Source organism: Syngnathus scovelli, chromosome 6, assembly GCF_024217435.2.
Source record: "Syngnathus scovelli strain Florida chromosome 6, RoL_Ssco_1.2, whole genome shotgun sequence".
NCBI lineage: Eukaryota > Metazoa > Chordata > Actinopteri > Syngnathiformes > Syngnathidae > Syngnathus > Syngnathus scovelli.
The window spans coordinates 8,430,895-8,502,983 of record NC_090852.1 but is presented as its reverse complement, the minus strand read 5'-3'; the positions used below and the strand labels follow the sequence as shown (position 1 = coordinate 8,502,983).

The window sequence follows — 72,089 nt, the reverse complement described above, 5'->3', positions numbered from 1 at the left end:
ACAAGAAGTGCGCATAGCACAGGTGATATGCGGTCCTGAAGGTTCCAGTTTGGCCCTGCTAAGACTCTCAAAGTGAGTGACACTCGCCGCAAGTTAGAGATCATATATAGGGGTGCACAAAACGCTGAATGTGCTTACTCTATTTTGTTGCAGGCCTGCACGCCCCGCTGACAACGTGCACACCATTCAGCTGCCAGTGGACGGCTGCTCCATTCCTGAAGGAACACTTTGTAAAATGTACGGATGGGGAGAGACCAAAGGTATGTCTACATTATGTATCCATTTATAATTTTTAACTTACTTTACTTTATTATTTTTGTTTAACATAAAACAAAAAATAAATACAATTATATCACTTCGTTACTTTGGCAGGTCAACTTTTCAAATTAGTGCTTTTACCTTCCTCAGGTACAGGCTATGACGACATCCTGAAGGTAGTCAGTCTTCCCATCGTGAGCAACGAACGGTGCGGAGAGCTGCACCGGGGAAGCCTGCACATCACCAACAGCAAAATATGCGCGGGAGGTCGCAGGAACGAGGGCGTGTGTGAGGTAAAGCCCCCGTTCATACCCGATCGGTTCTCTGAGATACAATAATTGTTCCCCGTGTGCATCGAAGCAAATCTTCCCGCTCTCGGTTCCTCGCTTTGCTTTCACAGATCTAAATCTTGAGCAAATGTTTGGACTTAATGCTGGGAGTTTCAAATAAAGTGGAGCAGCTGTTCATTGCACTACATTTCATCAGCAACCCAAACCCCTAAGCTTTTGTGGTTTCGTGTGTTTTTGGAGATTTTTGCTACATCTCTAGCAACCACGAAAACACATTTCGCTTGCTTTCAATACGAGAAAAATAAACTTTGATCTTTGGCATTTTAGTATGTCCGTGCAGTGGGAGAAAATCAAGAACTCTGCGCAAGTCAGAAAAGAGCCTCGCGAGTTAACCTTTCAATCAAGACCCAAGTTCCTGTCGCAAATATCAAGTGGCATCACGTCTATCATAAAATGCACAACAATGAAATAATCTTCAGTTAGATGGCAAAAGGTCCAAGGGCAAGATCATCGTCATCTAAGCGTTTCTACTTTTTGAAACATACTATTAATTTGTTGCAAGATTTTTGTAAAATCTCAACTGTTTGCCTTTGCTCACTAAAGCTCAGGAAACGCATTGATTTAATTCATCCACCCCCACAGAGGGATTACGGTGGCCCTTTGGTGTGTCAGGATGGTGAGATCAAGGTCGTGATCGGCGTGAGCGTCCACGGCCGAGGCTGCGCTCGCGCCAATCGGCCCGCCATTTTCATCAACGTGCCCTTCTACACACAGTGGATCTACAAAGTCTTTAGGCATTACCCTGAGCCGGAGCTCAGTGCCGAATAACCCGGCCAGGTGGTTACGCCGGAAACTACTCAGGAGGACTCCTCGGCTTGTAAGTTGTACGCAGATGAGAGGAATGCTTAATAGTGGAGAGGAAATCTAATGGAAGATTTGAACACGCCAGGAACAGATGTCACACTCGCTCTGACAGTAAATGATGGTAATTAACAGGAAAAAATAGTCCATCTGCGATTCAGGTGTTTAGTGGGAAATAAAAACAGCTAATAGCAATGAGATGGCACCCAAATTGCAGCATAAAATGTCCTACTCTGTTTTAAATTCTAAATGGAAATTAGAAAGAAACGATATGCTCCCCTTCTGCTGGTTATGAAGAGGCACTGTCCCTTGTGCATCGTCCACACTGGTACTGTAGTGAACACGATAAAGGTGTGTTAAATGTGTGAATACTTTGGATTCCTGGCATTACTTGAAACCTTTAAACACCAAAGCGTGGTGGCTCCACGACCCCCCCCCCCCCCCTACCAAGTGCATTTGGCGGCCAGGATCGGCCAGCCATGCTAGTACTTTTGTGTACATAGTATTTAATGAGTGTGTTTGTGGCACTCCATGTTGGGTCTTACAGACCTATGGCAGAAAAAAAAATCTATGAATTTCCAAGAAAGTAATCAGCTATTCATTCACATCATGGTGTGTGTCTGTGTGTCTGTGTGTGTATATACACCGTAATTTCTGGACTGTAAACCTCACCTGATTATATACCTAATCAAAGCCACTGACTTATGTCTACGTGCTTGTATAAATATTGTACAGTATACTAAGTATTACGTTTGTTCCTTGTTTTCTGCTCTGTTTTGACAGTTTAACTTGTATGAGCTTTAAAATATTTTTTTCTGAGGTTATGAGCTTATGTTTTGCAATTGGGGTTGAGCACATCCAAATGTTTTAGTGCAGGGTTCCTTAAATTTGGGTTTGCAAAACAAATATCCACTTATCCTTTAAAATATTGATTTAATGTAGGTCAGGGATATTTAACTCCAGTCCTCGAGGGTCAGTTTCCTACGTGTTTTAGATGGGGCCCTTCTCTAACACGCCTGATTGAAATGATGAGCTCATTGGAAAGCTCTGTAGAAGATTGATAATGAGCCTTCAATGCTCTACAGAGAAACCCAAACTGTTAATGAGAGGCATTAAATTTTTTTGGGGTTCATTTTTTCCTGAAATGCTAGAAAATCATGACTTATTTATAATTATTGTATTATGAACATTATGGGAATAATGATCATGATCGTTTAACCCCAGGTTCCATCCCAGTGTCAGATGTTGCTCGACTTCCCACAGCTGACATAATGTCATCCGATTAAATTTGGAATTGTTCCTTATGCCCATCCCGACTTGCAAAGGTTTCCCCGTGTATTTGTGCCCTCTACATACTGTGCAGTATTTTTTTTCTCTGTATAACCCATCCACAAAAATCAACCCTTCCCCCCATATTTAATGTGTAATCCCCTTTTTGTGTTATGTGAGGTATTCTATCATGCGTCCCACTTAATAAATCTCTTTGTCATCTAATTCCCTGCAATGACTTTTGAGTAACAACTGAAATTGGAGGCTGTAATATGCTCTTCCTGCTGTAGATGGCGCCATAGTAGCACAGCGTTTCTTCTGAAAGTCAAATCCATTATTGTTGTAAATGTTTTGGCCTTCATAAACGTTTTTACAAAAATAATTACGTTATTAGGTCTTAACAAATTAGATGCGACAAGACTCTTGACATACCATCTTCACTTCGTGTGTGTGCGAGGGGCAGACTAAATGTCAATATCAATTGATGCCGTATTAAATAAATATTGCAGCTGGCAACAAAACCCATTTGAATTTGACAGAGTGCACAGACACACCTTTTTGTGTGTGCATGTGTGCGTGCATGGATACTTTAGGGGTCCCAAGGGTGGGAGGAAGTGTGGCATGCTTCTGCAGGTCAGTTGGAATGGATGGAGGGGGGGACACATGCAGTCATAAAAAGAAGATAGCCAGAAGGACACACACACACACACACACACACACACACACACACACACACACACACACACACACACACACACACATGAGTGCACTTGCACACACACACACACACAAACCTCACTTCACTCAGTGCACCATGAGGTCTACGGTGAGCATGAGTCCAAATGATCAAGAGAACATGGCGGGTGTCAGTGCTGCTCATGTTGGTATGAAAGCACTTGAGAATTTCCTCTGACGCACACTGCAGAAATGTGTGTGTGTGCGTGTATGCGCGCGTGTGTATCAGTGAATGGAAGAATTAGACAGCAGACCAAAGAAATGCTCAGTTCCGCATGAACTCCAAAGCCTCTAACCTTCTCTATACCTTATTATGACATACATACAGTGGTTTACAAAAATGAAAATAAAGTTCATAAGCTCGAGTTGGCTTTTCCTTAAGTTGTTCCCCAAGTTTTGCTTTTGTTGCCACATTATTAAATTACGATTACTGAGTTATAGTTATACGTATTTACTCACCTATAGGTACAAAGGCTTACTAGTTACATGTATTTAGTTATCGTTAAGCTCGTTACATTTAGTCATTTAGTTACGGTTAGTTGCCAGGTGTGTACAATACTGGCTCCCTTTTACCTTGAGTTTAAATGTGATTTGTTAATTATGAACATAGCCACATCCGCTCATAATACGCGTTTGCACACTTGTGCAAACACATTGCTTCCGTTTTCATGTCTTTAATTAACCAACCAAATATAATTCCTGTACAATTTTTTGTATTTCTATTTTTTTGTAGCTACACAGTGCACATGCCAGAAATCATCACTGATTGTGTTAATGTATCAGTGAGTCAGCTTGAGATGGAAAATTTGAGCGAGACACTTGAAACCCTTTCTAAAGCCACCGGACAACTGTTAAGGGCGGCTGACTTTTGGCACAAGTTCACTGCAACTTTCCTAATCTGGTTAATGGGGCCTTCTAATGTCATTTATCTACTTCAGTCCACTTGGTAGCCACTATTTAAACCAAGGTTTATTGAGTGCAGGTCTGGACAATAAGGTTGGTGGTTAGGATCTTTCTCATAGCGCCAGTGCATCCTGTAAGTAGATACATTCACATATTGTTTCAATGTAATATGTCATGGCCGCAACCGAAATGTTTTTTGTTGTTGTTGGTCTTGCTGACATCACCAGCCGTCCTGTGGACCTTAAAGAAAAAAAGTGTGCCGCACTCTGTCGACAATATCATCTCCATCACATTGCAATCCTTCTCATGGGACTTGACTTCATTTTCTCACTGCTTTTAAAGTGTATTTGCTGACTATTGTTCCCCCGCTGTTCCAATCCCAGCCACAAAATATGATTTTATTGATGTTGACGTGACTCACCAACTCCGGTTGGTTTGAGCCTCACAATAATAAGGAAAAACAGTGAACGATCGGCCTACTGAGCATGTTTTTGAAATGTGGGATGAAACCGGAGTACCCGGAGGAAACCGACGCAAGAACAGGGAGCACATGCAAACTCCACACAGGAAGGCCGAAGCCAAAATTGAACCCTGCACCTTTGGACACCGTGCCACCAATTGCAAGTATTTTATATGTATATATACATATATATTTCTAATTGTATTCTCTCACATTTATAGATTTAAGTGGATTTTTTTCTTCTTCTAAGGGTATCTTTGTCATTGGGGCGAGTGCTCCAGGCAGAGGTCCCAGGTGTGGCTAACACTCTGTTGGCCTCCAGCTCTCCCTCCCCAGCTGACGTTTGTCAAGCTGCAGGTGGTTGTCTCTGGCTGGCTGCATTGGACAAGTGTATTTAGCGTCACGCACGAGCCAAAAGAGGAAAATCAGTGGGCTGGAAAACGAAAGACAAAAAGATATTCACGTTCAATTTCAGACTGGAGTCACAAATGCATTCATGTGGCATGCAGAGGTGGGGCAATAAGATCGTCCATTCAACAGATAATGAATAAATAACTAAAGCTGCTACCCAAACTCATAAACTATTCTCTACAGAAGGTGCATTAAATAAATACTTTATAAATAAATTATCATATTTTCTCTTGGTGCTTCTAAAAGGGAAACAACCTTCTGTTGTTTGCTGTTGCTGCAAGAGGCTACGTATACTAAGTGACCTGGAGTGTCGGTGGTGGTGGTGGTGATGGTGGTGGACAACAATCTGTATGTAGTACAAGAACGTACTTTACTCAGGAAAACAAGGTACCATTGCAGAGGATGTTGTGCGTTCGATTCCGGCTCCGGCCTTCCTGTGTGGAGTTTGCATGTTCCCCTCGTGCCTATGTGGGTTAACTCCAAGGATTTCCTAGTTCTTTTTTTTTTTTTTTTATTCAATTCTATAAGTGCCAATCCACTATCAGAGGCATCAAGATTGTTAAATGTTATCTGAGACTATTTTACAAATTGCTGTAAATAAAGCCATTTCATGAGTCTGCTGTGCATTATATCAATTGATCCTTCTCTCCCAAAGGCAAGTCATAGATTCTTGTCTGATCATTGCAGAGATAGTATTGGGAGAATTTACAAACACCTTTACTGCACTCTATAAAAAGTCTCCTCCAAATAATTTTTTGTTGATGACATTTTAAGTATTGCAACAGTAAAAAAATGTGAGAGGAACTCTTTTGTTTTGCCATGAAAGAATTTCTATAAATTATTCTCATCAGCACTCTCCCAGTTTCTCCAGAAATGTTAATCCTATCCGTTTGTATCATGTGGTGAAAATGCAAAATTTATAAAAATAAGATGTCTGTCATTATACAAACAACCCTGTTATTAAAAACCTGCTTAGCCAACTGGAAGAAAAGGGGAGGAAGTGAACTACATGGCTCGGTAGAAATCATGAAATTAATTGCGCTGACATGGGTAAGGCATATCCTCTCCTATGTTTTCAATATTTTCAGCCTTAAGGGAGCATGTCACTTAAAGCAACACTAATGAAGCTGATATTATCATACATGATTGTTGCATGTTACCTTTAAGTGTGTGGATGACCAGGTAGAATAGCAGCTAACACTGCTAACATAAACTCTTGAGTAGCATTGATTAACAACCCTGTTATGGCAGTTAGAGTGCTAAAACAAAATGACTATCCAAAGACAATATTTTTGTCTAATTTCATGGGAAAGTTTTTATTTAGTAATATTTTTTTAAATATGTTTTTCAGGTCCCTGCATCGGTAACACGATTGGACCAAATCTCTTAAAAAGTAAATTAAGTCATATTAAATGTTTTTCAAAAACAGTGCCTAGAATTGTCTTCCAAAAATGCTAATATTGTGATGTGATCAATATTTAGATAAGGTTAATTGACACAAAGTAATTGGGCATTTATTATAATCCCCAAAGGTATTTTTTTTCTTAGAAGATATATCACCTTTCAGTCGACGAAAGCAGAAAGATAATAAAAGAAACTGTTTCCGGTGAGATGAGGCACAGGCAAAATTGGAAAGGCAGAGTTAGATAAAGTCAATTACAGTGGCAAAGATTAAAGGTGCTCAATATTTTTTACCATGTCTGTGTGCACTCACATAAATTAGACTGCCTATCATTCGAGGAAGCCTGCATGATTTTCACTATGGCAAAGGATTATTTTCCAATCTAAATCTGTTAATGACACTCAATCTTGTTTTGTATTCATGCTGGAAATCATTTTGGTTGATTGATTTTGTAGCCACAGTCACAGCCACAGTTATTGTTACATTTCGATTGTTTACTTTTTCATTAAAGTTATTTATATATATATATATTGATTCAGGCTCCAGTCTTCGTAAAATCGAGTGTGAATTTCCAAACTCAACACAATACTACTTTAATAATTCCTAAAAATAGTCTGTATTACTTGAAATTAAAAAGGCTGTATTGTACATGAAAAGTAAAGCAATGTGACTAGTTGATATTATAAGATTTACCAAATAAAACTAAGAAACATATATAAATTTACCTAAATAACTAAAATAATGTTTCTTAATTATTATAAATGTATTGAACTTAAAAGTAGTACTAAACAACTAAATGCTTCTCAGAGGAGCGGGGTGTCTTCTGGTCTCTTCTATATTGCAGTGTTTGGTTATGATTTATTATTTTTTTTTTTTTTTTAAACCACGCAGTTTATTTAGAGCAAGAGGCGGGGTGCACCCCGAACTGGTCGCCAGTCAATCACAGAGCCCTTTTGTTATTAGGCAGGCAAAATCCATGACACTTGCAGTCACTTTGGCAAGCTTAAAACCGTTACAAATGGGTTTTGAAGAGAGGCGGATAATGAAATTCTGAAGTGTCAAAAACATGCGTGTCCATGAATATATCAGGGGGAGCGTCATCACATCATTAGCAAAATGCATACGGAGGAAGGGGGGGGCTGACCTGGAAACAAGAATGCGGGAAAACGGGGAGCTTGCTGACTAAATAAATCAAACAGGGTGAAGAGTTACATAAAGGAAGCAAGTAGGGTATTTGAAATGAGGAGAGGTGCACATATTAACAGGAAATGGGGTCAACAATTTGAAACCAACAAAATCAGACAACAGTGTTAACTGAAAAATCGTCACTCTTTTTAATTATGGGTTTATTGTTGCAAGATTATGTTTTTTAACTACGACTGTTCTAATCTTCAAATATTTATGGTTTATTCAAGTAATTCTATAAAGCAGGGATTTCAAACTCATTTTCATGAAGGGTAACAAGTATCAAAGCATGAACACATCGTTGACAAATAACATAATCTAATTAATCTTTAATCGAATTGTACATGACATTCCAATTATGAAAAGCAGTTCTACCCTTTTGAGTGATGATTGTTGGCACATTTTCAAGGATCTTTCAATGCAAACAATTCAAGTTTCACAATTTAATAAAACATGTCCCTCTCTTATTAAACAACAACTACATAACTTCGGCATGAGCACAAAGAAACCTACCTTCAAAATTACAATAAGATTTAAAATGCAAAAGAAAATGTTATATATAAAAAATACTATACTAAATACTAATAATAACGCCTGTAGACATCAAGTTAACTGTGGCATGTCTTACTTGACCCGAAGTTCCCATGGCAACATGGAACACAGATTTGGTGCGCTTATAGAGACCTACTCGCGACAATTGGATGTGAGTTCCGCCCACTTGGGGCACTGGAATGTATGCCCCACCTTGGTCCTATCATTTACATTAAGAGGAATTACTATGCATGTCAACGTTTTAACAAAAGTCAATGGGAAAAGATTTTCACTAGATTATTTATCCTGCTCATTTCAAAGTAGATATACATTATATATTCTGAAATGTTTTTACTTTGCTACAATTGTTTTTATTGGAATGTTGGTGTCATCTACTGGCTAGCCACCCTGACTCCAGTGTCCCCACGACACTCAACGAGATAAGTGAAAGCATGTAAATTGAGTCCTGAATAAATGTCTGCCAGACCCTTGCATAGGCCGGGGTTTAATCGTTGTGTGTTTTGGCGATATGTCAAGGTCCACATCCACAATGGGTGGGGGGCACCCACTTGATATGAATCTCTAGTTAGTTGATCAGTGCCTCAGGAGGTAGCGCGACAGACAGACCAAAGCGTGCAGGCAGCCAGGCAGACACGCCGCAGTGTGAATCATCCATTCGGCCGCGTCGTCTGGGAAATCAGTCAAAGTGACGAGCGGTGTGCGCATTTGTGCTCACATACCATTGACAAAATGTCATATCAAGTCAATGGAATTGGTTTGTGAAAAGCACCAGCCTCTGCATTATGCAACAAAAAAGCATTTTAAAAAAGGGAGGTTATGGGATCAAAACAGGGCTTGCTGTGTTGAGTCTGCATGTTCTCCCAATAAATGAAATCAAATAGAATATTTCGAAGGCATTTTGGCATCTCTTGGAGAAATGTCTGTAGAGAAATTCACGTTGACATTGTCTCTGAATCATTGAATAAATACTTATTCAAGTAAAGTAGTAATACATGAAAAATCGACGGTTGCTTGCTCTGCCTTCCTGTCCGTGTCCCTTTCACCTTGCCGCTATCTGTCTGAATCTGTCTATCAGAGATGCAGGGACGTTTTATAGCAGTAAAGTACACCGCTGTGCAGTAATACCTCCTGAGACAGCGAGGGAGCTGATAGGTATCGCCCTACAAACACAATGTTCCTCCAAGGACTCCGTACACTGAAATAATGTGCTGCTTTCTCGTTCTCCCTTTTCGCTCATGTCTGTCTCCGGCTTATATCTCTCCCCTCCCCATGTGGCTTTTTTAACATCTATCTTTCTCTGTCAGGTGGACCTCCCAAGGGTTATAATACGTGTAACCATTTCCCAACAGGAGATTGTGCAGATATCCGTGTTCCCGCCGAGTCACGGTTGAAATGGAAACAATACCTGCCCGGTGATGACAGAACCAGTGCTATATTCAGGCACAGTGCACAGAGGATGAGCACGGCATGCTTTTGCATAAAGCGCCAGGTGTCCTGCAGCGTGTGCGTGTATCGTGCGTCACCTTACTTTCGCCCGGGCCTTGGTTCCCGGTGGTGCTGGGCATATGGTGATTATTGGAATGATGCATTTAGAATATTGTGTGATAATGCAGGAAACTGTTTCAACATTGGTGGAACAGTGAAAAAATATATATGCGCTACTAGTGTTGGAGCCAATTTAGTGTCTTGAATTTTAATTTTGATTAAAATTGGCTGACCTTGGGCCATTGACTTTTATTATGAACTTTGGCTAAGATTTGCTGGCATTGGGCCATGGACTTTTATTTTGACACAGCCTTTGGTCACCTGTCAGTCACCTGATCAGGTGAAGATGGCTGCTCCCACATGGTAGTCATCCTCAATCAGTCTCAGTTAGGCAAAGGAAGATCATAGTGATATGTTTTTTTTTTTTTTACTGCTTTAAGCTTGTATCTTTTGGAATTTGGGAACTTTGAACATGTAAAACAAACTTTAGTTGACTTCTTGGAACCCGCAACAATGTATTCAGTTATTTAGGTTTAGTTGGATTACAAACAATTTGGATTAGCTGCCTGCCACCCCCCCACTCCTTGCCTGCCTGCCATTGCCTACCCTCTCCTTGCCTGCCTGTCATTGCCTACCACCTTTTCCTGCCTGTCATTGCCTACCACCTCTGCCTGCTTGCCTCCATGTTGGATATTCTTTCTCCATCTTCAAAAAGGTAGCCTGCTTGCCTCCATGTCGGATATTCTTCCTCCATCTTCAAGAAGGTATGAGCAACAGCTGTACACAGTGTTTTAATATAAGCGTGTGACAACACCTATACAACAGCTAATCTTTGAAAACAAAATATTATTTTGGGGCATATATCCAACGTGACAGCCAGGATGTGGACTCGGGCTACTTTCGAGCTGTTGGCCAATAATGCATGCATGTAAATTTGAAAGGTTCTACATGACAAGCAGCAATGCTTTGGACTGCTTTAGAGTGCCTTATTGTTGTGGCATGGAATAACCATGCAGTGACTTGGTGAGATATAGTCCAGCCACCTGAGGCTTTAGGTGGATGCATATTATATATTTTACTGTAAACGTTTAATCATGTTTGAAGCATGTTGGAGAGGTAAAATTATTAAGAAATAATAATTTCTCCACAGATTTTTGTCTGTCGTGGGTTGGTCATATCAGCTGCGATGGATGGATGGATGGATGGATGGATGGATGGATGGATGGATGGATGGATGGATGGATGGATGGATGGATGGATGGATGGATGGATGGATGGATGGATGGATGGATGGATGGATGGATGGATGGATGGATGGATGGATGGATGGATGGATGGATGGATGGATGGATGGATGGATGGATGGATGGATGGATGGATGGATGGATGGATGGATGGATGGATGGATGGATGGATGGATGGATGGATGGATGGATGGATGGATGGATGGATGGATGGATGGATGGATGGATGGATGGATGGATGGATGGATGGATGGATGGATGGATGGATGGATGGATGGATGGATGGATGGATGGATGGATGGATGGATGGATGGATGGATGGATGGATGGATGGATGGATGGATGGATGGATGGATGGATGGATGGATGGATGGATGGATGGATGGATGGAGAGGTTGGACTCTTCAATAATAAAAAAAAAAGTGGTCACCAAAGAGCACAATCACCGAAAAGCAAATAAGATGAGGTATGATCTCAACTGCTTGGAAGTCATTATCCATGTGGTGCAACTCAGCAAAAAAAAAAAAAAAAAAAAAAGCTGAATGATTTTTGCCGTTAATATGATAATCAATTATACACGTGTCAAAATTAATGGCCCCAGGCAAGACCAAAAAAAAGCATCAATGTTGAGCGGAAAGACCAAAGGAATTATTAGACAAGGCATTATTTCCCAAGGATGCTGGATGGGATTAAACCACGGGGCTGGTGGGAGGCTGGAATTGTTTTTCCTCTCCCTGGGGTTGTCTCAGGTAACAACTACTCCTGCGTTATTAAAAAGCTAAAAACAGTGTATACGGTTATAGCAACATGGAATCCGCTGCTATGTCCTCCCGATAGGCCGTGATCATGCCCATTTGCTTATGTGTGCATACAGACAATCATTTTACAAACCCCCCATATAGGACCCCTTACTAACTGCCAACGGCTAGTAGGGAGCCTCGAAAAATGTTTGTCATTGGCCTATATTAATTACAAAAACAATTACACAGTTTTAGATACTGTGATGCATTGGGTATCCACTAATTGGGCCCCTTACCAGCTGTTGCTGGATGCTGGCTAGTAGGTTGCTGGTCCATAACTCACCTGCAAACCCTCGTAGACACTCGATGATGAACAATTAAATATGTTTTTTGTATTCTACTGCAACATGAAGAAAGTCGAGTCAAAGTCAATGATCAAACTTATTTTTGCCCCTGTGGATTGGTTCATTTTTTTTTTTTTTTTACCAGAAGACATAATTAGATTAAAAAAAAAATAATAATTAAAAAAGAAATAATTTAAATGCAATTTATCCTTATGTATGTTTATAAAATGAGGTGTAAAGAAAAGTAAACGTGTCTTTTATTGAATATACCTGCTTATTCATTGTTCTTTTTCTTTTTTTTATGGGGTGAGGGTGGGGCAGGGGGGGTCATGGTGTCCACGGTCCTTTTTTCAGGAGCCCTCAGGGAGTCTCAAAACACCAAGAAAGAAAGAAAGGAAGCTTTGATATGCATGTCAAGGTAAGGTAGAGGAGGAAAATATAGAAAGAGCTTGTTAAATGTGCAGCGCTCTGCACAAGACAACTTTGGCATTTGTGCTGGAGCAGTGCAAATAAGCACCAGCTAAGCGATTGCAAACACCGCATAATCTTGACGTGTGCACTATTTCTCAACACTGTTTGGTTTGTTGTGCACACAATCTGCTTGGTGTGGAGTTTGTGTCTGTCACGGCACACGATGTCAGATCTTTTTTAACGGCGGTTTCGCTAATCGCATTATGTTTTACGGGCAGGACGGCTGACTGCACACACACATGCAGACGCTGACCCGAGAAGCACATTAGTGTAAGTTAATGGACATTTATATATGCTCCAAACGCATTTGTCCATGAGGATTGACCTTTTTCTTTTCTTCTCTATGTACACTACTTTGCTCTTTTATTATCCTTCACTGCCCGTATAGATCTTTTCGAACACATACACATTTTAATGTATCTTTGTGTATGTGTACTTGGACTGAGAGGAACATAAAAGGAATGAGGCCATATAGCCCACATACAGTACATGTGACTTGTATGACTCAAATAGTCACCATTTGTTCAACTGCAATAAGTCAGCTTAACCAGTAATTGGACATGTCCATTGAAAAGTTCAACTGAGAACAATTAAACAAGAGCTTTTTAATTGTTTTAATCCACCAGATTTGTTTCATGAGATAAATCTCCCATTATATGACATGGATACTAACATTTGGGATTATTTAGAGTGCTCTTTTTGCATTAAACTTGATTCAAAACTATCCAAGGAAAGAATGGTTCAAAAAAAAAAAAAAAAAAAAAAAAGCCCGTTTTGTAGTTATAGATAACTGCCACCTCCAGAGAGAGTTCCAGATGCCCCCCAGTGGCAAAAACATAAGTACGGCCCCCGTGCGCGATGGTCAGATCTCATATTTTGTTCTCTTTGCTCTTCCACTGGTGTGCATTGGTCCATAAGTCCGTCAAGCGTGAGGGTCTCACACATGCCTTGCCATTCTTGTGGCTGCTCACTTATATCATCCCTCGTCATCTGATGGAGGGCTGAGGGCAGGTTACTAAGTCATACCAGCTTCCCGGCTTATCACTGACCACTCGCTGCTTTCCTTGCAGAGTGCCTTTTGTCAGGTCAGAAGCATGTCTGCCATCCAAGACATCAGCTATGGAAAGACTACCCAGAATATTTGACCAGTTTATAGAAACGCTTAGATGGCTGAGGGGATATGATCTAGCAATCGGTGAGTTTGTGGTTTGACCCATGTTCCACCTCAGCCTTATCTCACTCTCCTGAATCCTAACAAGCTCCTGATGCTGTCAAAAATGTTTTTTTTTTTTTTCTGGAGCAACTCATCTTGGCCGAGAGTTTAGTAGGGAATCAGACAAATCAGAAGTGTTCTCATTTTATATCAGTATGATTGACTGTGCCGTTCAAAAAACGTCTGACAGCGCATTGGGGGACAATTGGACAAAAGGCTACTTGATTTTTTTTTGCACTTGACTCAAGCGGCGGAGAAACTGAAGCTTGCTCAAGTTTTGCCTGGCAACACACTGCAAAAATAAAACACAAACCCACATTAGGTATAAATCCAGGTGCCACTATTTAGTCATTGTTTCTCAGCAAGAGAGTACTTTATACTATTTAGTGGAGCAGCATCTCCATCAAACGGTGATACATGTCTCATGCAACAGCAGGGTGGCTTGATTGGATTGTTTTTTTTCTGGGATGCTCCACCATGGCTTGAGACAAACCGAGCAAGCTGGCGCTAGCTCGATAATTTGTGTTGTTGTTTCCTTCTTGTGCCCTGTCGAGTTCAACGCGAGTTCAGTACATGCACACTGTGAAGTCTTGTCTGTCTGGTGTTCAGGTTACATTTTGCCTGCCAGGCTGCAGACGCGCAGGGCCTTAAGAGATTGACTGCATCCCTAATTAGCCTCTGCCACGATCGTGTTTACCCAATCCCAAATTTATTTTCCATCTGTAAATTGTTGCGGAATGTTTCCCTTGCAAGAGGGTCTCGGTGCACCCACGGGACTGTCATTTTAGCTTGTTGCACTGATGAATTGGCGAGATATGAAGTTATTACTTCATTTGAGGAAGGAGAGTGAAGCAAAACTGTTTGGATTTTATCATTTGATGCACATGAGGCAGGAATTGAATGTTGAGGCAAACCAGGTGGGAAATATGTCAACTGTGTAGACCTTTTCCACACACTCGATGATGGAGATTTGTTTCCCCGTCTGTCAAGTGGCTGCTTCGACTCTCTGGCTTTTAATCGCTTAGCACTTTTTGCTTTCATTGTTTAAAAATATTATTTAAAAAATATATTGTATTAGGAAAAATGTGTATGAAAAATAATTTTGACAGAAAATTTGTTATTCTTTTAATGTTACCCAAAGCCAAAAAATGGGTTTATGTTCATATGTCACCTGAGCTGTTAATATGATTTTTATGTTTTGGAATTATGTTAATTTTAGCAAAGATTATTTCCTAATTCAGCAATTATTTTCAGTTTAGCACCCACAGTGAACGGTATCATTTGGATTTGTTCAGACAATTATGGTCTATTTATTGCACTTCTTTAAGATGTTTACTGAAGAATTGCTTCAAGAAATTATAGTTCCTCGTTTATCCAACCCTCCGCAAAACAAACTCACACACACACACGCACGCATACACACACAAAATAAAGTTTGCATTGTAAATTACCCAACACCTGCAGAAATAATTAATATGCATGACCTTGAACATAATCAAGGAGATGGTCTTGCTGGATTCTGAGTGGTGGCACCAGGCATTGTCAAGATGTGACATACCAGAGAGCTCATTGTGTGATTTTTAACTGTTTAAGTGTACATGTGATTAGTTTTTTACAATTAACATTTCTACCGTTACCTGACATGTATTTCTGGGGGGAAATCACAGTAAGTAAACAAAGCACTGAATGTCATTTTATCAAACAGAGCCCCAAACAGGGAAAATGATTTCAATGATAATTTTAGCTATATTCTCTATGTTGTAGTTCAAACGTTTCAGTCACAAAGAAGTTAAATGAAATGAATTTGCAAAAAAAAAATCCTAAACCTTTCAGGACACATGTGCATCATTTATGAAAACAAGAGTTTGGTCATTTTTTGATGAACCTGCCAACCTGGAAGTACTCCTGTTCCTTTTGCTTAGAAACAAGGCTGGTGTGAAGGAAAGCGGAATGCCTCAAGTTAACCTCATTCATTCATTAAGATATGAGAACACTTAAGCACACACATTTTACTGTCAACTATGTCAACCCACAAGCGCATACATTTTACTGTCATCTGTATCAGCCTTGGGGCCATGTGACTAGGATGGATGCAGGGTTTGGCTGTAGTGGTTGCCTGGTAACGGCAAATTTGATCATTTCGTGTGTGTGTGCGTGTGTGCGTGCGTGTGTGTGTGTGTGCGTGCATGCGTGCGTGTGTGTTTGCGTGTGCAATACTGATGGGATGCGTCCATGTGGTCGGGCCAAACTGAGGGTCAGGTTGTTGAGATAATGAGTGTGCTCAATAGTCTTTAGTGTATCAGTCAATTTGTGTCAATGGACTCTTATCTGGGCCTCAGCATGCTGGGATGGAAATATTGACTCAAAGATTGGAATTGGAATTTTCGTGAAATAGGTTTTTCTTTGTTTTTGCTCAGTGAAAAGAGAAAATTGAAATCTTAAAGCCATCAATTTTCTATACCATTTAGCCTGTTCATGTTCGTGGGAAGCTGGATCCTATCCCAGATGACTTTGGATCATAAGTAGATGACACTTGCCATGAGAACTTCAAGTTTTTAGAACACTGGAAGTTTATGACAATAGAACAAAAGTTCAGGACGACTTGTCATAAAGTCAGAACATCGTGCCAGTTTCATATGAGAACATATCATGTCATGACACCATAAGAGCCTCCTCAGGTTATCATTGCGTGTGATTGGGTATGGGAAAATGTCATCAGAACATAATCAAAATAGCATGTCACGAGACCATCTGATGAACATTGTCATAAAAAGACATGTACACGCCACCACAAGCGCAGCATGATATGAGAACATCATATCACGAGATCAACCCTGATGAAAATACAATCCAAACAACATATTCTTATGCAAGATATACATAATTAATATGATTGCTGCGGTGAAGACTACGTTCCAGCGTAAGTCTGCCCTCTTCATCCTTCCGGCACTGTGCAGTCTCTTGATGTCGCCCCCATGACCCACCTCAAAGCATTTCCTTCCGGCCAGCCCCAGTGCACACAAGAGGTGCTCAAAGAATTGGCTGTCACTTGCACAAATCTTAAACACTTTAGTCTGCAGTGCACACGGTGTGGAAAACTGCACCAGATTAAAGTGCAAGCCTGCAGGCAGAATTGTAGAAGAGCACACGAGTGCAACGGTTAATTGGGTGGAATGGAATTGGCAATGGCTGTGTGGCCGTTCAGCATTCGGGGCAAGTATGTCAATAAAACATTCTCAAGACCATGACAACATCATGTCATTACAATACATCGGCATTGTAGCTGACCATGAGGCTATACTCCATGGATGCCATTAGAACACAATTAAGACAGGACAGGACAAGACAAATGGAACTGCTTTTCCCTTAATAAAGTATTTATCTATCCAATACATGATACACTGTTTGTACTATGTGTCCTCTCTGCATCCATTGCAGCCAGGTCATCCTGGAAGAGGGACCCTCCCATCTGTGGTCTCTTCTCAAGGTTTCTCATTTCCCCTAGCTGGAGTTTTGAGTTTTTTCTTGCCCTCTTGAGAGTTTAAGATCAGGGGATGTTTGGGAATATTTGCCACTTTTCACATGTCCTGAGTGTTGTTAGTCACCTATATGTTGAACAGAGGCTGTGATTTACCGAAGTCAAATTCCTTTTTTGGCACGCTCAAACACGGTGAATAAAAACTCTTGAATCTTGAATGATACATGCCATCACTCAACCCAGCTCAACTCTATTCAGAGCACTTTAAAAAATATATATGTTACAAAGTGAGTAAAAGTCTGATTTGTAAAAATAATTGAAACAATAAATTAATAACATAAAAAAGTAAACACAGTAAAACATTCAAACACTGCTGAGTTGAAAGCCAAATCATAAAAATGTGTTCTCTGACAAGTTTTACAGGTAGACGGAGGGATCTTATGACTTTATTATTCAATAAAGCACAAGAATATCATGTGTAATTTGAACAAGAGAACATATATTATGAGTACATCATATCATAACGTCAGATCCAATAATCTTTTAAATGTCACAATATGTACAGTACAATTGTCTTCACTGTAAACGTATCATTTCTAAATGTCTTGATCGAGTTGGACTTGATCCACAATAATCTCTCCATTATCAGTGTATTAGCGTTATTGAGCTTCATAGAATTGAATTGTTAGAATGCGAGAATGTCAGCCGTCCGTATTGATGCACTTCATTTTCCATCAGCTGCAACCCAAGTCAATACATCACTCTGGCGGCTCTCCAACAACTCACAACGGCTACTCGTCGAGCGCCACCAATGAATCAGCCGTGAAAAAAGACAAAGGGAAAGTCAATTAATCAATAGTTTAAAAAGCATGAAAACATTCAGGAGATGACGGTAGATCTCAATCTGTATTGGGAAAAATATTTTGTGTGTGTTTAGTTTACCCAAAATGCCACACACACACACACACACACACACACAAAAGTTTGGACTACATTTTTAATAATAATGATAATAATGCATCATATTTATAGAGTTATTTTCTGGACACTCAAAGACACTTTACGGTGGATACATTATTCATGCGCTTACACATTCACACCCTGGTGGTGATAAACTATAAAAGTAACCATAGCTGCCCTGGGGCAGGCTGACGGAGGTGAGGCTGCCAGTGCGCCCCCACCATCCATCCGACCACCACCAAACATTTGCACCCGGCGTGAGTGGCACTGGAGGCAAGGTGTGTGAAGTAATTTGCCCATGGAGACAACGACATTGTTTTATTTACCGTCGCTTGCAAAAGTCAATTTGGCCACTTCTTTGAATGGCTCCATTCCAGTTATGTTCACAGAATCAATGACTCCTGGAAGTGTCAGTTGTCCTCACACAGATGTTTGATTGAAAATATCAACTCTGAACACCCGATCTTGTGAAACAGTGTAGGCAGGCATTTGACGTTCTTGGTAGGGGGATGGGAAAAATAGGCCTATGAATGCAGTACAAAGAGTCCTGGCTTTTTGTCCATATCAAATGTTACCTGTGCTATGCAGCAAATCCACACTTGACTGTGACACGCAGAGGCACCGTCATATGCTCCAAGTCGGACTGCGACTGTGAAGAAGATAAGAAGAGAAGTCGCTTCCACGCGCCGCTAACCACAAAGTCTCCTGTGAATTTTTTGCTGCATTTATCTCGCTTTACCACTGCCAGAGGCTGGAGTATTGCGAACCAGCGCGGCTTTGGCATCATATCCTCTGACCCCCCCCCTTCCCTCTCCCCATGCACAATAGCTCAGGGCCTCCACCACCCTCCCTGGACACTAATATAATCAAATCAGAAGGCATGACTGAAGAGGCAAGGGAAGCGGAGCCGCCTGTATTTGGATATGTTAAATCCATAACACCAGGGGTGATGAATTTTACAGAGAGGAGGCTATGCACAACCTCATTTACGTGGACAGATTTGGAATGTTCCACAACACATAGGCAACTATTAAGCTCTAGGAGCATTTTTTTTTCATTTATAAAGGCAAATAATGCTGAGTTTTAAGGGACTATTACATTAATGGCTGAGTCTTTCAAGGTTGAACAAGTGTGCTGCATCACACCTACAGGTATTTCCCCACTCTGTTGTGAATTAATACAATCACTGTTAGAAACCCTAACCCTTTGTTTTAGCATTTTGACCAATCTTTCAAGACCAACAGAGTATTTATTGTGGTTTTGCAACAGCATGCGCCAAACCTCCTGAAAGTTTCAATTCATAGCATTTTCCATCTTTTAGTAATCAACAATAGAACATGGCTGTTTTACTAAAAACACTGGTTTCTGACAAAAAAGCAGCAAAAAAAATTAGCTTTTTGTGAAACTAAACGTGTCAGCAAAACATTGACACTAATATTTTTTTTGCTTTTCTGACACCATAAATTATACAATAGCAAGCTACAAAATTAATAAATGGCTTTTGATTGCAAAATTATTTAATATCACTCAAAATTATGTAAAATTGCTATCACTGTGGAGGAACGGCTGGCAGTGGACTGGGTGAACAGTGGTCACTGGGTTTGCTTTGGAATTGCCATCCATTCATTTTTCGTAGTGCTTATTCTCTTCAGTCATGAGTGAGCTCGAAGAAAAAATGTTACAGTCCACATCAGTGTCTGTATAGCAGAGAGTAACATGCTACTGTAATTATTAAAATAAGCCACTTGAGTTACCTTGCCCTTGACTCAAAACAAAGTTGTCAGATCCTGTCATCTTATTAGGGCGTAGCTTGCAAGCAAACAAATAAATGCTTTTGTTTGCCGTTCAACCTTGATGGAGTGAATTATGAAGAATGACAAAAGCCTTACTTTTGTTTTATGAGACAGCCCAAAGGATGTCCTCTGTCATGAACATCTACCAAACGAGAAGCTTTGAGGTTATTTCTAGTCTGCGTCGCTCCCCCTTCTTTGATGCTGCGTCATTTATAGACCAGATCCATATTCATACCAATCAGTTTGAAACCACGTTATCTTGAATGACAAAAACGAAGCTGCGGGCTTGGTGAAACTCGTTGGCGAGACCATTGCCAGCATTTTCTCAATGCAGGAAAGCAACAGCGAGATCGCCAGGCCCAAGTGTCCGCACGACACCATTTCTTTTCGGTTTGTTAGCTGTAATGAAGAGTTATGAGAGGCAATAATGATGAGCCTACAAACATGGACACGCTATTAGAGCAGTAAATGATTCAATTTAATATGAATACAAATGCTGGTCGCCAGCCGACACCCCCGCGGTAGTGATCGTAATCATGTTACCAGTTTGTGACAAAAGACAGCGGAGTCTGCATCGAGTAGATGCGATCACAATGTCCGAAGTGTGAGGGGGGGGGGGGTCACTCACTATTGTATGGCGGGAAAAAAGAGGACCAGCTGCGTTATTGAATTGCGATGGTGAGGAGTGGGCGGAGGGGAAGAGAGGTAAAATGTGAATGAAAAAGCCTCCGAGTCTGGTGAGTCACACGTGGAGACAAATAGAGCATTGAGCAGGAGGGTTGTTGGGGGTGGAAAGTGGAGCAGGAATTTTCAGAGGTACAGGTACATCCGTGCTGCCTCGGGCTGCGTGGGTCTGCCTTTTTATTTTTATTTATTTATTTTTTTAGATATACACATCATAAAAATGTGGAGGAGACATAAATAAATTAGCAAAAAATAGCTCCAACTGATGTGTTCTTCAGAAAATGTGTTACCTCGTAGGACAGACTTCTCCCACAATCCACAAACCTCTTTCAGACTTTCACGTCTGAATCTCCACCATCTCCATTTTTTAATCAATTTACCTGTTGAAATGTAAACTACAGCTGTCTCTTTGACTCAATATACTTCACATATTTAAAATCCTATTTTTGACTGACAATTAGCAGAGAAGAAGGTTAAAGTCTTCATTTAAGCCATTTCGCCTGTCTTCATTGGTCAGTTGACATTTTTGGATTTTTTACAACATCCAAAAGCTATGAATACAATTTTGGTTTTAGTCGTTATCTAATGTGACTCACTGCTATCAACAAGTTTGGAGTAATAAAATAATTACTAACAATATGCTGCACTGTATGTGCCATTTTTTGTACTTAATAATGAAAGTAGAATTGTGTTGTTTTTGTTTATCTGGTATTGTTCTTAGTATTAAACACTATTTACTGATTTACGTTCAAAGTGACATCGGACCAAAGTGACCATGCTTGTTGTTTTGGAAAAGCAGAATTATTTATTATTGTCTAACAAACAAGCTATTTACAACAAATTGAGATAGTCAGTCTGTGTTTGTTTGCTTTCTATACAAAGTAAATCAGCAAAGCTCATATTTGTATTTTTGCTGCATCCCTAGTTTTAAATGCAAGTCCATTCATCCATGAGGTGAATTTATTGCTTGTAGCTTGTATAATGCAGTTTATCCTAGTAATGGATAAGAAGTTTTTTTTTTTTTTTTTTACATTTATGTAACGACAAACCGACTGCAGTTAGAGAAGGTCTTGCACCAAACACTGCACTCACTACCTGTTGGGATGACTTTGCTTCTTTAATGCCCCCATTTTTATTCTCTGCTGGAAGCACAGTAAAGAACGGCAGGGCTGTATATTACTGAGCTTTCCACAAAGTTGTACACTTTTCAAAATACTTGTCATGTATAAAAAGGTGACACGTGGCACATGTTAGAGAGAAAACCATGCATCGCCGATGTGACTCTTTAATCCTCGGCCACTTGTTTGAACAGAAGCAATTTACGGCTCCCCAAGATATATAAGTGATAAATGGGTTAGAATTACTTTGTGCTCAACCATCTCTCTCTCAAACACACACTCTCTCTCCTTCCTTGTGATCGTGACTGCACTGACAAAAGCTCTCATCTGAGGAAGTAGCTCGCTCTCCATGTGCAGACACCCCAGTTGCCGGGGAAACCGGTTTAAAGTTGCAAGCAAGAGGTAGCGGCGGCACAGCCCTCTGCAGTGCAGCAGAAGAAAAAAGAAATGCCAGCACGAGCCTTCGTCGTTACGGTGGCATGCAGAGAGGAACTGGACAAGATGCACATGAGGATCTCGCTCACCTGGAGGAGATAAACACGCGCACGCACTCCACCGCACTGTGCTTGGTGTGTAGGCGGCCTACTGTTCCTCGTCAACAAGTTGCTCGCAAGTCTGAGTGAGAGAAACTCCTCCGCTAAATGCTTGATCTCCAACTAGTTGCTGGAGTGGAGAGATTGTCCTATTTTTGAGACCCGTGACAAAACAGAGTGCAAAGAAGGATTCAAGACCTGAAGAATAGAAAAACATTGAGAAACCTTCCACCGCTCAATTGTTTTTTTTACACTTTCACTTCCAGGTTTAATTTGTTCCTTGACCAAGTTTGAAACTTAAGTTTAGACGTAGTGTATATGCTTTATCCCCATTCAAATGAGCTGTTGCTTTGCAACGAGAAGCTGCAGAAGTGAGTCTTGGCCAGCTTGATTGTGAAATTCAGGACCGCAAAACCACTGTAATTACAAACGGACCCAGCTGGTGATGGCGGCACCGCAATCTGTTGGTTTTCAGCGTTTGAGTAGAAGATAAAGATGAGGGAGGGAGTGACTCTCGACTTGTCATATTGATTATATGGGAGAGAAAAGTCAGACAAGTTTGTAAATGCTGGGCAGTATCTCACCCATCGATATGAGATATGAGTTAGGGTGACGTCCACCTTTTGCCCTTTGTGAGTTGGGATAGGCTGCAGCACTTCCCGTGACCCAGAACAGGATGAGCGGTGTTGAGAAGATGGATTGATAGTATGGGGTATTGCAAAAGCAAAAAAAAAAAAAAAAACGAGCATCAAAGTAACTTCCCTACTTGACACAAGTTTATTTTATCTGCTTTTAGGTCAGAAACCAGTATTTTGGGTGAACCCAATCCCTGTTTTACACCTGATTACTGACGAAGAGAAAAGGCTAAAATTATTTTCTGGTGAAAGAAGAGCGTCGACTACTATGGTAGATATGGTACTTAGAACACAGTATTCTGTGGGTCTGAAAAGTCGACCAAAATGCTCAAAAAATGGCTGGCAATAGGGATAATTTTGCTTCAAACACAGCCAGCAGTGAATGATGGCTGGCGCCACAAAAGAAAAAATTGAAAAAAGAATCCCTCCTCACAGAACAAAATAATGTGTCTGCCATATCCCCTGGTACTCTTGGAAAGGTTAAATATTTGTCAATAATACATTAGTAATAATTCCAGATCCAAGCAGTTGGATGACAGACTTGTGAAAAGCGCTTATAAAAAATCATCAACACACATGGGCCCACTGTTGGATTGTTCACCCACTAATAGGGAACGTGAGCTGGAATTAGACCGTCGTGAGACAGGTTAGTTTTACCCTACTGATAATGTGTGGTCGCAATAGCAATTCAGTAAGGGCTAGTCACAAACAATAATATGCAGTCTAACACACCTTATCATTTTTATATTATAGGAAGGTTTCCACAATATGACCACGTTCCAGGAAGTGTCAGATGCTCAGTGTTGCAAGTGCTGTAAACAAAGCAAAGAGACACAATGCTTAATTGTCAACAAATTTATTCGGTCGGTCCTTCAATTTTGCTGAAACACAACTTTCATATGTTTCTAAGCAAGCAAGTTCCACCAACTGTCGTAGTAATGTGCTGCATCACTGTGGTTGTGAATTACTGCTCTACAATCATATGAAAACAAATGAGAGGTGGAAATATGACCCTATATTTACTATATGTTATAGTGAAAGAAATATCACACAAAGTACTTGTAATATCAACTAATTGGCACTTGCATTTCGACAGGTGGATTTTGGGTCGCAGATGAGATTTGATCAAATCTTGAGGTGAACTCAGCACACACCAACCTGGGCAGCGTTGTGCTGAATAAATGAATGAGCAACTAAAAGAGCCTGCCAGATTGCCACTTATTATTAGCGTTATTGTGCTGCCGCGCAATTCTCGTTGTCAGGCATTGCAGGCTTTGATGAATTTATCGCTACGAGACTTGCAAATTGCCAACACACAAATCTTGCTTGTCTTACTTTAACGGGCTCTATAAAAAGTGTCACTGTTTCTCAATTTGACAGCAGTATCTCGTCATAGAATCCCATTTGATTGGTCGTGTACAGCAGCCACACGTGTGCTTGTGTGTGTGTGCGTGCGCGCGTGTGCGTACACAGTGTGCTTCTGCTGAAGTGAAAGCCATCTGAGTGTTACAGTCCTTTGTAACCATGAAGAATCTAAATGTCCTACTTAGCAATTCCACGGGTTTGAATGTTCCTCTTACTCTCTCCCACTTTGAAAGAAAAATGCCAAACACAATCCATTGAGAGAAGCTGGCTCATTTTAGAGAATTTCTATAATGTTGAAATATATACTATATTGACACAGTATTACTACACAGTCAATTGATTGCACATTGTGTTTCTGTTACATTGAATTTGAAACTGTTACAGATTTTTGAGGTTAAAGTAACAATTTAGTTGTGAGCTATCTACGGCATGTCAAGGTTAGGCTACTTGCGACATGTAAAGATAACCCAAGGCATATTCATCTTATCCATTTTGTATACCACTTAATAAATCATAGTCTCAGGGAGGTGGACCCCCTCCTGACGGAGACTCTAAACAGATTGGTTACAAGGTCACCAGCCAATTGCATTCCATATACAGACAAGGAATCATTCACATTTGTATCTATGGAAAATTTTGAGTCTTCAATGAACCTGACATTTCATGTTTTTGGAATGTGACAGACAACACGAGATCAGAGAGTAGTTGTGAATTCCACTCAGAAAACCAGAACCAGATCCCAATTCCGAATCTCGTGCTAACCACGATTCTACCGTGCTGCTCCGAAATGAATCAGACCTGTTACTATTCACACCCTTGCCCTGCTTTTTGCAATAACCAATGTCAGCAATGGTTTCATATGGGAAGAAACGTTTGGGAGTTACTGTAAGCCCTACGGGTAAAAGGAGAAGGAAAAATAGTCATAAACGGAGGAGTCATCATTCCTGGTGTCAGCAGTGTCTCCACAGCAGTCGGTGCACAAGAGCCTATTACAAAGCAGTGGGGGGAGAAGAAATGCATAAGTTAGAGCGGCTATAGAGCGGTTTTAGACTCCTCTTCTCATCAACTCCTCATCTTCTCCCTCTCTCCTCATGAGGCTGTATAATGCTGACAGGCAGAATGAGAGCAGAAGGAAGCTTGGAAAATGAGAGGAGGGAGGGAGACTGAAGGGAAGGAGGGAAGGCTGGCTTGCCTGCCAATCACAAGCAAAGACCCATCATCATTTACAGTGAGACAAAAAAAGAGATGTGTGGCGGGGGAAGCATGACATGGAGGTAAGGGGAGATTTAATAATACCAATTTATGTGTAAATTCAGAGGGTCTCTGTCAGCAACAACTATTTAGCGCCTTGTGGACCTTGTGTCACTGACACGAGCTCCGTCTTGAATATTTTAGCCAAAAGATTGATACTCTGTTAGGCGAGCGTCTGACGTGTGCCTCTCACTTGTTTTTTTTTTTTTTTTGTCTTTCCTTCAGTTAACCTAACACACACGGTTGTGAAACATTTCATACACTAGAAAACACACACAAGCGCTGGGAGAACACGCAAACTTGAACCCACATTCTCAGAAGTGTTATTTCTGCTATGTTATGTAATCATCTGCTAAAAATATTTATTTTAACACGGTCCAATCCAAAACATTGTAAGAATGTTACACAGAAGGGAGGATGAGGAGGAGCAAAAATTTAGAAGATGAAACTGCAAAGCCAGTTCTTGCAAGATAAGCTGGCGTTAAGATGATGGGTGCTCTGATCACACCTGTAAGACATGTATTAGAACTTCTTCTGAGGTATCAGAGCTTGATAAAGTCCGCATATGCTTTGTGTGTTTCTGGATATAAGGCAAGAAGAAAAGGTCGCCATTACGAGAGGAAGAATATTTAATACACTTTTTTGGGGAAGGTTTCTTCATGAATTTGTTCTTACACAAGCAATACAATTCAGAATAACTCTTGATTGATAATACAGTAGAGCCTGGCTCTCTGTGCTGGTTCATCCCAAAAGTGGTGTTTAAGGGTGGTTGAGCTCAGTGTTCAGTGCAGTTCTACAAATGTAAAAAAAAGTTCTTTGAACGTCTCCTCTGCACATTATTGGCCACTGCACCAACACGAACAAAAACAAAACTCAAAATGTGGGATATTTGCATCTGCTAATGTTACAATGACGGCTCCTTTATTGACTTATCATATGAAGACAGCCTTATCCAAGAGGAGACTGCGTACAGCAAGAAAACAGACTGCTGCGGCAAAGTGGAGACTTTGGAGCAAAATGCTTCAGAATGAAGGTCACTTATATTTGTGTCCTAATGTTAGATTTTATTCTTGCTGTAAGAACAGTCCATTACAGCAAAGTGAAAAGTGTGGAGTATAAAACTGAAGTACCCAGAGCTTCAGGGAAAGCTAACATTAGCAACGCTTGTTATACTGCATCATCTAGTTTTCTATCTTAAATTTCACAATAAACATGAGGGTCTCCTACGCCTTCTGGAGACTGAGGACAGCAATAAAACACCAACGAGTAGAGGAGAACAATGTCAACAAGCATTTCTTGTAATGAGACCAATTTATGGTTTATTATAGAGGAGACTGCGGAGTACAATAATACTGCAGTGTCCCGACCACACGCCACCAAGCCGTCTGTTTGACTAGTGTGAACAACTTTTAGCAGCTGCAGTTTCTCTGCCAAAGGCGAGGAGCCGACCTTGACCTTTTCCTGCCTATTAACATCTGCTCCTCCCTCCATTAATGAGGGGGAACAAGGTAGTTTGGGGGGAAATTGAGATGTGTGTGTGTGTGTGTGTGTGTGTGTGTGTGTGTGTGTGTGTGTGTGTGTGTGTGTGTGTGCGTGTGTGTGTGTGTGTGTGTGTGTGTGTGTGTGTGTGTGTGTGTGTGTGTGTGTGTGTGTGTGTGTGTGTGTGTAACTGAGTACAAGGGAAGGGAATTGGTAAGCCTCAGTGTGTGCGTGTGTGTGTGTGTCCTCCTGCTAATCGGTGGTGTTCACTCTGTTGGAGTCCTAAGTGAACAACGTTGCCTTCAGGGGCAGACTCATCTATTCAAGCTGATGAGCTCTGCATTGTTCCCGCAGCGTACGATCTGCAGTTCATCCCCTGGACGGACTACACGGACTAACTAACATGTCAGCACATTTGCACAATCTGGCAGCAATTATTCAGAATCTCAGTAGTATTTTATTCCTCGTAGCGGAGACAGTGGAAAACATCAAATTTTATTTTGAATTCATAATACTTGCAGAGACTATATGGACGGGCTGGATGAGGCCTGCCGGCCATACTTTGCCCAAATGTACTGGAAGTCTTTAAGTTCATCCATGAAGTCAGGAAAAATGAGCATCCAACAATAACCTCCGGTGCTTCTTTGAGAACGACACTAAAATATTTATCTACGCGTTTGTTTGTTCGATAAGTGTAGAAGTAAACGTGCATTTGTGTGTTGTATACATTGAGCTATTCAGCTCTAGCCTGAAGGCACTGCCAAGCTGGAGCTTAATGGCAACACACCAGTGTTCAGTTATTGCGCACATACACACACGTTTGAAAGGAACTGAGTGGTATCAGGCTTCTAAATTGGATTGAGGCGACAAAAAGATCCATTTGCTTTGTAGCAGGATTGATACCAGCGGGAGTGCTAACACGCTTACAAGTAAGCGATCCAAAGCCCCCTGAGATGGCTGACAAAATAGGGGGGGGGGGGGGGGGGGGGGAACTCTTAACCTTCTTACTCTTACATGCTTCTCATTTTCCATGTCATATCCTCATATGATAGCTAAGAATATCCTCATGTTAATTATTTCTATACAGTACATTATTTATTTATTTTATTAATTTAAATTCTTTATACATTTATATATATTTTCTGCTACCTTTATGAGAATTCACATTTGTTAACTGCATTGCGTAACATTTCACCACCATTCTGGTATCAAATTGTTGCGTTCTCTCTGTCTGTCCATCTTGTGGAGCTCATGATCTTGTTTTTTGTAATCAGTGCCTTGGGTCACACAAAAGTGACTTCTTAAAAAATGTTTTAGAGCTACAAAATTGAACATCACTGTATAACACCTCATCGGTTTTCCACTTGTTTAAAGCGGTTGCTTCATTGTGCAGCTGCACGCGGCGCTCATGCCAGAAATCGCCATTGGGTTTAAAATGCAGACAGAGCAGAGCGTAAAGCATAGATGCATAAAGAAATAATTCCTTGGCAGAGCTACACAACAAAATAATCCGTTACTCTATGATTAATACCGCCCTCCGTTTGTTTTTTCTTATCGAGCCGGCATGCAATTCCGAACTAATCCACAATGTTGTCAGGTGAAATAATGAAAGTTATCAGGGGCGGTTCGGGCTCGTGCCTGGTTCAATAACCACCCTCTAGTTCACTGTTGATTTTATGCCAGTGGAAATTTCCTATTCCTTTATCCAAATGAGCAATATTTGACAGCAGGGGCGGCGGAGGGTGCCAACCTGAGATGACGCTGATATCCTTCCACGACGAATGAGCAGGGCCTCATCTAATTTGTTTTGGTTCTGCCGCATAAAACCCTTAATTTACAATAAACTCTTCCCCGCATCTTCTCCCGTGAGTGATTTTGTGTCGAGGGGGACAAAAAGAGGGAGTTTGGGAGGTTTTCATCAGCAATAACTCAACATGCCTCCTATAAAGCCGAGGGCGAAGAAGAGACAGTAAAATAAACCGGCAAACAAGGCAAAAGGGCGCTTGAGATTCTCTTGGTAGCTTCAAAAGTACTTAGAGAGCACACATGGAATTTTTAATACTTGCTTCGAAGGACCAAGCCAACCCAAAGCACATTTAATCCACCATCTCGAGATCCGATATCCAAAGCCTTCCATGTATGCTCTTGCACACCAAACAAGCTTTTCTCGACGTTGTGGAAGAATAATTTATCCAGGATCTGATGAAAGGGGAGCACACACAGAGAGCAAGAGTATGTTGGCGAGGCAGGGGGCCATTGCTGCACATCCAAACAAGCTGATGTCACGTGTGTTTGGTATGTGCGTGCTGCCAATATTGCTATTTGTATGGCAAGAATGTCTGATCTTTACCGTATTCAAAGATTCGTCGTTGTTCGCCTCTTCCTGTCTTTTGAATCTTCGGCTCTACGAATAGCTACTGTCTCCCTCACCCCATCCACAAATATCCTCTTTGGTTTTCTTTACCCTACCTGTGTCTTTTACTTGCATTGTCCTCCACTAATTTTCTGTTCTGTTTCTGTTCCTGCACTCATTTGATGAAGATTTGTGAATATTCTCCTCTCGCAGCTGCTTGACTAATTTTATCCTCCACTTGCTTTGTCCTTTATAAGTTTTGTCCCCAACTAACTTGGTCCTCTACTATTTTTTTCTTCTACCAGCTTTATACTCTAATAGTCTTGGGCTCCGCTAGCTTTGTCATTCCACTACATTTGTCCTCTAAAAGTCTTGTCATGTACTAGCTTTGTACCAATGTCATCTATTAGCTTTTTTTTTTTTTCTCTCCCTGTTTTGTCTTCCACTACATTGGCTCCAGTCTGTGCTGTCCCTCTGATGAGCTAATTCTTCTTCACGTCCATTCTCGTACCTCTCGAAAACAATCTCTGTACCATAAACTCCATCAATTCCAATTCTGTCTCCTGCAATCTTGTCATTTCTACGATATCCAAATCACAAGATGGCTGCTCTCATTACTTTTCTAAAAGCCTTTAACTTGTAATATATTTAGCGAGTGCTTCTCTCATACTTTGCTCTACCTCTTTGCCCCATCATGCTTATACTTTCTTCTTCATCCTTTTTTCATACTCTCCATTACTTTGAGTATGCTCCCTAAATTTACCATGAAAAACTCCGCACAGGTTGAAACCACATAAACCCATTTAATCTACATGAAATGAACTCCAGGACCCAAGTGTTATTACCATGGCAATGAAAAGTCTTATCTCTGTCTGCCCACTCAGGGAAAGCTTTTTTTTCCCTGTGTCTCGCCAAGTAATAAATGACCGCTCGAACGATTCTGGAGAACATTGCTTAAACTCACTTTCGGCATTGCAATATCGACACAGAATGTGGAATATGTACGGAAAATAAAATTGTCTCCAAAGTGGTGCCATTGGCCTGGTTTTCCACACTGATTCGAAAAGAAACGAGCCGTCTGGTTTCCTGATAGAGCATGAATGACAGAGTTAGCCTCCGTTACACTCTGTGCCACATTATTTACTGCTAAAGACTCTCTTGCACATTGTACATTGCAAATGTTTAGCTCATCAACGATTAGGCTCATGAAGGTGTTGGTTGAAATTGCATGCATGGTCATGTCCTGACTCCAATTCCAGTGTCAAGGGGGCAGGTTCAAAATAAAGAGGTGTCAGATCTGCCCATCTGTGGTGGACTGAGAAAACTCAGCAGCTTGTGCTTTCTGTGCCAAAGACCAATATGCCCGGATCACAGCGACAAGCTGCTACTTTGCTCTGAATGTGTGCACTGAGGAACACGAGTGGATGTAGACAACGAGTGTTTGCGCAGTCAACAGTTGGCGACTCCTGTGCCGACTCACGATATCGATAATAGTGCCCCACATAGTGTCTGTTGAATCTGACAACAGGAAAACACAGAGGTGCTCATCACTACTGTTTAGGATCATATCAGAATAAGAATCAGAATGTAGTATATAATATTCGAAACAAAGGATACCAAGGTACACCCTGCAGGTGAGTGAATATTGAGAACTGGGTTGCGCCATTTTACCCCCCCCCCCCAAAAGGTTTAATTATTCTATTCAAATATCCTTCAAAAGAATCACAATGAATCAATCTTAATTTGTGGCCAAGGAGAATAAATCAAGTGGATGTTGTGCATGTATTTTTGTGCCCTTTATTCTCTTGTGATCACAAACCAATAAGACTATGAACAAAGAAAAAATACTAACCTTGATGTCTATTGTGCTGATAACATACTGTAGAACCTAAGTGGGTAAAGATGGAGCTTCAGTGGAATTATAATGCAGTGCAGGCACATGAATGATGCTTGAGCTCGGTATTCCCAAATCCCCATCCACTGCACCGTTCGCTCTTTTCATGGTATTATCCATCTTCACTCCCTGAGAAGCTCGAGAGGGGATTCACGGGTATTTTACAGAACTAAGGCAAGGCTCTGTAAAAAAAAAAAAAAAAAAAAAAAAAAAAAAATGAAGAGGTCTTGCTTTTGACAGCGAGACAAGAAATCAATTCAGATTCTGCAAATGCCTCATCTAAAAAGTTAAAACTGTTAAATTAGAAGGAAGATAATGTTGTATGTGCAGATAGATGTAAAAATAAAAAGTACAAAATTATCATAGATGATGGTGACCAGGAGCACCGATCTGAGCAGCAAGGAAAACTAGTTGGCTGCTCGCCGGTGCCAACGTTTTAGTGCACCTAGCATGGAATTGATTCCTACTCAGTACAAACTGGAGTGTCAATCATTCTCTGTCTGTTTGTGCCCTATGATTGAATGAAGACCAATCCAGGGTGTATTCCACCAGGTTAGGCTCTAGTGACAACTCATCCTCACGCGGTGGTTGGTCCTCACAAAAGTGTACAACTGGTTCAGACGAGTGTTTTATGCGCCATTAAAAATCAAAGAAAAATGAATCAAGATTGTTTTCTTTTTCAATTCAAGGATAAGTTTATCATGATTTGTAATCTTATGTATACACAAAATAGCTAAAGATGATGACCAAGTGTTTTGACTGAAGGACCAGATGATTGACCCTAACTCTTAATGTATCGTATTTTCCACACTCTAAGGCACACCGGATTTTAAAACTTTGTCCATATATAAGGCGCACCGGTTTATAAGGTGCACCTTCAATGAATGGCCCATTTTAAAAACTTTGTCCATATATAAGTCCATATATTTGGACACGCCTACTGTAGTGACTCACTATTGGTCCATATATAAGGCGCACCGAATTATAAGGCGCACTGTCGGCTTTTGAGAAAATTTGAGGTTTTTAGGTGCACCTTATAGTGCGGAAAATATGGTACTAGAGTAGAATACTCCAAGTCCAAGATTAGGTAAACTTGAACTTTTGAGAAATATCTGAAAATATCATTGCAAGTGGAAATAGAAATGCACAGAATTTGGTGAAAATGAAGCATCAAAGAAGTGTCAAGGGACCTTTGCCGGTGGATAAAGGCTGACACCTCTGTGGTCTTGGCTTTGTGTGATGCTACGGTTAACATTTGAGTATGAAAAGAACAGAAGGCTGGAGCAATTAGTTCTCTCGAGTTGACGCGATTACAAAAGAGTGTTGAGGAGTGATAAGGTTTACAGCTTGCGCAAACATTTGAACAACTAGCAACATTATGGCACAGCAGTGTGGTATGAAGTCAAAAATACATTTACTTCATGACAATACTTAATATTTTTTCACATAATGTACTTGTGTTTTTATTAGTCTGACAACCTCTATATCTGAAAAAAGATACATATCTGTAATTTCTGCTCATGAAGAGTAGCTTTTTATGCCGTCAGGTTCAAGAATTATTTATGGCATAAAACATAGTTCTGCACTTAATATGAAAAACACAAATAGGTGAGGTATGGGGTGAGATTGAGGGGTTTTTCCGAAACCTGGAAAATTCAAATGGTGAAGAATTCATGTTCAGAGTTGAGTAGTACAGACTTCTCAGTCATTGCACATTTTCATTAATTCACTTCAATCTTGACAACATAACAAATCTTGGAATTCACTTCCAAACATCTTTATAATGAAACTTCTTTTACTTTTTCTTTTGTATTCATGTAATACGGTGTCTTAAATGTGTGTCATGTAGTAAACTCACCCCTGCGTTCCCATAGCATGATGGCGTTTGTTGGGCACCCAACCAAATGATTTTGTCGCTTGTTGTCAATGGCTTCATTTAGCCAAAATCCTTTGTATTAAATTGAATTATTGTTTAATAACAGAACAAACTCAAATGCTCAGTTAACATTGTTTGTTTCGCTGAACTGCAAACGAGCCTTAATGAGAACTGTGCTATTATTAGACTGAAGTCTGTGCTGTGCTTTCTACCTCTTCTACCCGGGCATGTGATCACGTTTTAGTAAAATGCTTGCACATCTCACATCTGCTCCCTTTTGCTGTGCCAATTTGTTTGCTAAAGAAAATCCGTCACTGCTGAATATTAGAAAATATTTCAGCGCTTCGAGGTTATGATCCGCTGTCTATGACACTTACTTTCAAATACAGCAAGTGCAGAGTGGTGTTGTTTTTATTCAACACACCAACGACAACTAACCCACCAATAAAGTGCAGATAACGTGAATTATTGTGGTTTTATAGATTTTAAAACTGTCTAAATAGTGCATTTTTTGTGAACAAGTCATGAAAAAAAAACACGGATGCGTGATTATTTTTTTGGGTGAGTCTACACAGACTAGGAGGTAAAAAAAAAAAGAATATAAAAATATTCAAACTCTGCTATGCTTCAAAAGTATCTAACAGTCTTCTATTTGAAATTGAAAAATCTGAAAAGGTATGACAAAAGAAAGGATTTTTTTTTTTTTTTATCTTACCAGTGGCCTTGTATCAATAATATTATTATTAGGTGATGCTGAATGCACTACCAAGTGGAGCCTTGATTTAACACTGCAAGTCCTAGTGCCCAAATCCAATTCAGTGCCAATGAAGTGTGCCGGACATATTTTAAACAGAAACCACAAGGTTGTTTCCCTTTAATTTGATCAGTATAAAGTGCATATATTACCTTGGATCTCCATATCCAGGCACTAAACTTTTTTTCCCACACGCTTTTACATACATACCTCTGTGTTAGGTTTCCAAGCAATGACAAGACAGATTCAGCAACGGTGATGGGTCATGAACTTGAGTCCCACCCGGTGACCAAATACCAGAGCCTTCAGTTGAAGGCCAAGATCGTGTTGTTTTAATTCTTCAGTTCAATTAAGTTTTCATTTATTTATCTGTTTCATCCTTTAAATAGAAAGAAATGAAATGAGGCAGAAAAATTATTGTCTGCCACTCATAAACACAAAATAACTAGCTGCAGTCAAGGCACACTAACAATCAATAATTTTACAAAAAGGATTCAATATAATTTCTTTGGAAGTAGAGGAATCTTGACATGCTATACTGACATGCACGTTCAGAAGGTCACTGGAAAATGATGCTTTTCATCTTTCTTAATTGAAGTTATTGAAACCACGGCACAACTCTGCTTGAATGAGCAGCTCTTTTACTTGCCAGTGGCTTTCAAAATCAAGGACCTGCAAGTAAATATGAATGCAGAACATTCTGTCAGGGTCACAGTAGGCTCCCTATTCCCACAGTTGTGTGTCTACCACTATGCCCTCAACAGCCAATCACTGCTGCGCTGGAATCCAGGGAAACCATGGCAACCCTGGGGCCTTGGATGTTATTGGCAGGGTCAAAGGCATTACAGGAAAATGGAGACGGAAGTCAGGTCTAAAAAAGACAAATGAGAAGATGATAAAATGAACTGAGTCATTTCATTGAGCTTTGACAGTTTGACAAGTTCGTTACTGGATGAGCCTTTCATGACTTTATGATTTGAACATGCCAACCAAGTTGTTATGTTAAGCTGAGTTAGGCATGTGTCTTCTCCTCAGCTTTAGTTAACATCTTAGTTATATTATATAAAATAATATTGAATAGGATTATATTTGAAATCCAAATTGGAGGGGAACACCATAAACCATGTAAACAAGAAGTTATGGGCAGCTTTTCACACACACACACACACACACACACACACACACACACACACACACACACACACACACACACACACACACACACACACACACACACACACACACACACGCACACACACACCCACACACACACGCTTTTTTTTGTTTTTTTGTATTTTTGTGAATTTATTATGTTGATCTGCAGTTGGACATGTGCATTACAAACGTTAACTCAAATAAAGTTCACCTGTCAAGTTACAGTGCATCTTAGGTTGATCTTGACCAAGAAAATCATAAATAAAATGACGAGAATGAACAAACACCTCAGCCGTGACAGGCCTAAGGACTTTACTGAGGAAAAAAAAAAAAGACGTTGCTCCCTTGACTGTGCAATCAGATTTGATTTTACAACAAGTATTTCATTATGTGGCTGTGTAGCAAGTGTTTGCGCAAACACCTACCTCCTGCGGCAGTGAGTGGGAGAGGTTAAATAACAACAAAAAACGGCCACTCACACACAATGGAGACAGAAAAAGTGACAGAGAGAAACAGACCTCCGGGAACAATGTCCAGCTGCCACACTTTATCCAGAGTTGTGCTGTTCCAATGAGAACACATTGTCCTAAATTACAGTGACAATAACATGTACTATGCGTGCGTGCGTGCGTGTGTGCGTGCGCACGTGTGTGTGTGTGTGTGTGTGTGTGTGTGTGTGTGTGTGTGCGTGTGTGTGTGCGTGTGCGTGTGCGTGTGCGTGTGCGTGTGCGTGTGCGTGTGTGTGTGTGTGTGTGTGTGTGCGTGTGCGTGTGTGTGTGTGCGTGACTCAAGCCTGCATGATGGCAATAACGGGCTGGACAATAATGCCCGAGGACAATATACTGTAAGTGTATTCATAATTTATACCTAGAGAAGTGATGATTAAGAAATAATTAGAGCCGATGCTCCTGAAAAATAACAGCATGCAGTTTTCATAAAAAGTATGCCGAATAAGACTGTGTGTGTGTTTGTGTGTGTGTGGTTGTGTGTATGTGTAAACTGCCTGTGTGTCATACTTTTAATGTTTTCTCTATTATGATAGTTAGTGAGCAACCATGAAAATTCCTCCAAAATAATAACTATCCCCCTGGCAATTGTGGGTGGAGCGAAAGGCTAACGATGTAGCACGTTGCCAACCCAAAGTGTGAAGAAAACAGTAAGCACTCAAAAAAAAAAAGAGTTAAAGCATGGGCTGCAGTTTTCACTCACAGAGGCAGCACTTCATTACAAGTGATTTGGCCTTGGCGGAGGTTGACGCTCAGCTGAGTCGTATTCAATTTATACAGCACATAAGACAGCATTGCTAGGGTAAAAAAAATAATAATGTGGTTAAAAATGTAATGAAAATCTACCCGAGCACGTTATAATTGCTGGAAAGTGCAGTATGAGACGACGCATTTAATTACATTTCCTCTAAAACTCTCATGAGAGGAAACTGATATGCTAATTGAAATCCAACAACGCCATTGTGGGTTTGTCTGGGCACTCCAGCTTCTAACCACATTCCAAAAACATGCATAGTTTTATATTTAATGAAAACTCAAAATTGTCCATAGTAAGTTTGACTCGTTGTTTTGCTGCCACGCGATAGAAAATAGATGGATGGGGTTTGAGAGGAATTATGGTCCTAATCACATCCGGTGTGCCAACCTTCTGATATGTAAGGTTACTTATGATTGAAGTCACAAAATATCACACTAACATGAATGATGTGTATGTCTGGCAAATGACAAAAAGAAGAGGATGAGTGTGAGTGAATGGCCAATTAACCAGTCCGGAGCCTTGCATCATTAATTCCACTGACCTTTTTTCTATGTAGGTTAGCGCTGTTTCAGCCTACAGCATTAAAATAGAATTTGTCGTGTGCGGTAAGAAAAAAAAAAATGAAGACAGAGGTACTAGATGAGATGTTGAGAGCAGCATGCGGTCAAGTGTGAGCTGACTAATCAAGCAATAAAAACAAAAGGGATAAGAGAATTGGAGTCCAGACTATTTCTTAATTGCGGTGCGGCCGTGAATCATTTCTTACATTCCCTTTGTGGCTGCGCAAAGGCATCAGTCACCAGGGAAACTTTGGCAGACTTACTGTTGCCTGGTACTGCTGGAGACTTCATTAACAGATATGGATCTTGAGGCTCAAGGACCTGCTTGCAACAAACCCTTTAGCTCAAACGACAGCCACAGCATGTCATCGGCGCTCGCTCCAGTTGCCCCCCCCCCCCCCCCCCCCCCCCCACACACACACACACACACACTCCCCGTCTTTGCTGCAGATCCTATCAAGCTGGAGTGAGACAAACTACTGTATGTGCTGCCACTTTATTCGTTTCATCTCTGCCATGCCTAGCTAATATGGATAACGTAAGCGTCCGACAGGCTGCTCTAAATGATGCCTTTGGCGGAAGGTTCTCCAGCATTGGCTATTTATTTGTAATGCTGGCCTCAGCGAGGAGAGGAAAATATGCTTTTGACGCAAACTATACCAGGGGGACCGCATGTTGATTGCTTGATTTAATACATCGCTGCCCATTAACAAGACAACGATGCCAAAACAACAGATTACCAATGATAATAATCTTAATGAGGCTCTTTTCTGATTAACATTTTTTTTCATTCCGGTAAATCAAACAATCTGCTGTGCCGCTACAAAGAGGGTAACACAATCGACAGTAGGGCCAAATTTGAGCCTTTTTCCTCCCCTTGTGATAACCGTGAAAATCATTGTTATTGGCTGAGGTAAAGTCCATTTTTTTACTGCAAGCTATTCAGAGGCAAAATTGGGTGGGTGGGCAGGAGTTTTTGACACATAAGCGAAAGCAAGAATCGTTGCACACATGATAAACAACAGGAAGTGAGCCTGGTTAAATTCACGCTAATGCCTTCTTTTACTAGAAGTATTGACAGGATTTTTCCGTGCAGGTAAGCAAAAAAACAAAAAAATCACATTTCAATCTAAGACAAAAAGGCCCAGGGCTGGTTTCATAATCAGCATGTTAACGCTGTCTCATGGCAGCATTGTATAACCATTTCAGGCCGCCTTTTAATTTTTAACATGATGAGATTTCCCGCCGCCCAGTTAAAATTACGTTGCTGAGCAAAATAAAGGTTCGAAAACGCCATGTGTATCCATCAAACATGTCACAGCACATCATTTGCTTAATTTATTCATACTAAAGGAAAGCATTGATCGCAATTACTTATTGATCGGCCACGTGGGGCCCGACAACCAATTATGATTAGTGACAATAAGGGAGTTATCTTTGTTGAACCATTTTGATCGTTGCAAGCAGTTCAGAAACTGGGAAGCTAATTCAGCCATTAAACAGTGGTGCCTTAAGATATGAGTGACCCAAATTTAAAAGTTTTCCCCATACAAGATACGGTGGGCTCATTTTATTTTCCTTGTGAGCAAAGACTTGAGATATGAGAGATGGATGAGGGCAATGTAGTCAACTTAACTCAGGCACCAGCAAGCAATGGTTTGGCTGATCGTGAACAATTGTTCAAAAGAGAGGCTTCAAGCTGTTGAATGCTTCTACCAGTTTACTGTCAAACTAAGCATGAAACAAATAGAATTACATTATTCGTATGTAGACAACCACAAAAGTTAGCCCTAAGAAAGTCTGCTTTTCTTCGCACTAACAAACGATCTAAAACAGCACAAATGGGCTAATGAATTGCATCCTGGTGGTAATATGGTAACACAAACGGTGCATTCGTGCATGTAGACAGACGATTTAACAACCCTCAGTCGTATATTCTTTATCATCTTTGAAACACAAGTATTATTTCTGGTTTTGATTCACAAGCGTGCTCATGGAATGAATTAAACTCTTATCTCAAGGCAACGTTGTGCTTTGATTTTTGCTGATTTGTGTGGAAAAAAATATGCGATGCTCATACATGCAATCATATCAGGTGTTTTTCCTCTCATCTTTACACAAACAGGTCTTCCTACTCATTGACACTCTGCTGTGCTTCCAGAAAACACTTAACTAACAAGCCATGTTTCATCCTGACATAACCTGCACCCATTCAATCTATACGCCAGACTATTACATAATTACCGTCCCAGTTTTTGCTGAACCAGATGTATAGTCACACCTATTAATAGCATCTGTTCCCTGGAGAATTTAGTTAGATTTTGCACTAAATGAATGTGCTGAAATAAGTAAAACCATTTTTGCATGTTAGAAGTACGTGAAAGACCAAACGCCAGCCACCCTACTGGTCACTAGCCAATCACAGGGCACATAACGACCTTCACATCGGGACAATTTAGATTATTCAATCAAGCTAACGTGCATGTTATCGATATGTGGGAAGAGGTTGCAATACCCAGAGAAAGACCACACAATCAGAGGGAGAGCATACACAAAGATGGGCCAAAGTTGAGATTCAAACTCAGAACAGTGAGGCAGCACGATAACATGCTGAGCATCATTCTGTCAATAAATTTTTGCCATTAGGTCAAAAATGTCAAAGTCAAATTTTTTGATACAAAAAAAATGTACGGCACCTTATTGTTTATATGTAGGGGTAGAAAATTACCCTTTTTTTTTGTTAACGAAAGATACATGTTGATGCATTTTTGTAACATTAAAAATAAGCACTGTTAATTCATGTTTTTGTTTGTACAAAATGACTGAAGTATAATTATTTCAACGTTTTCTCATTTTGAATCGCCCTTTTATGCTTAATGTCACCCTTTTATGCTTAATGCCTCAGCCATCAAATACTTTTTTCCTGCATTAACATTTAAAAATGACTCTTGTAAAATGGATCCATGTCTAAATAAATAAATGCGGGTTCCATAGTGGAGTGGTTAGTGCTCTGGACTCTCACCCCAGCGAACCATGTTCGAATCCCAGTTTGACCCAAAATATTTGACCAGCTCAGTGGACTAGTGGTAGAGTGTCTGCCCTGAGACTGGAAAGTTGTGGGTTCAACCCCCGACTGGGTCATACCAAAGACTATAAAAATGGGACCCATTTCCTCCCTGCTTGGCACTCAGCATGAAGGGATGAAATTGGGGGGTTAGATCACCAAATGATTCCCGAGCGCGGCACTGCTGCTGCTCACTGCTCCCCTCTCCCCCAGGGGATGGATCAAAATCACACGGGGATGGGTTAAATGCAGAGGACAAATTTCACCACACCCAGATGTGTGTGTGACGATCATTGGGACTTTAAATAAATAAATAACACTGTTGCGAACATAAGCATCACCTGTTTGCCATGATTCTGATATCTTTGGAGTTTCTCACTCTCACACAAACACTAAATAGATACATTAAGAAAATAATACCTTTCTTGTTTATATTTGTAACTTCTCATTAAAATCTCAATTAGACCATGCTGATTATGAGCAAGGTCAAGGAACAAAATGTGAATGCTGCTTTTGCACAAAAACGACGATGGCTAACCTCTGTGATTAGCGAAAGAACCCCCACCCTGGAGCAGTTGAGTGGAGCCTTGCTGTTCCTGCCAACTCACCATGCTGTATAATTGTCACAGGGCTCAGACTTTAATTTCTGCAAATAGCCTCAGCGAGATGATTTTTTGTGTTGTCGTTTTCTTTGCGTGTACAGCGTTATACAAACAATTAGCTGTCTGCGGGTTTTAAATAGAGTCTGCAGTACCAACTATATCTAATGATTTGTACATTCATAACAAAATAATAATAAGTTTACTTCCCATTGCAAGCTTTGGATTTAGCTCTCACTCTAAAACAGATGAAACATTTTGTGGAAAAGACACAAGATGACAGTGGAACCTGGAGATAAAAGGAAATGAAACCCCCAAACTGTACAACTGTGGGATACATGTATTTTTGTTTTCCTCTGCTCACTTAGTGAAAAACGATCAACGTTTCATGAGTGGTGGTATCAAAGACCAACAGCGTATCGGACCTGCATAAAGCCCCACTGTGGGGTATAACGCAGCATTGTACACCACTTACTTAAAGACCCATTCATGCAGACACCAAGTAAATGCATAGGAGAGTAAAATGGGAGGTTTGGGGGTTGATTTACAATCCGACACCCGCTTTTTACGATTAAACAAATCACACACACACAAAAGACATGAGATGAATGTGTTTCCGTTTGAAGAAATACAAACCAATAGGTTTTATTTTTTTCATAGACTCTTTTTGTCTCTCCATAAAAATAGTGTTCCTCAAATCAAACAGGTAAAACAAAGTCAATGTAGTCCATGGAAAAAGCCCCGGATAGCAGACAAACATTCATTGTGTTCAAAGTCGATCCATTTGTTTCTTTTTTTTTTTTTTTTTTAAACCTTTTCCAAAGCCAGAATGGGGCGCGAAGCCCTGTATCATTGCACCGCATGTCAGTTCCGCCGAAAAATTAGCATCAGAATGAGCCCTTGCAGAGACAAGTCAGGCAACTGCTGTAATGCATTAGTAAATTAGCCCTAAACACTACACAAGCCATTAAGAAGCAAAACGTAAAAGGGAGAGAAACAACACAACAGAATGCAAACCAGAAACAGAACTAAGTATTTGCAACAACTGCTATTAGTCTGCTTGCCGGATCATTTGATGTGCACACACATTTAACACGTTTAGATTTAAAAAAAACAATGGTCAAAGCATGACATCAGCAAACACAGGTTTAAATCTGAGCTGCAGAAAATGTACTGCAGTCCAAAAAGCATTTGTCTCTCGGCTTCTGAACAGCACTCGCTCCATCTGTGCCATCGCATCGCTATCCATACACAAATGCTCAAATTTAGACACATTTGACTTTTATACCCCCCACCCCACTTTGTTGGGGAATACCGATTTATTGCATATCGTGTTTGGCACAAGAAAAATGAAGTTTCTATGAGGCTGTTATCAGCAACCACACAAAGACTCATCTTTTACTGCATCTTAAATATTGTCCCATTTCTGCACTATCGAGTGTCGCTCTCATTGACTAAAAGCATTCCTTAAGCAGAGGTCACCTGTTCTTAGAAAATAGTGTCAAATTTCTTTCTTTTCTAATAGAATCTGCATATCTCACCACTTCCTGATAGTCTCATGAACGTATATAGATATATAGATTTGTATTCTTTTCAGTGATATACTTATGTATAGGCATGTACAAGAAACAAGAAGTATCTCTGCTTTGCACTTCTGTACAAAAAAAAGGACCATGTTTTTTTCTTTGTGCATTCTACAACATGGACAAAAGGTTGGGGCAGAGTCAGAGACGAACCCAGGAGGAACATTATTCAAATTTGGGTCTCTTGAACCTTCTCTTTTTCATGAGTAGTCTTAATGATATATGGATCTGCTATGGTGCTGATGTGGCTGTGATGCTGTCTGGCTGAACGGTGCAGAGTGTTGTTCTGGGTCCAATGGGCCGCGTAGGCCCCTTGACGAGAGGACGACACATAGCCAGGCTTAAAGGCGTTGCTGTTGTGTTCCACTAAGGTAGGCAATACCAAACCAGTCTCCTCCGAGCCGCTAGATCCAGAAGAGGGTGGAACTGGAGGGACTTCCTCCTCCATTTGTATGATCTCTATGGTCCTGGCCGCGGCCACTGTGCTCCTTTGTTGATGCCGTTTACGCAACTTATAGAATGCTATTAACATGGCTGCTGCCAACAAGGTCACAGCCACAAAACAGCCAATGATGATCTTGGTGGTTTTCATGATCTCATCCAGGCTAGCAACAGGCCCGCTGGGAAGTCTGGCAGTGGGGATTGACACCTGTCTTGGAGTTTGCGTGTTTTGGAACAGCACAGTAGGGGTGGAAATGAAGACAGGTTTGAAGACTGAAGGCGAGGCAGGGACGGTTGGTTTGGGTTTGGGGGTTTCCTCCACCGTTGGCTCTAATACCTCCACGGTCACGGTAGTAAAATAGGACAGATTTGATGTATTGAGTTCGGCATTACTGACATTTAGGTAAGCCGAGGCGTTTGAATTCCCTGCCATGTTGCTCACCATGCAAGTATAGACCCCTGTGTCTGATGGCAGAACATTGGAGAAGTTGAGGGTCCCGTCGTTAAGGACAGATATCCGTGGGTGAATCGAACCATGTGTCAGTACTGTCCCGCTGGGGAGAAGCCATCTAACAGAGCTCATGGCAGCTGTGCGACACTTGAGTTCTGCCACCCTCGCCGCCGAGATATTTAGGTCTCTCGGAGCGTCGAGTATGAATGGCGCCGAACACTGAAACGTGGTCTGGTCCACTTCCACCAGGTATCTCCCTTTCATGTGGCTGGGGATATGGCAGCGTCCACAGCAGGTGGAATTGGTGGGAATGTACTCTCTGAGCCACCAGGAGAGCCACACGACATCGCAGTCACATTTCCAAGGGTTGTGGTGCAGATGGAGCTCCACTAAGTACTGCAGAGGTGTGAAGAGGTTATGGGGGAGAGATGACAAATTATTATGAGCCAAGTTCAACTCCACCAAAGCTGTGATGTCATCAAACGCATTCCTCTCAATGGTGGTGATGCCGGAGTTCATAATCCACAGTTTACGTAAATTCTTGAGCCCGTGGAAGGCAACGGGTTTAAGTTCAGGGAAAACATTCTCTGATATTTCAAGCTCCTCCAAACCGACGAGGGGTGAGAGATTGGGGAATTCCCTTAGGTGGCACATCCCCAAATTGAGGTATTTGAGGTTCTGAAGACCCTCAAACGCCCCGTCTGAGATGTACTCCAACTTTCTCAGTTCTCCGAGATCTAACCTCATTAAAGAGGGGACGCGATTGAAGGCGTAGGATGGGATGCTCTCGATGGGATTGTTCCTCAACCACAATTCTCTTAGCTTTGACAAGTACTCAAAAGCTCCACTGGGTATCACCGTCAGCCTATTGTCAAACAGCGCCAAAGTGTTAAGACTGGTCAGGCCATTGAAGGCCCCCACTTCAATCTGCCTGATCGCATTCCTGCCCAACTGCAGCACCTCCAAGTGATGCAGGTGCCTGAAGGTGTCAGCCTGTATGGTCTCTATGCTGTTTTCCATCAGGTTAAGGTACCTGGTGTTGGCTGGGATGTTAGAAGGAACCCGAACCAGGCCTCTGCGGGTGCACACCACCTTGCTGAGCTGGTTGGTGCAAGAGCACATGCCTGGGCAGTTCTGCGAGCTGGCTGAGCCCAGGGCTGGGCTGCTGGACTGGCACATACTGAGAGCAGGCACCATGAGGGAGAGCACGGCAAGCAGGGCTGTGTTCCAGGTAAGCTGCACACTAACCTGGCCCAAAGGACTCATGATGTGGAGGGCACATTATTCTGCATGGTGGGGGGAGATGGCACACACCAGAGGATGCAACACCCTAGCCTGGCTGGAGCAAATTGAGGCTCCCGAGTTCCATCGACAGAGCAGGAAGACGCTGCATCGAAATTGAATGCGCCAGAAGCAGAAAGAAGAGAGATAGGTGAAGAGAGATTAGGACAAGGGCCAAAGAAGGAAAACATCTAAATAAGCTTCCATAAGAGCAATAACTTGACTTACCTCATTAGTTTGGAAATCGTTTTCGTCTCATCGATTTCTAACGTCTGTCCATGGGTCAGTGTGGCAGGATTTTGTCGTTTTGGTTTGCCTTGATTGGCTGAGGGTACAAAATGGCTCCTGGTCGTGAGGACTGAGCAATGGGATACAGGTAAGGCCAAAAAGGCTTGCCAGGTACTTAAATCTCCGTTGCCCCAGATCCTGGCCCCAAGTCTTTCAGACGTAAAACTGATCCATGGTGAATTTTGTTGGGTTGAAAGAGGAGACAAAAAGTGATAAAAAATATATATATATCAAATTGAATAAATCATAGTCCAGCCGTCTCCTGTTTCATGCTGGTCGCCTTGTTTGGTGGCAAGACCTCCCTCGGTGTGACTTTGCCAAGGGCTCCTTGGCTGGTGATTAGCCCTGTTGTGACAGAAACTGAGAGACAGAAAAAGGCTGAAGAACTCCAGGCACAATCATCCCCCTCATTCTCGTCCTCTCTTCTTCTTTTCCTTTTCCTCTGCGCTTCTCTTGCTTCCTCCGAGAATCGGGCTGGCCCGGTCAGAGCAGCTGCAGGCTGCCGTGTGCACACTTAGCAGTAATCCGTCTATTCCTCCTCGGGGAGGGGGTGGTGGTGGTGGTGTGCAAGGGGGATGGAGGTGGAGTGGTGTCGGCTGTAGAATGAGTATGCGCTGCACTGCCAGACCTTGGCAAAAGGCTGTTGAAGAGTGAGCGAGAAAGCGAGAGGGAGCGCTCCTTGTCCTCAAGAGCAAAAAAAAAAGAGAGAGAGGATAGATGTGTGACAAAGTCGGCTCCGTATCCGTAAACGGCAATTGAGGACTCGTCCCTGCACTAGTCGGTCCTTCTTTTAGCTTGTCTCCTGCGGTCGCCTTGCTTAGTTGATAGTTTTCCTCCTCCGAGGCTGGCTGAGGTAGGAAGTTGTGTTAGTTGGCCATGTGTGCGGCTGGCTGGCTGGTGGACTGCTGCAGTAGCCTGACTGGAACAGTGAGAGGGAGAGAGGGAGAGAGAGAGTGAGAGATCACGAGCAAGGGGAAGATAGAGTGCGCAAAAGAGAATAAGGGAGGGAGATGGAGAGAAGGAGGTGGCAAGCAAGCTCTCTACAAGGCAGCCCACCGTCACACACAAGCAGGCGGCAGCGGCATCCCGATCCCAGTTTTCTCTTCTTGTTTATGATCCAATCCTTCTCCTTTTTTCCCCTCCACCTCCATGTGTGTTGCAGGCAACTAAGATTTGTGCCCCCCTCCCTTTGTCCTTCAGTGGGAACGTGAATGTACTGCTGACGCACTCCTCTCAGCTGCTCAGGCTGTCTCAGAGCAGTGCATTGGTTTGATGCAGTCTTCCAGTGTGTTAACACATTCAACCACCCCGCGTTCCCTTCACGTACCCCAATCCTTACATGTCTTTCTTCCCTCCTCCACTTACCTGTTCCAAGCTCCTCCCCCTCCACCAACTCCTTTCAAACCGGTATTGGAAAAAAAACAATCTTCCCAATGTAGAGGAAAAGGTTGAACTCTGGGTCGATAGGCGTCTTTCTGCAGCAGTGAACCAGTGTTTTCCCACTTCCTCTCGCCGGGCTCATGTATAACCCCCTCCCTTGTAAAGTATTTATTCTTATTTTTAATGCAACGGGTGTGTCTGTGTATGTACACCATGTGCCGGCGTTGGGTCGAGGTTGAGGTGGGGCGGAGGGGGGTCCGTGACATCACAGAGGCACAGAAATGCTGACTCGGCTGCTCTGGCTCTGTTGGGCAGTCTTCTCTATGGGGAGAAGGAAGATGAAAGCACACTGTTATCTCTTCCAAAGATGAGAGAGACACGGCGAGTGAAAAGAGACAGAATTAAGAGTGAAACGAGGGCGAAAGATGGGGCTGAAGGGGACGACATGAACCTTGGCGAAATACAAATACTTTAGGAACAAAATGTAAGGTTTAGATCCTTAAATGGATATACTACATTTACGTAATTATCCAAATCATATTTTTATGATTCTAGAATCACTTTAATCCCAGTTTTAGTTCTGATGTTTGTATATTATTATTGATGTTATACTGTACGTGAAATTTACTATAAACTGTGTCGTGAACGATCACATTCCCCGATCACATGCTAACATCGCCACACAGTAAAAAGCAGCAAATTAAGTTTAATTTCCTCTCACTGACCTGGTGGACCTAGAACTGACTCACAGTCAAAGAAACTTTGGTATTAATATGGGCTCAGGCCCTCCTTTGGGTTGAACACGCTGAGGCACTATTTTTGTAGACAGGCATCTAGCCACCACTAGACAAGTGGCAATCTTGCAGTTGAATTTTATTGCACGCCTGCATCTTCATGCCTTGTAGTTCGCGTGGCTCCATGCTGAATTTAAAGGAAATAATGAGAGCTGTTTCGATTGGTTAAAATAGGTAGATAATTTGTCTGGATGGGAGATTGACTAGTGAACACTGCGGAATGCAAGGTCAATCTGAGGACAATAGTTCTAGAAAATAAATGGCTAGACACACAAAATGTCATAAATTGAGAGTGCAATAAAGCACCTCATGATGCTGGATGGTCTCTCGCCGATTTTATGACAGTAGTTCTAATACATTTCTGGAAACCAGTCCAGAGGTGTGAATGTGAAGGGTTGTTTGTCTCAATGTGCTCTGTGATGGACTAGCGACCAGTCTGGGGTGTACCCCAGTTCTCACATAAAGTCAGCTGTGGTGTGCTCCTGGAAATGGGTGGCTGGATGAAGATTCTAACACATTTGTTAAGCACTGGAAGTGAAATGATCTTGTAGAGTCGACCATAAAATGAATTATACTTTGAATTATGAGGACGTCTGTATGTAGATGGAAAGGCACAATGAGGGATTCAGGAGTAAAAGTCACCAGTGAGATTATAAGCGTCATTTCAATGCAGGAGATGAAGGAGCCTCTGTTTAATGACCATACACACACACATGGACCACTTTTTTTTTTTTGCTACTGGGAATTTGGCTCAATGCCACACATGGCCATCATTATAAATGTAACCCAGCCACTTCCAGTTTTAATTAGAACTTGATTGATGGCAATGATATAAATACTTACGGTATTGGGCGATTTCTGCTCTTTCTCCTCATTGGACTATATGGGAGGTTCATATGGCATCAGTACTAATTTATCACAGCCCAGAGTTGATAATTTTTTCAAAACATTTGCTCGAGTAATTATTCGTATGAGTAACATTAACGGGTGGGGTTTGCAGTTCTAAAATTCTAAAATCCGTAGGAAGCTCAAACAAACCAATTTTATTCATAATCGACTGTTACTATAACACTAAATTCATCAGTTTGATGTTGTAGTTTCGGGAATGTACAATCCAATAATATATATTAAACAAAAAAAGGTGCTCAATGTAACTGCTGTATAGAAACGTTACATGTGTCACTTCTGATCCTTACAACTGCCTGAAGCCATGTCACTCTGCTTGCTAATCTTGTGCTCAGTTGTTAACCAGCTAACAAGTCAGTGTGGGGCTGCTCGACGCCACTTGTAAGTAGTTTAAAGTGAAATGTTCAGTGTCACCTTAAAAGACAATGATTAATGTGCATAGTATCAAAATGACTAAATTTACTAAATGGGCATATTCCCAATATGTGTATGTTTATAATTTATAGGTATAATTGAAAAGACTCATTTTATAGATTACTATATATATATATGTATATATATGTATATATATATATATATATATATATATATATATATATATATATATACACACACACACACACACACACACACGCACACACACACACACACACACGCACACACACACACACACGGTGAGTATATAACACTTCCTAATATGATGCAGGACAGTTGTAAACAACCACAATAATAAAAAAATGTTAAATTAAATACTATCTGTCAATCATAACTGAGCACTTTTATTACATTTTTGGCTCAGTTCCCGTATTGGATTGCATTTATGTTAAAGTAGTCAATGTAGATGCTACTGCTATATATGCCAAGCTGTCTTCGGTTCACAGCTAGTGTACACAGGATAGGAGGATATTTATGATCCCTGAGGGAAATTTGTTTTGGACACTACAACATTGCTGCACTTACATTCATTCTATCACGAGAAGAGATGTCTGTAAACATTAGATCACAACAATAGGCAGAAGACAAGAAAAATCTCAGGCACAATCCATAAAAGAAGCAATGAGATATTTTTTGGATGATCAATATAAGTACAAAAAGACGTGTAAAATTTGCTTTGGAATACAATGGTGGCAGCCATAACAACAGGCTATCCAATCAAGTATGAACTATAGGCACTGCAATAAAACATTTCTACAGTAAAACTGAGTTGATGTTCCAAACATGTTCCAAATCAGGAAAGATGTAAAGCCTCAGTGACCAAGAATAATAAGGTGGGTATAGTCATTAAAAATAAAAAAAAATAAAAAATCCTCTCCAGTTTTCTTTTATCCCTGCAACACAATGAGACGATGCTTTTGAATAATGAAAAAAACAATAGCGAACCACCCTATGTTGCTTGACATTATTCATGGGAAATACAATTATGTGAGCAACAAAGGGAATTCAATATTTGTTTAACAAATCAAAGAACAACTTTTAGAGGGGTACAAAACAAAAAAAGATGATTGACAGATGAAAAAAGACTGTGCCAAAAAACAGTGTCATTGGAGGTAACAAATACGGTCTTGAAGAGGATTTAAATATTTTCCATGTGAGGGCGGCGGGGCAGTTTGACAGCAGGTGACGTACTGGGAAAGAGATAACTGTTAGTTAAAGGGGTGAAGGCGGGTTTGGCTTCATAATTGATTGATGGCCCACGGTTGTAACTGCAGTGCTAATTTTATTACAGGGGGCATGAGCATGGAAAGGTCAGTTAGCACACTGAATATATGACTTTTCCCGCCTGCTGTGCCTATGGCTCCCCTCCACCCCCCTCTGTCTACTGTTTACTGCAGTATTGTTCTTTGTCACTCTCCCTTTTGGCTATCAGTCACGGATCCATCGTTGAACTGTTGGAGAGAGATGAGCAGACACAGCTGGAGACCATTTCTTCCTTAGAACGTGTGAAATGGGATCAGGCAAAGAGTTATGCCGTGCTGGAAATTGATACAGTATCTATTAAATCAGTTTTATGGAATTACTTTGTAGTCTGACATTGCATTATGCGTGAGGGTGTGTCAATTCAGCGAGATTAATAATTCAAACAAATTTGCGCTGTGCCTCAAAAAGCCATTACAGCAAGTTTGGTGGGTTATCGCTCCAACTAATATTCTGTGTGCTTTCAATTATCGGCGAATGACAGCGGTGAAATATCTCTTGACATTGGAAAGCAGGCGTTCCCAATCGCATTTCCTAAAAGCAAATACTGTTGTGCCTCGCCATATCGTCATCTTTTGTGGTCTCACTGTATTTCTTTTTTTTTTTAACTGAGCATATGTGATAACACACATTTTTCACCACGTGGCAGAATTTGGGGGTGGCCATTTTGCTACAAGAGCTAATGTTACTGTAAATTTACGTAACAATACGGAGGAAGAGAAGTAAAAGAAAGAATATCCAATATGAGATTATTTCAAGTCCAATGTGTCTACTGTGAAGTAGAAATGGCTTACACAACCACACATCTATGATAAGGTAAACATTGTTTGCTATTTCAATATTTCCTGCTCCCACAAGTTAAAATGAATGACAACCTCCCCCACAGGTGGTCATGTGATGGGTATTGGCTGAGTCCCACATGACGTTGCTCAACAGGCTAGGCACTGCCATTTAAAGTTACATGATTACAGCTGGAATAACCAGCCTTCTGTTTTTTGACCACCTGCATGAATCACGCAGGAACCAATTTGAACCAACTTCCCCATCTACCCTGGTGGAACTCCCCGGAACGTTTGAGAGGGCGTGCTGATGATTGGTTGCTTGAACTTGAGGCTGTGTTGGCTGGAGTTGGCAATCCTGCCTGTGGAGTTTTTAATTCATGTCAAATTTAGAATTTTTTTGCCACATTCGCAGGTATATAAAAGCAACATTTTTGATCCATCACAAGTTCTTTTTTTAACCGCTTTCTATTATATTGGCTTGTGCAATTGTCCAGTGAGTGACAAAAGGATTTGCCAACTTTTTTTTTTTTGTTCCACTGAAGAAAATGACTCATAAATCACTGTTATTACTCCAAGTAATTGATTGCATAAAAGTAGAACTACCGTGTCCACTTCCTTGATACATGGAAATGTGGAGGTCAGCGTTTGTGCTTCAGAATTGGCACAGAAAAAGATTTACTGTGGAACATTGATGTCAAACCGAGCTTCACGCTGGCTCTGCTCGCCTTCCTTCTTTAGATGCTTGGGGTCAATATTACACCGGGAAGAAACGAGGGCGGAGGCTAGACATTCGTTAGTGTAAAGCCACATGCGGCATAAAGTTGTCCAGGTTGCTCATTCACAGCCAACATGTTGCCTTACTAAAGCTGCACCAGTATTGGATGGGAGAAAATATGGATTTATTTCCCTTACTCTTCTGTTAAGACTTTCTATAAGATTTTAGATGATCATCACTTTCCATCAAGACGTCAGACCTAACCTTACCAACACAAGCAGATCTTGCAATCATTTTTGGAGTTGGTTCCAGGTGGAGACTCTTGAAATGTGAATCCAACAACGCTGCCAGCTCTGGTTGGCTACATAGTCTGATTCACACACAAGGAAATAACAACAGCAGATCTTTCCTGTGCAAGTAGCTGCCAAGACATCAGCAAAAAAAATCTTTGTCTGAGGCGGTATCGTTTAAATGAGCCAGACTTTGAAGAACAGTACGGTCAAAATCTGAATGGCTCTCTGGCATTTGATAATGTTATAACTACAAATTTTCTGTCTGGAGTTAGCCTGTTCTCCCTGAGCTGGTTGTCATCCTTCCACATTTCCACATACTCAAAAAACATAAATGTCAAATGAAGAAATTCATCTACGGGTAACAAAACAGTCCATAAGTATGAAAATGAGACAGCAACCATTTCTACATCTCAACCAAAGTTAAATGGAATTGTCTCACTCCCCTATAAGACGTTCACATTATGCTACAATAGACTACAGCTATCAGTCATTCTCAGTCACGCTTGAGCGGTTTGCTGCTCTTTCAAGAATTGCTCCATAATTTTACACACTCAAGTAACTTTTACAGACTCCACCACAAATTTTGATGACAGGCCCGAAATATTCTTTGTGAAATGATTTAGCTTACAATGCTGAGAGCGGCCGTGCTCGCTGACCCGGCAGTGATGGGGGCAGACGCATGTGCTATAGAGCAATAAGCACCAATGATCAGGACGAACTGTGCTGCAACGTTGAAGTCAGCTCCGACAATCACATTGCCAAACCGCTAAACAACATTAATTACTGTGAGTTGGTGTTTCATCAATGCAGCAATTCACTGTCTGATCTACGTAATTGGTGGCCAGTATAAGCCGCTGTCCTCCCTTAGCTTCTATTCGATGTCTCGCTGACCATCCGGGAGTCTGTGTTGTGCGTGGTCGCTCGCAGCAAAATGCTGGAGCAGCATTTGGCCTGCCGCTAGAGAAGCGGTGCATGCAAGGAGAAGAAAGGAGCCCGGTGGAAGTGGATCAATGCGGCCCGTATTCATTAACCCTCACTCACGACTCCCTTTCCTCCCCAATCACGAGCCTGGCCATTTTAGGATGGCAGGAGGTGATCTATTTGCTGTCCTGGTTCAATCGGCAAGATCGAACTGTGGTCTGAGGAGGCTTGACTCATGCCAAGATATACCCATTGGTTCTCTGTGGGCTCGCCAATCTCATGCTGTTCACTCGGTGATCCACAAAGCACAGCACGATGGCTATGAGACATTCATTTCAATTAATCACAGACCTCTTTGTGCTTTGTCAGCTCTGATCAGCTGCCTTTGATTCAACATTTGCAGAATACCAGGATTAATAAGAGAGAAAATAGATTTTTTTTTTTTTTTTTTTTTATGAGCCGAGGCCGAAAAATATTTTGTTTTGAAAGATGACCGAATCCTCTCCTTTACATCCGTCTGTGACCTAATTTTAACGCATGCCAAGTTGCCTCGGTTGCGTAACATTTGTATTAAATGCACAAGCTTGTAAAATAAACACGTATTTGAAATGTTTCTTTGAAATGGGGAAAAGGCCCAATGAGGAATCAACACAAGAGCCTCGTCTAGAGGCTCCAGAATAAAACACATTTCGCAGACAATGCCCAAAGACCTACTTGAAATATGGATTTACAGCGGATGGTAATTCTCAATATGAGGTGAGCAGCTCTTCAATGAGTCAACGATGCCTTCAAAATTGATTCATTAACAAATATAAGTACCTCGAGAGTATTATACTTCATGGCTAACTAATTTTAGAATAAATGTGCAGGGTAGTTCATATCTGGCAGCCATTTAAATTCATAATTATGAAATGACCAAAAGAGACAAAACCACTAGATGAAGAATGACAGACTCAGTACAAAATGCACAAGGGACCAAACTTGTTCATCCATCAATCAATGACTCAATGCCCACGTTGCTTTGTTGTTCTAATCCTCCTCACACAACCCGACAGCTGAGCCTTTTTGTTTTATCAATCCGTTGTCCAAACGTCACCTCTCAGCAGACAAACAATTCTTGATAGAAACCACGCAGCTCAACGTAATGCATTGATTGCGCTTCACTGAGCAGACAGTGACTTGGTTCTAGGAACACTAATGGCCAATGAATGGGCTCAGCTCCTAATCCCATGGCTCTCATATTGGCCAGCCCGACGCATCACATGCTGTTTGTAGGAATTCTTACAGAGAACTTGATTGGAGCTACAATATGCAGTGAACATCTTTGCTACAGTACATTAAATGGGAGAATCCCCTATGGCCTGATATACCCTGCAGTTCCAAATTTCAAATTCTGACGTCATGAGTATACCAGATTTTTTGGGCCGCTCATTCACAACCTAGAAGTAAAATAAAATGGTTTCTTTAAAAATGGTTAATATAGCAATAGTACGAGGGGAGGGGCAAATAACCCAATGATTCCTTAATATTGCTTTAATTGTTCTCGAAGCACCATAAACTAAATTCCAGATTATGCCGTATTACTATATAATCCCATTGTTTCAAAACAGTATTATCCACTTTTAGGGGTGCAGGCAATGCTGATAACAGTGATTAATAAAGGTAAACATTATTACAGTAAACCTCCACCCCCTTCCTCCTGAAGGAATTAGTTCCAACAGGTTGCTGCCGTGTATTTATCCATTTTTCGTCTTCACGTCTGATTGCTCCCAGTTAATAGCCAGTTATTTATATTTGTGTATCTCATTAGTGCTATGATTGATTTCGGCGAGGTCGAAACAAGCCCGCCCGCGCTTCCTGGCCGCAAAGACAAAATAGTCTTTGATACGGGTGACCTTCATCAGAAGCATTTTGTTTTGCAAGACTACGCTCCGACTCATTTTAAAATGTGTGTTTTATTCAGAGAAGTGTGGTCAATCACAGGGTCATTAAATAATTGCATTTATTAAACCGCAACCTTTACCACTCGTAATATGCAAAGCATTTACACAAAATAAATTCCTTTTTTTGGACAGCCCCAACCACTCATCCCGCGACACTGGTAATGTGGTGTATGAGTGCTTGTGTGTTGGCTGGACTCCCTCACCTCTCATATGCAAATATCTGTCGCCCTCCCTATTCAGCAATGTGATTGGCTTGACATTATTAATATTCTGCCAGCGTATGACTTCCTTTAGCCCTGAGTTACTGTGCCAACAGGCAGCACTAAAAAGGGATTTTTTGTCAATGTTTGATATCTTGTGAAGTGATGCTGTGTGCGCGTGTGTGTGTGCGTGTGTGTGTGTGTGTGCGTGCGTGCGTGCGTGCGTGCGTGCGTGCGTGCGTGCGTGCGTGTGTGTCCGTCCAGCTAATATTGTGGCTACTATTTGGAGTAATATTGCACTGTCCATAATTTTACATCAAAAATCAAAAATATTATTTCATGAGTGCTGTAATATGGTCGTAAAATGCTGCTGATTATCTTACAATGTCAAATCTGGCCATAAAATATCTGCTTGCGTACTGTCGCAAAATATCAGTACTTTCCATCACTGGTCACATTTCACTCTCAGTTTGCAACAATCCTAGTGAACAGTTAAAGTTTGTGGTGAGCTAAATCTAAGTCTGTATGAGGTCTAAGTGCAGGTTTGGCTGCTGTCAAGGCACAATCTCCACCTATTGCTTTTCATCCATTTAAGCCTGGGCCACTGCCAGGACTGCCCGGGCTTGTAAACAACAAACGAGTTGAATCATACGAGTCAAACTCGGCTGGGTAAAAAGGGATGCTATGGCGGCTCTAAACTAGCTGTGACATATCCGCCCGTGGCCTGCCTTCAGTCGGTCGGTAGCCGTCACTCTTAAGTCACTGCTACGTTTCATCAATGACAGCATAGCCCCAGCCCCCGCAACGCACATCAGAAGCTCTGTCATGACAAGCGGTGCTTTCTACTTTCTCTATGCGCATGCATGTGTGTGTGTGTGTGCGTGTGTGCGTGTGTGTGTGTGTGTGTGGAGGCAGTCAATCCCCTAAACTTGAGCCGGTGACCCTCGGTAATACATTTCCTTTTGGCAGAACAGTCCTGGATTTCCCTCCCTGGGAGCGGCGGCGGCGTTTTGCAGAGAGAAAAGTGTAGGGCAGCATTTTCTAAATTGAAGTCAATACCAATCGGCCATTTATCTACAAGCACCCCTGACGCTCAGGGAAATACAGGCCAGCATGCACACAAGTACACACAGATATACTGTACAGTGCAGACACACACACGGCTGGGTGTTTTATTTCACAGGCAGAATAAATGATTTAAAGTCACGCCATCGTTTAAAAATGAAACACATTTCCTCCATCCCAATTCATTCTATATAAAAAGCTCAATTGTATGTGAGCTCATTTGTAATTTGTATCAAGCTCCAGGGCAATATTTCGTCTGAAGCAGATTGTTTTTTTTATAGGTAGCGGGAGGATTTAATACCACACAGCCTAATTACTCTTCACATTAAAACGGCATATTGGAAATAGAAAACAACAGTCAAACCGGATGCATGATAGATGAGTCATCTGTCATGAAACATGGCCAAGCCAAATGCAGGTTCAGTTGTGGGGTGTATCTGTTTTATGTTCCCCCACAGGACTACTCTGCCACCTATTAAATATTGAAGAACATATATTTGTTTAAACAACTGCACATTATTAATTGCTCATTAGATTTCATTTTTATAATTGATGCTTGATGTGTTGACCCCAACCACCAGGCCCCCCAAAACTTGCCTTTGTGTCATTGTGTTACCAGGTTGAAAGTGTAGCATAAAAATCTTCTCAGAAAGACCTGATATATACGGAATGAATCTATCGTTGTGTCTGTGACTATTTTCTTTCCCCTCCATCTTCCCCTTGTCCATTTGTGAACTAGATGTATTTTTCACAATTGACCAGTTTGGGTAAGCACAGGTATTGAGGGTCTCCCTCAGGTACATCTGTGCTTTCCCTTTTGCCTGTGGGCTGAATGAAATATTATCAGATCTATTTTGTACGGGTCGGGTAACACCCCTTTGATGTTCCAGTAGGTGGTGTGACTCAAAATAAAGAAATTGGTGCTGTGTGTGCATTATGCGTAAACGCCAACATGGAGACATCTGTTGTCTCTATTGCGGACAAATCTTATAGTAACCTTATATGGTATTAAAATATATAGTATACTATATATTCGTAAGAATAAAATTCAGTCTTCTGCAGGAAGTACAGGGGAAGAAAATGGTAATAAATGTGACATCTGAACAAAGGACAAAACAAGAAGGAAGATTAGATGTAACACTTGAGCAAATTTAAATTGCAATTGCAAACAGTCTCACTTTTGACTTTGAACTAAAGTCACAGCTGTTGAGCTGCAAAGTTACGGCTGAGCGATAGGATTTGATTTTAGCGGGGACATGTTGCAGCTTTAAAACAAGAAGGAAAATAACAAAGACACACTTACGCTAACCAGAGGCATATTGGTAATTTAAAAAATATAATTTGATAGTTTCTTGTGGTATAATTTTCTCTCCTCACTACTTGATGGGTAGTAGTGTTCTATATTCATGACCCAACTCTTCTCTTTCTGCAGGATTACTTGCACTCCGGGCAGGATAATTTTATATGCATCGATTGGGTCAAGAGACAAACTCAGATTGAGGTATTTGACTTATTACTATTGATTTTAATAACTAGGCTGTTACAGTTCATTCTCCATGCACTTCTGGTCGATAAGCAAACTTTTCTCTCATAGGAGAATAAAGGAGACAATATCCTTATAGAAATGCGTTTCATCTTTATTTTTTTATTTCCCCCCCCTGCTATTATTCAATCCAGCGTGTTGCTGCCAATGATGAAATGCACAGCATTAATTGCACGCACTAAAATATTAACAGAAAATGTGCCATTATGTGTAATATTAATGCATGTGCTGTGTGTATCTGGCCATTATAGCTGGCTGCTTATGCATACTTTATGCTCATATTCAGTTGTAGCCTTTCTGTAACCCTCGAAAGCTGGTTAATTTTTTTTTTGCCTGCAGAGACATTCACTCAAACTTTCCACTGATCCATATTTAACCACTTATTGGTTTAGGAAGTGATAATTATTAAACTTTTCACACCGCAAGCCAACAGGGCTTGATGTCTAAATTTTAGCTCCATTTAAATAGAAACTTCATTGGATTTAGATTTGCTTTTGCTGTGATTGGGAATTTGACTCAATACTAAACAACATGTCAACTTGTCAAGTTAATTCATGTAATATCCCATGTCATGTTACAACAGCTGTCAAAACAAAAATTACGTTTGCTATTTTCCGGTTTTGGTCACGTGGTGTTGGGCAATGCGAGCCCGTGAACACTTTAATATCAATTTTTGACGAGTTCAGTTCAGTAGAATGTCAAAATGGTTGAAAACAGGTGGATTATAGTCATAGGAATAACATGTGGGGGCATCCAGAACATATTTTGACAGAAATGTTCATCATCTTTATACAACTGTCCAACATGTTCTTGTTTTTATCGTTCATTGATGATGATGGATTAAGCCCAGCAGAAGCCGTATTTTATCCACGAGGCTTGTTTGAATCTGCCTCTGTTCATTTAGAACTTTTAGTCAAACGCCATTAACAATGTTTATCGTTGTGGCAATTGGTTGTGTGCAGACGTTGGAACTGCACCGCATCACACTCAGAGCTGTTCAAAATATAATATAAAAATCTACAGTAATACGAGTTATTTAAAGATAACGCTAAGGGGGGAAAAGGGGTTGTGTAAGATACATTAGCACATGCAGATAACATTTTTCTTTCTTTTTGAGGGGAATATAACAATAATTACAGCTATTGGAACCAGTGATGATGTTTAATGATGACACAGATGATTACTATGGACACCACAGCGGTACCGGTGGTTTGTATTGACGTTGGTCGTAAACACGGGTGATGAAGGCGAGGGCGTTGATGATTTATGCTAAGTTGCATATATGAAGGATGATGGAGCTTCGGGTGTAAACAAGCACAAATTATTCCCAAACTGTGTGCAGCCGTTAATGTTCTCGTTCAGTGCTATTTTTACCTCCAAATTTGGGAACCTTTTAAAAGGGCACTTCATGCATTCCGCTCTGCAATTTAGTGCGACAACACGGTAACCCCGGCATTGCTAATTTGATTTCATGAACTTTACAGTTTACGACCCAAAGCACGTCCGCACTTTGAATATAAGACCAAGATATTTTATGACAAGGCATCCGTCTTTGCCACTATGTGTGAGGTGGGATGAGTCACAGCCTGTGGCTGCACGTCGAGAGGCAATCCTCACTAAGGAGATGAAGCGAAGCTGTTGCAGCCTCTAAGTGGGAATGAATGGAAGGCTAATTTGATGGGAGCCACTTCTCTCACCGCCACATTTAAAACCTCATTATACTAACATCCGCCGCAAACACCCCACTGGTCCTTTCGAGATAAGTGAACTGCACAGGTCATGCACTAATAAATATACATGCAGTATATAGTGCCACAGCATATGCTTTGTTGAGGGTAAGGGGAAAAAAGCAGGTATTGAAGGTGCCGGCTTAAATAAATGTGCCGTGCCTTTGTGGCTACTAAACCATGAAAGGTTATAGAACTTACATAGTCTCTATATCAGTTGCATACACAAATGCACAAACACACAATGAGGACCATTAGCACCCCTCTGAGTCCAACTTTTCAGACGCCCTTTGAGGAAAGGTGAAAACTCTCTTGTTAGTTTCTCTGCTGTAACATCATGAGTGGAACTGAGAACAGTCAAAATGTTGCTACAGTCTGCATGTGGACATAAACATTTATAGCCATAATGTGTGCATAAATCGGAACACACGAGCCTACAGTAACATGGTAGTACAATATTTTTTGGGGGGTAAATATTCCCCAAAAAAATTAAAAAAACTTCTAGGCCATCAAAGGTTTAAGATTTAGACTGAAGTCTTTTACTTCGTCTTGTTTGGGGTCACCACAGCGGGTCATCTTTTTCCATGCATCCTCCTGCCCTCATGCCTTCCCTCACAAGATCCATTAACCTCCTCTTGGGTCCTCCTCGAGTTCTCTTACCTAGCAGCTTCATCCTCCTCAGCCTCTCTCTCCTCTGGACATGTCCAAATCCTAAAATCCTTTCTCTGTCTCCAAAGCATTTGACCAAATTAGCTTTTCCTTTGACGAGCTCATCTGTCTTAATTTTGATATATATATTTTGATGTATATGTACAGCATTCTGCTTTAAGCGCTGAGTTTGTTTTAAGTTCTCTCTAAATAAAATAGCTTTGATTTTTACTTTCTGTTAGCATAGAGACCAGGTGTCCCAATACATTTGTCTACAAGGCTTTCACTGCAGTGTGGGATCACCTTCACGGGATTAGACCAGGATGAACTTCACTGATTCCCTCATCCAGCATGCGCACACACCCCGCGGGGATCAAGTCAACACTATTAGGTGTGCTTGCGTGAAATGGCTTCGCCTGCTTTCAAATGCACATGAGCAAAAAAAAAAACAACAAAAAAAAAACAGCGCATCCATCAATGCGAGTGTGTATTTGGGTTTGTCTTCGTGAGACATCGTTCGTGTAGAGGAAGACGTAAATATCAATATATTGATGCAGGACAGTTTGCGTCATTATTGTTGCTCTTTTCTCACTCCGGTTATACCCCCATCAGTTACGAATGGATTACGACCTCCATTCTATTGCTTGATAAAAGACACTTTACCAACATGCAAGCACACGCATAATAAGCACACTTGTGTCCAGAGGCTAATTTCATAGCATCTGTATGTATTGGACCTGCTGTTTTGTTGCCTGGTATATGGCTTAATTGAAATAAGACCTCAGAGGAGGGAATATGTTCATTGTTGCACATTCACATGAACATGCACGCATAAAACTAATTCCAATATGTATTTTATTCACATTGTAAATGTGTGTTACACAGGCTGACTGTCAAAAAGCATACCACCCCACTTGAAGGACGACTTGTGCCAAAGAACCACCTCCATTTGAGTGTTTTTCATTCTTTTAATTGCCCCCCTTGTGACTGCGCTGAAGAACAGGCAGCAGCAGTTTGTGCCGTGTTAAGTATCCTTGGCTGGGAATGATCTGTTTAGTCTCCTCTGTTTGATCCTCTGAAGCAACTCATTAGTTTCAAGCAATCTGCCTCCTTTTCCAGCACGCCCGTTTACTCCCGTTCTCGTCTTCCAACCAAAACACAGCGGCTTTATTTAGTCGGCTTCACGAGGGCAGTGACTCAAATTGCTCACTTACATAACATATGTTACATACTGTACCTATGCTAAAAAAGGATTTGTCAAATGAAAGTCGGGATTTGGTGCTTGTGAAAGGTATTGATTTTGTTTTCTTACTTCAGCACAATATTGGAAGTGGGAGATTTTGTAACAAGGCAAAGTAAGGCCATACAGGTCTTTGGTTTCACGACAACTGTGACATATGACACAAACATACGAACAGCTTTGTGGTGCTCCATTAATTGAGAACATAATTGGTAGAATGCTTCATTCTAAAAATACTTGATAGCTGCAGCCCTGCTTCCAGCTTCGTATTAAGTCATCGCCATAGGAACGGAACTCTGTCGTGAAATAAGTAGCTCCTCAATTCTTTATATACAGGGTGGTGGTAATAGTATTTAATTTATCACCATATTGCCTACAGACTTTGCAAACTAGCCTTATAGAGTTTTTACAGTCCAAAGTGTACTGTGGCAACCTTAACTGGATTGCTTTTGATGTCTGAGACATTTAGTAAAGGATTGTGAAAAAGACCTCAGACAGTAAGAGATTTTTTTTTTTTTTTTTTATTATTATATAAATTGTCGGTTCGGCACATTTCTTGTCAAATGCCTGTACATTTTTTAGCAGACTTCTTTACTGTGCAATACAAGGACACATATTTTCTGCAAAGTTCATACTTTTCCAATGCGTACATTTTTCACTGTTGCTTAGACAAGGAGATAAATGAGTACAAAATAGGGTTAACACTGGTGAATAAGCAGTATAGAGTAACTGGTTACACTCCTCCCTGTGTTCACATGATAATCTTTAGCTACTCCGGGCTTCTGCTATATATGGATCCATGTCATAGTGGAGTGAACAAGATCTCTCATTTAAAAATGGGCTTCACTGCAATCTTATGCGGAGGTGGCATTTAAACCGAGCAAGACTTTTTTTTTTCCATTCATCACCTAAACTGAAGCCCAATTATGAGTCAGAATGTGACTTCTGTGAAAACACATTCATCCATATTGATAACTTTTAAAACCTTGCTAGTGGTAAGTTTTGAAGTACAAGCCATTGCTATGGACAGTATACTGCGGTTCAAATGAGTCACCAAAAATCACCTTTTGCTTTTGCAAACTATAGCGTGCTCCCTGCCACCCCCAACATAGATTTTAATATTCACTGCTCCAGTTTCCATTTATCCTCCAACCAGGAGATTTTTCTTTTTCTCCATCATCTGTGCTTTCTCCAGTCCTTTTCCCAAAGTATCAATAACTCTTGCCACACACACTCATATACACACGTACACAACAATGGGCCTGGTATAGTTATATAAAAGACTCTGTGGGTCCTGTAAAATCCTCATTAGGAATAAGTGTAGGTGTAAGCACCCCTGATTCTGTCTCACAGCAAACTGCTAACATCAACAGAATTGTCATACACATACACACATACCGGGACACACAGTCACACACCGAGAACAATTGCATTCATACCTACTCTATCCACACAATAGACATCGATTAGTTTGTGCAGTTGTATGGACACATACCAAGGCAGAATTTATTTCCAACAAAAGTCCAATAAACAGCTCTATGGTACATTAGGGTTGATTGTTCTTTGAAGGCCACAGAGGAAGTGACTGAAGCCATAGTTCTGACAAACAATGGATGTGGCTGTGAATGTTATGAAATGATAAAAAAAGGAACTAAAAATGTGAGGGATACACATGGAGTTAACGCTGCCATGCGGGGAGAACAATGATAAAAAGGTAGTGTAAAAAGGCAGGTGCAGGCATCCTACTTTGGCAGCTCAGCTTAGCATAGTGCAACTAACTGCCCCCTGACTGCATAGCCTGCTGTTTGAGTCGCACAATCCGCAATGTTATCTACATTTCATTATGGTCACATATTCGCTGAGAGGCGACAGAACGGCGACTGTTGCTGACTGAAGTGTCTAGCCTTCTACCTTTTTATTCATTTATTTATTTCAGGACTTAAGCTTCTCACAAAGATCTGTTTTGGATGAGAGAGTGGCACTTTTGTAACCCAAGCTACAGAAACTATATTGTGCTGGCTAAAGACGTAAACAAGCCTCAGAGACTTCCTCGTTGCCACCGGGCTAGTAGTTTTCCCACAAACCACAGCAATTCAATTTTGTTTTAATCTTTTCATTTGTGGAGGCTTATGGTACGGTACGGTACGGTACGGTACGGTACGGTACGGTACGGTACGGGATAGTAATGGTCCAATATCCTAACCTGGTCAAGCAGAGAAACAAGGTGTTTAAATAAATTTCACTCCACAATTCCTAATGTCAATTCACTACAGTGAACATCGCAGCATTAAATCTCAAATGTGAAACTACTATTTTCCAAAGAATGCATGCACGCTTGTTGTCCTTACTCCAGTCTGTTCTAGTGTTAAAATCCTGCTTCCAGTAATTATGTGCGTTCTTTGTTGTATTTTAATAACATTCCTACTGTGACAATTACCTTTTTCATTTACCATCTGTGGTGGTATGGTAAGGTAGTGGTGGGACGGAGCTCAAGACACTGAAATGGTATGTTGATTGTAACTTCAGTGCGACAACAAGAATAGAATGGCAAATAGAAACGCAAACAATGACTGCTCTGGTGATGGCTACAGTATTGTAGGTGGAAACAAACACTGATTCGGTCTGTTGATTTGTTATCGGATAATCAGTGAAACAAAAGAACTAGGGAAGAACACTAACTAGCCCAAATGGCTACATCTGAGTCACAATATTCAACTCTACTGCTCAACTTCCACTTCCAGCAATAATGTGCATTCATTGCTAAATTATAATGGGATTTCTGCTGGGTTTACATTGCCAACTGTCGGTGTGCATTTATAAAGCCATAACCATCATGCCAGTTTAAAAGCCAATTAGTGATGAAAGCATCAGTGGGCTGTTAAAGTCAACACTGTAGCATTATGCTCCCCAAACACAGAATCGGGCCAACAGCAAAAAGCTACTTGAAGATCATCTCATTACTTGTAAAACATGAACGTAACCACCAACACGTTCGTCTGGTTCGGAAACTATTTATGGTTTTAATTTGATGTTAGTCACATCTGGTTCGGAAACTATTTATGGTTTTAATTTGATGTTAGTCACGTTAGCATAGTTTCGGTTACCATATGTGACTGAGTTATAGCACTGAACATCGGTGAAGGCGTTGTCCGCTTACAAGCAGGAACACACACCAAAGTATGTTGTCTCTGCAACATTCTCACTGTAATACACTCACGCTCAAGAAGAAGAGCCGCTCGTTTAGCTTAGAGACCTCATTACACGGGTGGATGGATCATCGACCCCTTGGTGGAGGAATTAAAGAAATCTCCTCTTCTCCCCTTGCCCCGCCACATAATGTGACATGATGGCCCGTAGATATTTACCTGCTCTGTGTAGCGTGACAGCTAATCTCACCTGCAGTCTCGAGAGCTCACATGTGACAGCTCTGACAAAATTGCATAAGCAATGCCTGCCTTCTTATTTCACATGCACAATTTGAAATGTTTGAATCTGGCTCATTGCTCAGATTCGATCATTTCATATTTCCGTCAGCCTGTAATCTTTAGCGGTTGAGTCGAAAGTGTACGATAGCGAATATTTTGTAAAGTTTTAATCGTCGAGTCAACGTTGATTAGTCAAAGACATCACTCACATTTTTTCCAGCTGTCCGCTTGCCGTGTACGCTTTTACTAAATATACAGTGGATACGGAAAGCCCATTTCGACAGAAAAACAACTGTTGAAAATGTATTTTAAAAGAAAAAAAATATCTGAAACATCACAGAGTTCTAGGGTGGCATGGCTCAGAAGTGGTCATCTCCCAACCTGAAGGTAGTCGGTTCAATTTCAATATATTTGTGACAATGTTGAATGACCTTTCTATGGGCACCCACCAGTCCAGGGTGTACCCTGCCACTCTGCCCAGAGTCACCCTTTTGTAGATAAATGCTATAAGAAATAGATGGATGGTTACTAATAATATGTAATGATCAACATTTTGTGAGTGCCATAAAAGACATTGCATGACCTGAAATGTCCCCGCTTCAACTCTAGAGCCCTCGATGAGGTTTAATGTAACAAACACCTTGCAGGAAAGTGATCCGGCTCAATGTGAAAGAAATAATTGGACAAGAAAGGAGTGGTAACAGCGAAGTGTACAATGAGCAGCCGCAGGCAACAGGCTGCTAACCTCCTAATGTTTGGTGCACCGCGGCAGGGCAGGCGTGTCAAGTTCAATTTATGTGCAGCTTGAATGGAAAATCAAAGCACATTAAATTTCTGTTCACAGACAATCACTTGATTCAAGCTGGCCATTTTGTGGCAGTGTCCGTGACCTATATCCATCTTTTCGGTTCTGAAGGTTCAACTAATATCATACTCAATATGGAATGAATTATTTGCATGGGAGTTTGTGTATTTAAACGTGGAAATTAGTAGGATTTGACATAAAAAAATTGTACAAAATGAAATCTGATGTCTATTTAACATCAATATGACATCACACATGTATTGATGTTGAATTGGGCAACTGACGTTATGTTTGATGTTACTTTGATGTTGAATTGACATTAGTTGCATCAGTGAGATACAGATACTCTATTATGCATGAGCACGGTGCTGAAATGGGCAGATAAAAAAAAGACACATGAAATCATAACTTTAGTAACTTTTTAGTTTCTGATTAGTCAGGTGATGACGATGGAGTGACAAAACTATTTATGTAGAGCATGAGGATGCGGTCTTATTTTCTTCTTTCAACTTGTTCAAGGAAAATTAAAATAGAAATTAAAAAAAGCACAAAAATCCGATTTTAGCTGTATTTCTTGGGACAGGTGATTTTATTCGCGTAAAGTTAAGACTATTTGAGGAAAAAAATCTCAAATAAAAAAGAAACGCTTTTCCTCAAATCAGCTAAAACGTTTACCCAGAAAAAAACACGACTTCATTCAATATTGTGATTTCTTCCCAACAATACAATTATCTTTCCTTTCAGTGCTGCTCATATCATGAATACACAAATAAAATACTTACAGCAACTTTATTCATCTTGTTTTACATTTACTACAATTTGCTCAATTATACATCCAATAACATTGTAATGTAATTGAAGCCACACATAACAATACTGACCCGAACAATTTGTTTACTCATGAGCTCCCGTCCGTGAATGCACATATTATGCTCTGCTAATTTCTTTTTATATCTCACTGGGCCAGCAATGAAATTGTTTATACCGTTCAATTGTGATGACAGCGTTTCTTCTATTCATTTTAATTGTGAGGCAATCAGACGTTCCAGATGTGTCCTGCGAAGGGAAGGGTGAGGTGTGTTGGGGGGGTACTTTACTGTCGTGCCTTCATGGAGACTCAAATTATCATGACAACACTAATTAATATGATGACAACCAGCTTAATCCCCCACCACAGCTGGGCTGGGGCCAACATGGTAACACATCACCGCCAAGTGTACTTGACATTCTTTCCACAACATTAGGCATATTGTCACACATAAATCTCTCTCTATCTCTCCCTTTCTCTCTTTCTCCATCTCTCTCTCTCTCCTCGCTCTCTATTTCACACACACAAACTGTGGACAGAAACAATTACAGGCCTTCGGAGTAGGTGAAAATGTGTGACTAGATTTTGGAGAGCCTTGAAGCAATAGCTCGCCTTGTGTGACCACCCAGCTGGAGACAGCTGAAAGAAAAACACTATTAAAGCAATGAGGCTTAGTCCCAATAACCTGGAGGATTGGCCTATGACATGTATACCGTAGAGCCTTGAGATGCAAGTTAAATTTATTCCGTCAAAAAACTCTCAACGCAAATCATCTTGCCCAACTGAAGTGAATGGAAATGCCATACATTTGTTCCAACCCCATTATTATTATTATTATTATTATTATTATTATCCATCTCACCAATTTGTATACCGTGTGTCCCCACGGAGGTCACTACCCCAGAAGTCATCAGGCAGTGAGGCGGACGTGCTAACCAGGGCGCCACCATTATTATTATTATTATTATTATTATTATTATTATTATTATTATTATTATTATTATTATTATTATTATTGCAAAGGCAGAATTTTTGATGCCGGTCTTGCATTGAATCACATTAAATTGTGCAGATCTGACTAATACTGTGGAAAAGAGGTCTATTGAATCGCTTTTTTAAAAGTTTTTGGTGGGTAATGCCAATGGAAATGATTAAAACCAAAAATTGTAACCAAAAAAATCTAATTGTGATCCATGTATGTATGTGTGTGTGTGCGTGCGTTTGAGGTTTCATTTGAATGACTCGATAAAAGCCCTATCTTAATTCCACAACCTTCACTAAATTGGCCCGATTATTTGCTCCTGCTGTGCTCCAACAATGAAGTGAGCAGACAAATAATTGTCTGCAGACAACACACGTGCACTGACACACACACATTTATCAATGGACACAAATGAATAAAGAAAGATAATGAAATTTTCTGTCAATCCCCTTTTGTCCTTTTGCTCGAATACAAATTAAAATTACGACTTGAAGAATACTTTAGAACTGATTATGCACAAGGCATAGTCATTATATTTTTTTTTCATATCAAACAGAATCTTCTGAATGGGTAATTCTGTGCGTGACAGTCGGCGATCCATCCCGTGTGAATGAATGCTACTGTAATTTTGGGATTTGATGAGATTAAGGAACAAAAACAGGATCATGTGTATTTAATATTTTTTTCATAAATTTACAAGAAAAAATAATGTAAATAATCTGTCAAACCAAAAGAAACATGTTGCAACTCCCAAATTGAACAGCAGAATCATTGAGAAACAGAAGATTCCTGGACTGCATAATTTGTGTGACGTGTTAGTTGAGGATCATATTTACTTTTGCTTACATTCGGTAGCAACTGTGGAGGGAGGAGCTAAAAGTATAACTGTGTCATTGTTGTACAAATGGGTAAGAAAGTTGCCACTAGAATGAGCTATATTGTTGATGACCATTGAAAAGAGGTGGACCAAGTATAGAGCCCACTGGGATACCTTTGAAAAGTGATAGCAGGTCTGAGAGACAGTCTTACTGACTCCAGGTGCCCAGAGTAGGAGCTGTTAAACCCTCTCAAAGGGATTCTGTAACTTTTCGAGTTGTATAATGAAAACAAATGCCATTGCCAGATCCAATAATACAATAGCACAGTATCTGGCAGATAAAGATTTGTCCTGATTGAGCTGCCAGTTAATTATTTTTTGTCAAAATTTTCTGAAAGGCAAATTACATGGAGATCTGAAACAACTTGGATTTATGTTATCACCTGCTTTAAAACGTGGGATGAGAGCTGTATAGTAATGCTGTATAAAATGCAATTCCTATTAAAAACCATTTTCCATGTACTAGATGTACAACATATAAACTGAACACAGTTCAGTTCCAAAATCATCTACTTTTTTCCAATTGTTCTCTTTCTATAACATTGTGTACATAGTCATTACTTTCACTTAAATTATTATTATTTGTGCAATTTTATTAACTGAACTACCTGTCAGGCGCTTTCACTTAAATTATTATTATTATTTGTGCAATTTTATTAACTGAACTACCTGTCAGGCGCGGAGCAGTGAGAGGACTCGAATGCAGAGTTTCCAAAGTCCAAAGATGTGTTTATTTTCTCCAATGGCAGGAGTAACAAAAAGCGCCTCAATATGAGGGAAAAAAGGGGGAAACTAAGGTGCCTCGAACCGAGGGAGAAAAAGGGGAAATCAAAGCGCCTCGAAGCGAGGGAAATACTATAACGAAGGTAACTATGTAACCAAGTTAACATAGGTGATTAAAGTCGTTCAAACAAGGTTTCTACGTGGAACTCGAGGGTTTCGTGATCGCTAGTGTTCTTAGCAAGGCAAGACGCACTGGCACTGGACACGGGGAAAAGCCCGGGTTATATGGACGCAGAAGGAGGGGCACACAGGTGAAGACAGTTGGTCATTGGCACAGGTGCACACACTTGGACTCAGGGAGTCACGTGACCGGACGCACAGGGGAAGGACACACCGACTGGAACGAAAAAACAGGAAGTGACCAGGACAACACATGACAGCATGACACTACCCACAGTTCAATGGGAGTTTTGTAATAGCAATGTTATACAAGCCCCCTTTGAAACATTGCACAAAGTGTGCTTACACCACTCCACCATGTCCCCCCCTCTCTCATATACCGTACGCAGATTATAATATGTAAAAATATGCAAAACAATGAATAAGAAATCCATCAGTTTCTCTGTTTGTTGTCAACAGTTGGGCTGAGTACATATCAGGGCAGAACCAATGAGACACACACGCGCGCGCGCGCACACACACGCACACACACACGCGCACACACACACACACACACACACACACACACACACACAGCCCATGTGTCAGGGTAAAAAAAAAAAAAAAAACAAGCAGCAAAGGTTAGTATGAAGGTAGAATTGCATGCTGGAACGACTGGCACACACACACACGCACGCAGGCACACACACACACAGAAATAGTGCCAGCTCGTGATGAGCTGATTGCAGGAAGACGAATGTGACCAGCAGAATGATGCATGACGAAGGGCAGCGGCAGTAAAGTCATCTCTTGCAAGCCGAGCAGTGGCCTCACATACGCGTGCAGAAGGACTCGATGTGTATTATGAAGACATCATCCTACTATAAAATATTCCACATCAAAGTAACAGATGGAGTAGTATCCTTTGTTTTTATATTTTTTTTTAAATAGCTTTATAAAGTAAACAGATTGTTGCCATTTCATTCAGGAGTCATTCTTTTGAGTTTCGTTTGTATTCTTAAACTCTTATTCAAGCATTGTCCAATGGTTGAAAGATTTTTTTTTGAAAAAAATATTTGTCTGTTGCTTCCCATAAAGGTTCAAATAATTGTACAGAAAAAATGGCGCTGCATTTAAAGCGACTGACAGAGTATAAACGTAAACCATGTTTGCAAATCAATATCTTACAAAAACGCTTAATCTGTTGTTAGGTCGAGCACACATCCTTTTCCCAGCGGAACCCAAAGCGCAATAGAGGAGCCTGAAGTGTTTCTGCCAGTCATTCAGCCAGACATGCGTCTCTATCGGCCAAATGGCTTATGTTGTCTTTCAATCGTAATAAAAAAAAGAAAAAAAGGCAGTTTGCAAAGAATCCACTTTTCATATAGTCGCTGTGTCTTCAAATTTAGAATAAAAAAAAAAGCAAATTTAGGCAATTTTTACAAATGAGCCATCCTGCATAAATGATGAATAACCTTTCAGCATGCGGCAGATGAGACAGTTTGATGGAGTGATGCTTCTTTTGAGGGAAGAAATGATGCCACCATGGAAAAGCAAGTCAGGTTTTTATCCTACGAGCCAAAATGATTTTTCCCGCTACCAAATGCTGATCTCATTAGCTGATAATATTTGTTATAATTGACAAATTCAGATGAGGACCATGTCTTTCTATACAAACACAGTCCTATTATCAGATATTGTTTTAAATTTGTCAAACATTCGGCGCAACTTCCTGGGTCACTTCTACTGCAAGGACATATGATTGGCGGGTGAAGAGCAGACATCTGTGATCAAGTCAGAACAAGTCATCTGTTGTTTGCACTTCACAAGGTTTCTATGCTCATAAATGTTCCATCATCTTCTCTGGCGCAAGCATGTGCATGCCTGCTGTATGCGTGGAGTTACAAGCATTCGCTTTCAAGTCATCAACTCTTTTGTCTATTGAGGTCCAGTTGGTGTGCACGCTGCTTTGTTTTTCTTGTTTTGTTTCATTTTTTTTTTAAGCCGATAGAACACTGACAAAGAATACCTCACTGTCTTCTCATGAATAGGGCTCTTTATAATCACAAATTCAATTGTAAATATATGATTTTATTCATGATTGAGTTTGATTTATATAATTAAATCACTGTCCAAAGGAAAGTATATATCGGCAAATTGAGTTGTTGTTTTCCTTTTTACAAACAATTTAAAAAGGAGGACATCTGTTGTCTAATGGCAATTTATAAATGGATTAAAGTGGTGCCTTGAGATATGAATTTAATTTAACAACGATACCTAATGTATTGCTCTACCTTGATTGCCTTCTTCCATAGGCTCTATTGGTGGTAAACAATTCAACTTTATTTATAGAGCACAAACAATCACATCTTTATCAGGTAAAACATGTTATATTTTTGACATTCTTTATTTTTAAAAATCGCAAAATAACATAATCCTGAGGATAGCTCCGGGTTGGACCTTAGTCTTGAGGCATTGCCAAGGTAACAAAAAAAAAAACAAGTGACACGGATTCAGGTACAAAATATGAGATCAGGACGACTGCAGCCTATATCATCTGACTTTGGGTATGAGGTGGGGAACACTCTGGACTAGTCACCAGTCAATTGTTTGGCATTTGTAGACAAGATTTTACACTGACATTCTCGTGTCTGGGCAGTTAAAAATCTTCAATGAGGCAAACATATGCACAGTGGGAGGAAGCCCGAGTACCCAGAGAAAAATGTCAGCAAGGATAGACTCCATCTTACCCTAATGAGGAATAGCAGGATAGAAAGTGGATGGAAAGATATCTCCTGTAAAAGTGTTGTTACTGTTTTGTGTCAGCGTAAGGAGGCTTCAGCAAGCACGCGAGTCAATCTCTATAAAAGCCCTCACTCTCGCTCGCTCTGCTTGTTACAAAATCATCCCTGGAGATTGTTCTCCCTCCGTTTAATGATTGTTAAGAAGTAAGCTGTTTGCTAGAAAGTCTTCGCCTCTCGCCGTGTCTTTTCTCGCCTCTGTTCTTTCATTTTGGCTCATTTTACTCTTCCCATCGCCGATCCTTGTGGCCTTGGGCTAAAGTGTGAGCACTGCGACGATTTAGACTGCCATGCAGCGAGCTTGGAAAAAAAAAGGGGGAAAAAAGACAGAGAGACAGACACAGTCATAGTTTGCAGAGGTGCATGTGTAGTCACTGTGCGTTCACATCAGAAATCCCTTAATCAACGACATGGCTTCATTTCCATTTCATTTCAACATGTCAGTCTACTCAGCCACTGAACACCCTTCATATTCACTTCCCTTGAACTCAAAGAAGAAATCAATTTCCTGACTGCAACTAACACACTAAATTAGATTTTTTTTTTCCTTTTTCTTTTTATAGTGCCGGCACATTGCAGTGCTGCTCACGCAGGTAGATGGAGCAACACAGTAGCCAGAATTGAACCCTGCACCTTTGAACTGTGAGGCAACATGCTAACCAACCATGCCGCTTAAACAGAATAAATATAATACATATGTATCTAGTATGTACGTGTATATATACACGTGTATATGTAGTGTGTGCGTATGTACGTATGTACGTTTATATATACATACAAAGCAAGCAGTTAAAAGTACAGATATTTTATTCAAAATGTAGGGGTAAAGCTATCTGAAAAGTAGTTATTCAAATGAAGTGCAGATACCTGATCGTTGTGCAAGTGCAGTGACAAATATTTGTATATCATTGTACTTTTCAACACAGCAAAATAAACAGCATTCCCTGTGCGCAACGGGGGGGGGGGGGTGATAACT

General features: G+C 40.8%; 2 protein-coding genes across 2 annotated transcripts in view; one reads left to right on the top strand and one right to left on the bottom strand.

Annotated features, from left to right (window-relative positions):
- The window catches only part of hgfb (hepatocyte growth factor b), a 20,955-nt gene extending 18,052 nt beyond the window's left edge, over positions 1-2,903 (top strand). Inside the window, exons 15-18 of the mRNA XM_049723163.2 lie at positions 1-72; positions 154-260; positions 409-551; positions 1,191-2,903. The exon at positions 1-72 is cut by the window's left edge and continues 66 nt beyond it. Coding sequence (XP_049579120.1) covers positions 1-72; positions 154-260; positions 409-551; positions 1,191-1,376 — 508 coding nt within the window. The 3' untranslated portion in view covers positions 1,377-2,903. The remainder of the gene's footprint in view (positions 73-153; positions 261-408; positions 552-1,190) is intronic.
- Positions 2,904-41,250: 38,347 nt separating this feature from the next.
- lrrc4.2 (leucine rich repeat containing 4.2) lies at positions 41,251-45,931 on the bottom strand. The gene is made up of 2 exons (XM_049723287.2): positions 44,622-45,931; positions 41,251-44,499 (listed from the first exon to the last, which is right to left on the bottom strand). The coding sequence occupies exon 2, from the start codon at positions 44,376-44,378 to the stop codon at positions 42,390-42,392; it is 1,989 nt and encodes a 662-aa protein (XP_049579244.1). The 5' UTR covers positions 44,379-44,499; positions 44,622-45,931; the 3' UTR covers positions 41,251-42,389.
- Positions 45,932-72,089: the final 26,158 nt, after the last annotated feature.

Bases quoted from the DNA above. Each gene is read 5' to 3' on its own strand.
- lrrc4.2 (XM_049723287.2), bottom strand. From the start codon at position 44,378: ATGAGTCCTTTGGGCCAGGTTAGTGTGCAGCTTACCTGGAACACAGCC.